The following is a 72,089-nucleotide window of genomic DNA, read 5'->3' as shown; positions in this document are numbered from 1 at the left end:
CCCAACTAAATTTGATTTTTTTACAGGAAGTCATTCCCAGCTCCTCCTCAATTCTAATGATTTCCTTCTATTTATCTGCTATATACTTGCTTATACATAGGTGTTGTTTAAAATTTCAATTATTGGATTGTAAGCTCCTGGTGGAAACAATATGATGGGGGGAAGCTAACTTGCTCCCAGTATTTTTGTCTAGCAAAGGTAAATGAAGCATCCCACCAAGAAAAAAAGAAAATTCAAAGAAATTATCAAGGGTAGACATCCTGGAGAATCTTCAGTGAAGATCTGTGTCTTAGGAAGAAAAGTAGTAGTAAAGCCCAGGAGGTGGGAGAGTGCAAAAGTCAGCAGGAAGGTTTTAGCACAGAGCAATCCAAGTCCCCACAGCTTGACAAAAGCAGAGGACCCACTGGCCATACAGTATGACAGTAGGGAGGACTTTAACCTCAAACTAAGTCTGAACCCTGAAAACACCAGGGTAAAAGATAGGACTGGGTTGGGAACAAACAACTATTAAGTCAGAACTGGAATATAAAGGATAAAAAAAACCCCTCTGTAATGACAAGGCTTGGACTGCATAGTCACAATCTTGGCCAATGACAAGCCAAGGATCAGACCCCAGCCCCAGGGAAAGAAAAAAAATGTTTTATCTATATTCCCTGTACCCCAGGAGCAAAGTTAAAGATGAGAAAAAAATGTTAAAAGATCACTCATTATAGAAAATTACTTGATACATCTCTGAATTACCACCTCATACCTCTCAGACTGGCCAATATGATGAGAAAGGACAATGATCAGTGTTAGAAGGGATATGGGAAATCTGGGACACTAATATATTTTTGGCGGAGCTGTGAACTCATCCAACTTTTCTGGAGAGCAATTTGGAATTAAGTCCAAAGGGCAAAAAATGAACATAGCAATTTGATCCAGCAAAACCACTACTGGATCTATACCCTAAAAATATTATGAAAAAAGGGTAAAAACATCACTTGTACAAAAAGTTCACCCCTGTTTGTGGTGACAAATAATTGGAAATTAAGTGAATGCCCTTCAACTGAGGAATGGCTTAACAAACTGTGGTATATGTATGTGATGGAAAACTATTTTTCTATTATAACAAAGGAGGGATGTGAATTCAGGGAAGCCTGGAGGTATTAACTGATGCTGAGTGAGATGTGCAGAACCAGACAAATAGTGTATACCCTAACAGCAACATGGGGGTGATGATCAATCTTGATGTACTTGCTCATTCCATCAGTGCAAAAATCAGGGACAATTTGGGGCTGTCTGGGATGGAGAATCCCATGTGTATCCAAAGAAACAACTGTGGAGTTTGAACAAAGACCCAGGACTATTACTGATATCTCATTGTCTGGTCCTGCTATCTCCTATACTTTATGTTTCTTCCTTAAGGATATGATTTCTCTTTCATCACATTCAAATGAGATCAATAGAAACAATGTAAAGACTAGGAATATTCCTTCTGTGGGGGCTGGGGGGAAGGAAGCAAGAATGGGGGGGGGGGAATTGTAAAACTCTAAAATCTTTCTAAAAAAAAAAACAAAATTACTTTACAAACACAAATGCCATGTGTGAAAAAAACTACTGAAAAATCATTGACAGGGGAAATATCAAAAGTTTATACATTGGACTCAAATCCAAAATCAAAGAGTTTAAAAAAGAATTGAAAAATCAAAGAAGAAAAATTTTAAAGTAAAATAATAAAAAGTAAAAAAGAAATGAGAGACATGCAGTAAAATTATGAAAACTTGACCAGAGAATTCAACACCTTTATAAAGGAAAGCCAAAAGGTAATTGAAGAAAATAAAATCCCCAAAATTAGAATTGAAATAATAGAACCAAATGATCTATGAAACTATATGATTATTTTTTTAAAAGGCTGAAAAAAATAGAAGAAAATGTAATCTACCTTCTAGGAAAAAATGAATGACATGGAAAATTGATCCAGAAGAAACAGTCTATGAATCATAGGACTACTAAAAAACCTGAACCAACAAAAGAACCTGGAAAATATCATGCCAGAAATTATAAGGTAATACTGTCCAAATCTGCTAAAACAAGAAGACAATAAACCATTGAAAGAATATGCAGAATTCTACTTTCAGGGAAAAAGATGGATGTTAAATGACAAAAGAGAACTTCCAGAATTTCCTGACACAAAGAATAGAACTGAACAGTGAATTCAAATGCCAAATATACAACTCAAGAGTTGCATATTGGGCAGCTAGTTGGAGCAGTGGATAGAGGACCAGCCCTGGAGTCAGGAGTACCTGTGGTCAAATCCAGTCTCAGACAATAATTACCTAACTGTGTGACCTGGGGCAATCCACCTAACCCCATTGCCTTGCAAAACCCCCCCAAAAAAGGAGTTGCATAAAAAGTTAAATGAAAAGGGGAAGGAAAAAAAATACAAACAAAAAAAAAATGTCACTCAAGACCATTGAACTGTATACAACCCTAAAAAGGAAGATATAACACTTCTAATTCTTTAGATTTGTACTTCTCTTAGGATAATCAAAGGGTTGAATATAATTGCAGAGATTGGACTTAAAGGATATGGGTATATCTGGGATTTGTCTCTCCATTGAAGATGTCCAAGATGACATCATTATGCTTGAGACAAAAAAAAAGCCCTGATAAAAATCAGGGGTGTTAACTTTAAACTTAAGTGTATTATTATTTATTGACACAGTGTAATTCTTCTGTACTGACAAAAGGTTAACACCTTGTTTAATGAGGGCACCATAAACTTGGTGGGCCTAAGTCAGTATCTGTGTAACTCAAAATCATTTGTAAAGTTTTCAGGTGAGACCTCAGAGCTTCCCAGGACTTACAGTCCTTTAAGAATCATAAACTGAGGGATCCTGAGTGAGTGTCTCTCATATTTTACAATCACTTGTAAAGTTCTCATGTGAAATGCTCAGAACTCCACAATGCTTAGAGATCTTTAAGATTCTTGTAGTTAATTAAATCAGGGTTTGACTAAACCTGTGCTTCACAAGGGGTTAAGTATCCTAGGTTATGGGGGAGGGGAGGGGTAAGAGAAAATAGACCTGGAGCACAAATAATTCAAGAAATGATGTGACTTTGTATGATAATTTGACTCATGAAGGAGCATTGTGAGTACTAGGAGGGTACTTGAAAAGGTAGTAATGTAAAAAATAATTATAACTATAATTTGATGTAAGATGAGGCAATGTTGCTTATCAAGTGATTGAGCAATCAATCTGGGCTGATACCTTGATAGTAATATGAATTTACAAAATCAATTAAATAATCAAAGTGATTGATACCAGCACAAAGATTTGCAATTTTTGAGGGAAAGAAAGGAAAAGTGTGAAAGCTGTGTAAATTCTATTCAATAGATTTGGACCAAAGAGTGAATAACATCCAGTCCCACTTGAGTTTTAAAAAATCTATCCTAATGTACAAGGAAGGTGGGGACAGGGAAAGGGAAAGATAAGGGAAGAAGGAACTGATAAAAGGGAAGTCAAAGGTATTAGTGAAAATAACCTGAAAGTAAAATTTTAGTAGAAAAAGTCAAAGTGGAAAGGGAGTAAAAAATTTTAGTGAGGTGGGATAAAAGAAAAGGAAAGAGAAAAATTTAAAGGGGGAAGATATTATGAAGAGAAACAGAGAATTAGTAATCTTAACTGTAAATACGAATGGAATGAACAATCTCATGATAGTAAAATTGTTTACAAGAAACACATTTGATGCAGAAAGATACACACAAGGTAAATGTAAAAGATTGGAGCAAAATATATTTTGCTCACCTGAAGTAAACAAATCAAGAGTAGTGATCCTAATCTCAGATAAAGGAAAAGCAAAAATTGATCTCATGAAAAGGGATAAAAAAGAAAATTACATCTTCTTAAAAGGCACCCCTGGTAATGAAGCTATATCATTCCTAAACATGAAGGCACCTACTAGTATAGCATAAAGTTTCCTAGAAGAAAAGTTGAGTGAATTACAAGGAAACATAGACAGAAATAATAATGGGAGGCTCAATCTCCCTCTCTCAGAATTAGATAAATCTCTCCACAAAATAAACAAGAAGGAAGTTAAGAAGATGAATGAAATCTTAGAAAATTTAAGTAAGATAAACCTTTGGAGAAAACTTAATGGGGATAGAAAAGAATGAATTTTTTCTCAGCAGTACATGACATTACTACAAAAATGAACCATGTACTAGGACACCTAAACCTTGTAATCAAATGCAGAAAGGCAGAAATTATAAATATACATTTCTCAGACCATGATGCTAGAAAAATTACATATAATAAAGGATCACTGAAAGCTAAACCAAAAACTAATTGGAAACTAAATAACTTAATTTCAAATAATGGGTGGATCAAACAGGAAATGATAGAAATAATACAAAATTATGTCCAAGAAAATAATTATATCCAAAATAAGATAATAATGAGACATCATACCAAAATTTATGGAATGAAGCCAAGGCAGTTTTGAGGGGGAAATCTATATATATAAATGTCTGTATTAATGAAGTAGAGAAAGAGGAGATCAATAAATTTGGTATGCAATTTAAAAAGCTGGAAAAAGAACATTTTCAGGATTCCCAAATAAATAACAAATTAGAAATTATGAAAATAAGAGAGAGATTAATAAAATTGAAAGTAATAAAACCATTCATCTCATCAATGAAACAGAGAGTTGATTTATGAAAAAGCCAATAAAATAAACAAAACTTTGGTTAATCTCATTAAAAAAAGAAAAAGAAAACCAAATTACCAGTATCAAAAGAAAAGGTTGAGCTAACCACCAATGAGGAGGAAATTAAAGAGATAATTCTAAGCTATTTTGTTCAATGATATGCCAATAAAATGGATAACCTGAGGGAAATGGATGAATGTTTTCCAAAATATAAATTGCCCAGATTAAAAGAAGCAGAAACAAATTACTTCAATAACCCCATTTCAGAAATAGAAATTAAAGAATGCTTTAAAAATTAGAACTGCACAGATGGGAAAAGCGATAAGAAAGCTCTCTGAGAAAAACAAATCCTTCATATGTAGAATGGAGCTAAAGGAAGATCCTGACTTTACGAGAAGTCAAGACACAATACTTCAACTTCAAAAGAATGAAAATTTAAAAGAAAATGTGAAAAATCTCATTGAAAAAACAACTGATCTGAATACAGAATCAGGAAAGATAATTTAAAAAATATTGGAGTAACTGAAAGTCATTATCAGGAAAAGAGCTTTGACTTCATTTTAAAAGAATTCCTACAGGAAAATTGCTCAGATATCCTAGAAGCAGAGGGCAAAATAGAAATTGAGAGAATATACTGATCTCTCTGAGAAAGAGATACCAAAAAAAACCACCCCCAGCAATATTATAGCCAAGGTTCAGAAATCCCAAGTCACATTTCAAATATCATGAAGCTGCAGTCAAGATCAGATAGGACTTGGCAGCAACTACATTAAGGACTCATAGGGCTTGGAATATAATACTCTGGAAGGCAAAAGAGCTCAGAATGCAAATAAGAATGAGCTACCCAGCAAAACTGAACATCCTCTTCCAGGGGGAAAAGATGGACTTTCAATGAACCAGGGGAATTTCAATTATTCTTGTTGAAATGACCAGAGCAGAACAGAAAGTTTGATCTTCAAATACAGGACTCAGGTGAAGAACAGAGAGTGCAAGAGAAGGGTAAAATGTGAGGAATTTAATGATGATGAACTGTATGTATTCCAGCATAGAAAAATGATGCTGATATACTCATATGAAACTTCTCCTTTAATAGAGCAGGTGGAAGGAGCTTTTATAGATGAAGCACAGGAGAGAGAGCTGAATTTGAAGATATAATATATTGTAAAAATGGAGTCAATGGATAAAAGGGAAATGTAATGGGAGGAAGAGAAAGGAGAGGTAGAATAGGCTAAGATATTTCATATAATAAGATTTTTTTTATTATTGCAATGAGCTATTGCAATGATATGGAAGGGGGGAAGGAGAGGGGAATTGAGGGAACTTTCACTCTCATCAGAGTTGGCTTGGAAAGGAAACAGCATATATACTCAATGGAGTATAAACATCCAAAGTAAAATGGAGAGAATAGGTCAGGAAAATAGGTCAGGAGAAGGGGGAGAATGTGAGTGATGGAGGAGAGGTTGGACCATGGGGGAGAGTGGTCAGATATAACACATTTTCTTTTTTTTTTTTACTTCTTTCAAGGGGCTGAGATTGGATGACCTGTCCAGGACTATAGGGTCGGGTGTTTTTTTCAGTCTTAAGGGGTGACATGTGGGCTCGGGGCTGTTGAACACAGGGCCAGTGATCAGTCTGCTGCTCTACTCATCTACCCTACAACACATTTAAAAAGAGGGATAGAGTAAAATAAGAGAGAAAATATAGTATATAGCAGTGGGGATGTATGAATGGAGGGAGTTGCAATCAGCAATAGCAATGATGGAAAAATATGGAAGTAACTTTTGTGATGGACTTATCCTAAAGAATGTGATCCACCTTCAATAGAGCTGGTAGTGTTGGGACCAGACTGAAGCACATTTTTAATTTTTTTTTCTCTTTCCTTTACTTTATTGCTCATGAGAGTCTATATTTTTGGGAGAGTGGTAATTATGTTTACTCTTAAACAAGAACATTTTAGTAATGTTATGTATAAAAATACCAATTAAAAAAGAGTTGTATAAAAAGGGAAAGGGAAAGGAAAAAAAACAAAATAAAAGAAATGATCAAGATCATAAATTCTATACATACCTAAAGGGAAGATATAACACTTCAAATTCTTTAGATCTTTACTTCTCTTAGGATAATTAAAGAGTATAATGTCATTGAAGAGAATGAACCTAATGGATATGGGTTCTCCATTGAAGAGGTCCAAGAGGATATCACTGTTTGAGACAAAAAGACCTGAAGAAAAGCAAGGGTATAACATTAAACTTAAGTGTATCATTATTCTTTTTAATTCTACAGTGCTTAGCACCTTTTCTAATGTGGGTATCATAAACTGCAATGTTGAGAGTTAATTTCTCCATAACATACAATGATTTGTAAAGCATTCAGGTGAGACCTCTAGAGTTTCCCAGTACTTAGAGATCTTTAAGATCTTTCAGTTAATTAGATAGTGGCTTGACTAAACCCATGCTTCACTTAACAAGGGGTTAAGTATGCTGGTTGGGGAGTGGGGGGGGATGTGAAAGAAAATAGGATTTGCTTCATTTAATAGGATTTCAAATGTCCTGAGCCTGGATGGAGGATGGGGAGAGGGGGTAATGTGGGAAAGACAATGGGCCTGGGGGAAGGGGCAAATAGTCCAAGCTAGGATATGGCTTTGGATGATACTTTGGCTCATGAGAAGGATGGTGTGTACTTTAAAGATACTTTAAAAGGGGTTGAGGTAAAAAAAATTAATGTAATTGTAATTTGATACAATGTGAGTCAATGCTGTTTATCAAGCAAACAAGCAAATAATCTCTGATGATACCTTGATAAGAATATGAGCTTATCAAGCAATCAAATTATTAAAATGTGAGTGGTGATCCTTGATTAATTGTATTAGAGCAATACATAACATGAAAGCAAGAGGCAGAAAGATTTATACTTTTAGAGGGAAAGAAGGAAGAATTAAAATGTGAATGCTGAGTAAATTCTATTCAATAGATCTTACCTAGAGAGGGAATAAGATACATTCCAACTTGAGATTGAAAATCTAACCTAACATGCAAGGAAGGGGGGAATGGGATAGGGAAAGATAAGGGGAAAAGGGACTGATAAAAAGGATGGCAAAAGTAAAAGTGAAAATAAACTGAAGATTAAATTTTTAAAACAAACGTCAAAGGGGAAAGGTAGTAAAATTTTGGTGAGGAGGAATAAGAGGAAAGGAAAGAGAAAAATATGAATGAAGAATGATATCATGAAGGGAAATACAGAATTAGTAATTTTAACTGTAAATATGAATGGGATGAACTGTCCCATAAAATGGAAACAGATAGCAGAAAAAAATCAGAATCCTACAATTTATTATTTACAAGAAACATATTGGAAGCAGAGAGATGCAGAGGCGTAAAGGTAAAAGGTTGGAGCAAAATACATTATGCCTCAGGGGCAGCTCAGTGGTGCAGTGGATAGAACACTGGCCCTGGGTAGTAATCCTTATATCAAATAAAGTAAAAGCAAAAAGTTATCTCATTAAAAGGAATAAAGAAGGAAACACTATATCATTACTAAAGGTGCATGCACCTAGTGGTAAAGCATCCAAATTCCTAGAGGAAAAGCTGAGTGAATTTCAAGGAGACAGAAACAGCAAAACTTTGATAATGGGAGACATCAATCTCCCTCTCAGAACTAGATAAATATAACAGCAAAATAAACAAGAAAGTAGTTACGAAGGTGAATGAAATTTTGGAAAACATAGAAATGATAGACCTCTGGAAAATTCATAATGGAAATAGAAAAGAATTTACCTTTTTCTCAGTTGTATATGCACCTATACCCAAACTCACCATGTGAAAGGCCACAAAAACATTAAAATCAAATGCAGAAATAATAAACACACATTTCTCAGATCATGATGCAATAAAAACTACATGTAATAAAGAGTCATGGAAAGACAATAAAAGAGCTAATTGAAAAGTTAATGACTTTGTCTTAAATAATAGGTGGATCAAGAAGAAAATGATAGTGATAATCAATAGTTATATCCAAGAAAATGATAATATGAGACATAATGCAAAAATTTATGGGATGCAGCCAGGAGAGTTTTGAGGGGAAAATTTATATATATCTCTAAATGCCTGTATAGATAAAAGAGAGAAAGAAGAGATAAATGAATTAGGTATGCAACTAAAAAAGCTAAAAAAACAACCAAATCAATGATTCTAAATTAAATACCAAATTAGAAATTCTGAAAATCAAGGCAGAGATTAATAAAATTGAAAGCAATAAAACATTGATCTCATCAATAAAAGTAAAAGTTGGTTTTATTAAAAAAAAACAAAATTTTTGGCTAATCTGAATTAAAAAAAGAAAGAAGATAACCAAAATCACAGTATCAAAAATGAAAAGGGTGGGGCAGCTAGGTGGAACAATGGATAGAGCACCAGCCCTGGAGTCAGGAGGACATGAGTTCAAATCTGGTCTCAGACACTTAATAATTACCTAGCCTTGTGACCTTGGGCAAGTCACTTAATCCCATTGCCTTGCAAAAACAAAAAAATAGTAAAAAAATTAAAAGAGTGAACTAACAGCCAATGAAGATGAAATCATTTGGAGGTACTTTGTCAAACTATATGCCAAAATATTGGATAATTTGATTAAAATGTATGAATATTTCCAAAAATACAAATTACCAAGATTAACAGAAGAGGAAATAAATTACTTAAATAACCTCATTTCAGAAAAGGAAATTGAAGAAACCATCAATAAATGACCCTAAGTACAAGTTTCCAGGTCCAGATGGATTTACAGGTGAGTTCCACCAAACATTTAAGGAATAACTAATTCCTATTCTTCATAAGATATTTAAAAAATTAGGAGAGAAAGGAGTTTTGTCAAACTCCTTTTAGGACACCAACATGTTGTTGATACATAAACAATGAAGAACAAAAACATAGATTAGAAAATTATAGACCAGTGCCCTAATGAATACTGTTACAAAAATCATAAATAAAATTTTAGCAATGAGACTACAGCAAGTTATTACTAGGATAGTATACTATAATCAGATAGGATTTATACCAGGTGGACAGGGATGGTTCAATATTAGGAAAACACTCAACATAATTGGACATATCGATAGCAAAACAGAAGTTATGATTATCTCAATAGATGATGAAAAAGCCTTTGATAAAATATAGCATCCATTCTTTTCAAAAACACTAGAAAGTTTAAGAATAAATGAAGTTTTCCTCAAATTAATAAATGGTATCTATCCAAAACCATCAACAAATATTATATTTAATGGGAATAAATTCAAGAGCATTTCCAATAAAATCAGGGGTGACACAAAGATGTCCATCATCACCATTACTATTCAATATAGTATTAGAAATGGTAGCAGTAACCATCAGAGAAGAAATAGAAAGTGAAGAAATCAAAATTAGCAGTGAGGAAGCAAAGCCTTCACTCTTTGAAGATGATATAATGGTATACTTAGACAACCCAAAAAAATCATGTAAAAAACTCCTTGAAATAATTAACAAATTCAGCAAAATAGTGGGATATAAAATAGAGTCACATAAATCATTGGCATTTCTATATAGGAACAACAACGTCCAAGAGCACAAGATAGAAAGAGAAATTTCATTTAAATTAACTACAGACAACATCAAATACTTGGGATTCTACCTCCCAAGACAAATCCAGAATTAGTATGGATGCAATTTAAAGCACTTCTCACCCAAATAAAATCAGATCTAATTAATTGGAAAAATGCCAAATGCTCATGGTCAGGTTGAACTAATATAATAAAAATGATAATTCTACCCAAATTAAATTACTTATACCAATAAAACTACCAAATAACTACTTTACCAAGCTAGAAAGAAATAATTACAAAATTCATCTGGAACAATGAAAGGTTGAGAATAGCTAGGGAACTGAAGAAAAAAAAATGTAAAGGAAGGTGGCCTGCTCTACTGGATCTAAAATTATAAAATAAAGTGGCATTCATCAAAACTGCTTGGTACCAGATAAGAAATAGAGTAATGGATGAGTGGATTAGGACAGATTCAAAAGAACCCACAGTAAATGACTACAGAATTCTAGTGTTTGACAAACTCAAAGACATCAGCTTCTGGGATAAGAACTCACTATTTGAAAAAAAATTGTTGGGAAAACTGGATAATAGGGGGCCAGTTATGTGGCACAGTGGATAGAGCGCCAGCCCTGGAGTCAGGAGTACATGAGTTCAAATCCGACCCCAGACACTTAATAATTACCTAGCTGTGTGACCTTGGGCAAGCCACTTAACCCCATTGCCTTGCAAAAAAAAAAACTGAACTAAAACTGGATAATAGTATGGGAAAAACTAGGCATAGATCCACAACTCATACCCTATACTAACATAAGGTCAAAATGTATAATGGATTAAGACATAAAGGGAGACTCCATAATTAAATTAATAGGCCATGAAATATTCTATCAGATCTTATGGAAAGGGGTTAAATTTTTGACCAAACAAGAATTAGAGTACATTATAAGGTGCTATATTAATGACTCTGTCTACATTAAATTAAAAAACGTTTTGTATTAATAAAATCAATGCTGCCAAAATGAGAAGGAAAGCAGAAAACTGGGGAACAATCTTCACAGCTCGAGGGTTCTGATGAGGATCTCATTTCCAAAATATATAGAGAATTGCATCAAATTTATAATGGTACAGTCATTCCCCAATTGATAAATGGTCAAAGAATATGAACAATTTTCAAATGAAGAAATTAACACTATATATATATATATATATTATATATAATATATATATATATATAAAATCATGTGAAAAAATGCTCTAAATCAGTATTGATCAGAAAAAAGTAAATCAAAACAACTATGAGATATCCCCTAATACCTATCAGAATAGCCTAGATGAGAAAAATGGAAAATTATCTATGATGAAGAGGTTGTAGGATGATTGGGACATTGATGCTTTGCTGGTAGAGCTGTGAATGGTTCTTACTATTTTGGACGGCAATATGGAACGTTGCCTTTTGAACGGAACTAAAACTTATCATAAAAATGGTCATTCCCTTTGAAACACAATTCCAATACTAGGCCTATATCCAGAAGAAATCATAACAAATAGGAAAAGTTCCACATATTCCAAAATATTTATAGCAGTTCTATTTGTTGTGGCAAAGAATTGGAAACTGAGGGAATGGCCAACAATTGGAGAATGGCTAAATAAGTTATGATAAATGAATACTATGGAATATTATTGTTCGATAACAAATCATAAATTGTCACTATGGAGAAGCATGAAATGACTTAAAGGATCTGATACTGAGAGAAGGGAGTAGAACCAAGAGAACCATGTACATATTAACAACAACATTGTGACATGATCAACCTTGATGGAAGCAGCTCCTCTCAGAAATTCAGAGTGCTAGAACAACCATATTAGAATATATGTAATGTTACCCCCATCCAGAGAAAGAAAAACAAAACAAAACAAAACAAAACCACAACCCTTCAGAATCTGATAAGCCCTTTGTAAAAATTATCTCTTATGAATTTCTTTTCCTTAATCCAAGTTCCCCATAATTAAAATGACTTATCTGTAAGCATGCTCATCAAAAATATGTATGTATGTACAATGTGAAGGAAGTTGGATGGATTTTTGTAACTTATAAATGTACATGTGCATATTGATAACAATTTTTTATAAATTATTGTGGAGGAGGCTAGGTGGCGCAGTGGATAGAGCATGGGCACTGGAGTCAGGAGTTCAAATGCGGCCTCAGACACTTAATAATTGTCTAGCTGTGTGGCCTTGGGCAAGCCACTTAACCCCATTTGCCTTGCAAAAACTAAAAAAAAATTTATTGTGAGCTCCCAGTGGATGGTGACTTTATTTGACCTTTTTGGTATTATCATCACTTAACACAAGTAATAAATAGTTATTGGCTGATTCACTCATTGTATTTTTCCTTTCCTTTGTTGTCAACATAGTTTAAATATTTATCTTCTTTAATGTCTAAAAGACAGACAAATTTTTTTTTTTTTTGTGTTGCATAACTGTCCTTTCATTTATCTTTACTAAAGCTTTTTCAGTGGGGTTCCCCCCCCCCAGATCTCCTTCAACTAGTATTCCTTTTCCTATTCTTAAAAAATCCTTTGATTGTCCCAACTCAATTTCAATGTCACTTCTTGAGTACATTGAAAAACATATGAAGTTTTTCAATAAACTTCTAAAACAGAAAACAGGGCTTCATATGTTGTTACTTGGACATCAATTATTTTACACGCCGTCATCTCTGTTTTTGTAGCTGTATATTGAATCATCCTTTCAACAAGCCTTTTCCATAAAATAAAAGATAGTCCATTTTGATTTTGCTCTTTTTTCCCCTCTTACCAGCAGTAAGATGACACAGTTGACAGAGGATTAGAACTGCAGGGAAAAAGAACTAACTTTAAATTCAGCATCAGATGTTTACTAGCTAGAGGAATCTGAGCAAGTCATTAGCATATATCTGCTTTAATTTCCCTATATGCTTTTATACATTGTTGTGAACAGAAAATTAAATCATATTTATAAATTGCACATTTAAAGCGTTTAAAAATGAAAGTATGATTATTATGATCATATTACCTCTTGCTGGGCCTCCTCTTTATTTCATAGTATTATGTTTTCTAATTCTTAAAAGTTCCTTTTGGGCAGAGACTACTCAGTTTTGACCTAAGTATTCCCAAATCATAGTAAAATACATTTCCCCTTCATCTTTGGCAGTGTCTCAGTACCTGAATTTTAATTCAGAACGACACCAGTAAATTACATTGAAATAAATATAGCATATATTTACATGTGCATTTTGGTAGTTTTTTTCTTTAATTAATCTGTCCCTACCATAACATTCATAACATCCACTTTGGAAAAGATTGAAAAGGAAACTAAACTTACCTACCCCTCCCCACAAAATCTCACTCTAGTCATATAAGAAAATATATGTTTTCAGTATTTTTTTGGATTTGCTTCATTATAGCATTTATTAGAGTTCTAAAGTCTTTCAAAGTTGTTTTATTCTATAAAGTTTTTGTATATAAATTGTTTTTCTAGTTCTATTCACTTTGCACTATTTCATCTCACAGACATCTTCCTATTTTGTTATGTAATATTTTATATGTAATATTTTCTACATTTATAATCTATGATTTCTTTAGTCATTTCTAAGAAGGCTATCCATTAGTTCCTAATTTTATACTATTATAAAATGATTTGCTATAAATATTATATTATGCATAAAGATCCTTTTTCACTTTCTTTGATTTCTATGGAGTATAAATCCACTAGTGTTGTAGTCATTTCAATGGATATATAGATATTTACCATGTGATTATTAATTCTTATTGAGTCTATTAAGTTTAGTATGATTTACATCCAACTCCTCCTCTTGATGACCATACCTACTACTGAATTTTCCCACTACAAGTCTCATACCCAACTCAAATTGCTTGTGTCTAACACCACAAATTCCTAATTTATTTACTCAAGGTTCTATCAATAAATCTATATTTGACCTGACTGTTTCCAAAAGGAACACTTCAGTCATATGGTATAGATTTATTGAGAGATGGGAAAATGTTGGAAGTCAGCATCTCATTTCATTTCCCCTATCTCTGAATTTCCAAGTTCATTAAGTTGGTTTCAATTCATGTTTTAAAGACTAACAAAACTTTCTTCTTCTAAAGGAAACTATTATTCTGACCAAATAGTTCTCAGTACAAATCATATTCATTTTATTTCCCCCACCTCCTCAAGTTGTACTCATCTTTTCAGGCCTATTCAAGTTCTGCTTTCTTTGATAAATGCTGCTTTTCATCATATCTTGCTTTAGGTTTTTGTGTTACTACTTTAATCATTTAGTTACCATTCAAGTTTAGGACACTCACCACCTCCCACTTCTTGGGACCCATTGAAAATCTATTTAAGTATTGAGGTATTTTATGAGTCAAAATCCATTAAAAATAGCTCATAAACCACCAATGATGTGTTTGTCTATTTTCAATTTTTTACTTATTTATTTGATCCATTCATTAATTTCTAACAAGCAGTAGTCATTGGCTAAAAGCACTAGTCATTTAGCATGTATCATAGAAAATAAAGTTAGAAGAAAACATCCCACCTGTACACTGGGTACTAGGGTACCAGTAATGTCTCTTTCATCACCTACTGAAGCATAACAGTTAATAAACAGTAGAGGTTTATAGAGGGTATACAGTAGAGGGTATAGAATGCTATAGTATTTTAATGAATATTTTAAGACTACAAGTAAACACAATCAAAAAACTGAAATTCTCTGGGCTGATAAGACCTATTATTTTACACTTCTCTTTCCAAAAGATGCTATCAAGTTTCATTCTGAGAAAATTATATAGATTGGAAAAATCCCTTTAATTATTAATAAATTCAGTATTGTGTGTCTGTGTCCTGAGGACCCACATTTCGTTCAATCTGCCCTCACTGATGAGGCATCTCTTACTCCCAAGATTCCATATAAATTGGCTTATGGATGAAAACAAAAAAAACTGCATGAAGTAAGCAAAGTCATCAACCTGTACTATGGATTACAAGTCTGATTTATTCTAGTTTTACAAAGTTTTTTCATACAGTTATATGAGAATTATTTAGTGCATGTTTGATTTAGTACATGCAATGATTTTAGTATATGCATTGATTTGATTTGATTTTCATTTTGTTATAGCAGTTGTGTGTGTGTGTATTTAAAATGTAAAATAGCACCAAGAACTGACTTATGGCTAATATAGCTTTATTAATTCACACAAAGTACGCAAATGCAATTCACAATCCTCTTCAAGAACAACAAGTAGACCAATTTTTAAAGGCCATTTATCATTTCTGTTAAGAAAAGTCACAATTCTGGGATAAAGATTGACATAAAGTGAGTTTTACTGATAAAATTCATTTTTAAATTTCATACTATCAAAACTACTGTCAGAAGTTCAGATAAATCTATAAGACTTGTATATTTTCAGGCACTTGTGAATCGTTCATTCAAGAAATATTTGGGATAGTAAAATATTTCCAGCATATGTCTTCACCATTTTGACATGAAGAATACTGATAAATGTCTTGATATTTAAGAAAAAGACGTCCCAAATTTATAGGAATATCAGGATGGTGATGGAGAAAGGATACAGCAGAATAATTTTCCATCACTCTATATTTTGTCTAAAAAAAGGTCAAGAAATTTAACCAAGAGATAAAAATAAATGTTCTTCCATGGCTTGGGAACTTCCTTGATTTAAATATTATTGGGGGGGGCAGCTAGGTGGCACAGTGGATAAAGCACCAGCACTGGAGTCAGGAATACCTGGGTTCAAATCTGGTCTCAGACATTTAATAATTACCTAGCTCTGTGGCCTTGGGCAAGCCACTTAACCCCATTTGCCTTACAAAAACCTAAAACAAACAAACAAATAAATAAATAAATAAGCAAATAAATAAGCAGATAAATAAATAAATGAATAGATAAATAAGCAAACAAACAAACAAATAAACAGATAGATAAATAAATAGATAGATATTATTGGAAATCTCTTGACTGGCTTATATAAAGAGTAATCTTTGTTGACTATGTAACAAGGATTTTGATTTTTTAAGAATTTTCAATGTTGAATAAAAATAGAATAAATTCATTTTTATTTATTTTCAATTAATTATATTTAAAATCAATGGAGCACTATTAGGAATCAAAGAAATGTTCTATTCATTAAAGATATATCTAATATCTCATGTGATAAAATACTTTTTACAAAATTTAAATATGTGAAAATCTAGAAAACCCTAAAATGAATTGTATAAAGTAAATTGTTAACGTAAATGTAAGATGTAAAATATTATTTTTTAAAATATAAATAACTTAAATAAATCTAAATTTATTTTTCTCCCTGGTTAATTTTCACACTCTCTTGTAAATGATCAGCTGGGCCTCTTGGAAGCTAATAGATCTATGGTATACCATATTACAGTGATATTACATTTGATGGAGGTGAAATTCAAAACCTAATTCCTGTGACTTGAAGTGCTATGTTTGTGATATCCAAATATCGCTACTCTTCTTCCCCTATAAGGCTATGTATAAGACAGGAATCTAATAAATATTTTAGAAACAAAATATTTTAAATAATACAAAATACTACTGTAATTTTCTAGGGAAATCATAATAGTTACTTATGAAAAATTAAATGCCATACTATGTTAACAAATCAAGTACTGCAATGACTTTTGAAATAAATATTTGTTTTTTAGAGATATTAAAATATTCTGAAAGAAAAGTTATGACTTAATTTTAACTGATAAAGTCATGACATGTAAATAGTGATTATTTGAAAGACTTTTCAACTGCATTTGGTTTTAAGTGAGGCAGATTCTTTGCAAATGATCCAGCTACTCCAAAATAAAGGATAACTGGAAAAGTACTTCCTTTTGCCGAGTCCTGAGGCTCTATGGTTTTCCTATTTCTTTTGGTATTCATGTGAAAATCACATAAAGACATAAGTATCTCTGTCCAGGGGCAGATCCTAGGGAGTGTCAGTCTGGATGAAAATCTGTATGTAAAGTTAAAAAATACATAACCACTATGTCACTAAAGAATTTGAAACCAACTTTTTTCTCACATCATTTCTACTGCTGATATAGATCAAGCCACACACTTAGCTAGATATTCCAAAAATATTAGTAACAGCCTTGGGAGCTATCATACAAATTATACTTAAAGTCAATCAATATTTTACTTTGAACAGAATCTAGAAAATTATATCTTTTCAATTCCATCATTTTGATCTTTTTAATTATGTTACATTTTTCTAATGATGATAATAATAAATAATAAATGTAATAATTTTACCATTCTGTTGATAGCATGAAAGATTTGACTATGTGTCTTTAGGGTAAGAAATGTACATTTTCAGCTAGTGTTCTTCTTCCCCATGCCAATTTATTCCAGGTTATGAGAGATTTTGCTCTTTGTGATTGTCCATTTTCTTAGCTAAAACACACAGTAGCTGTTGGACATTTAATAATTAATGATGGAAGGGCAACTGTTTTGAAAGGTAAGACCTGGGTTGAAACTCTTCTTTCGATATAATGTGATATATATATATATATATATATATATATATATATATATATATATAGATAGATAGATAGATAGATATAGATATAGATAGATATATAGAGATATATATAGATATAGATAGATATAGATATATGGATATGTTTGTGTGTGTGTGTGTGTGTGTGTGTGTGTGTGTGTGTGTGTGTGTGTATGTGATCTCAGGCAAAACATTTAGCTTCTCTGGGTCACCAAAGACATGTTTTAAGACTAAATTATAGAATAGTTAGCTACCAGTATTGATAAAAAGCTTCCTCACTGGAAATTTCCTATGTCAGTGAAAGATAGTTAACCTCATATGACTAAATACTGAAAGGACCTCAAGATCCATTTAATCTCTCTATTTTTATAGGTGAGAAAATACAAAGGAATTTAAATGATTTATGCAACTATACAAATCAAATAAGAAAAAGGGTTAGGAATTGAATTCAAGTTCTCTGACTCTAGAGCCAGAATTCAAAAATCTGGTTTGACTTTATTTACACATATTCTTTATGTTTTTGTTTCTGTCTCTGTTGCTTGATCTCTGTATGTGTCTCTCCATTTGTTTATGTCTAGGCTGCCTTCAGTTTCTCTTTGTCTCTTTGTCTTTCTAATTTTGTCTTTCTTACTGTTAATATCTCTGTGTCTTTTTCACTCTTATTTTGCTTATCTCTTTCCCTCTGTCACTCTCTTTTTTCTTTCTCTTTTCCTTCTCAGAGTCTTTATCATAGATGAATGAACCACATTGTTCATTATCACACTATTGAGTGAGTGGGTCAGAAAAAGAATTTTGCACGAATAACGCTAAACCACTATCTTAAACAGGAGCTTCTATTAAAGTGCTCTCTTGGGCTTGTATTCCCATCTTCACCCTGGCAGAAGAAAGATCAGAAGAGAGAGTGTTTCAGAATGTCAGCAATTCAATAAAGTGTCTGGTTAAGTTTAGAGCTACAGTCTTTCCTCTGCTGATTCCCTCACCCAAGTGGTATGATTCACTCATTTATAGTAAACACTTGACCAGATTGCAATGAAAGGCAACTTAACTTTCTCTGGAGGACACCATTTCTAAGACTGCAGACAGTAAATAAACCAAATTTGGGGTAAATAAAACTTTTTCCTGTAAGCACTTTAGTAGGGGAGAGGGAGAAAGGATAGGGGGGAGGGATTTACCCAGTCCCAGGGCAATAGTAAATTCTGGCCAGCCAGACTACTAATTAACCTGGTCAGTGAACCAGACAAGGCTCCAACTGCTCTTAATTATATTTAGTTCTAGGTAGTAGCACTCTTCCCTTACAATCCAGTCTGTATCATCTTCCCTTCATTCTGAAGTTCCAACATTACTATGCTTCTGTTTCCCTTGATCTTTTAGTCTCTGGTTCCAGCTCTAAAAACTAGGAGGAAATATATGGTCCATCAGTCTCTCAACTGAAAAGTAATATGTGTGTGTGCAAATATGTATATATCATTTTTTAAAGTGGGTAGAAAGTAAAAGAGAAAGGAGAGATAGAAATAGAGATCTTATTGATAACCTATAGTTTGGGTTATGTGGAAAGAAACAGATAAATTTATTTGAACTATTAAAGAAAAGTTCATGATGATAGATAATCTTCTGATAGGGAAAAAAAGAAGTATGTCTCCTTGAAAATTTAATTTCATCAAAGGAAAATGAAAAATTTAAATAAGAAAAACAAAGTCCTAGGGTTATGCATTCTATCTGAGGGGTTGAATAAATTAATGCGTGGATAAAAGGAATACACTGTATAGAAAGGAAGGAAAAAAAGCATATAATCTTCTCTTTCTCTTCTTCATAAGAAGAAGAAGAATATAAAAGCATGGTGGAAAAAGTGGAAATCTCAAATGAACCTCACCCTACTGAAATACACTTAGAAGAATTGAACACAAGTACATAGATAATTTAACACAAAATACATGCATCTTCACCAAGAAAATGGTGAGATAATGCAGAGAATCATTAAGCGGAAAAGAGGGAAAATTTTCAATCAATACAAACATGAGAAACAACTGAAATTGTGGTATAAAATATAATGGAATATCAATAGGTTATTAAAATAATGAAAGAGATGATTTTAGTGTCTCTTATGTGGTATTAACTGTTGCAAAGTAAAGTGAATATGACCAGCAAGTCTTTACAAAGATGGCAACATGATAAAAAAAAAAAACTTGAAAGACATAATAACTCCAATCAGTATATTGACTAAACAGTTCCTCAGAGTATTTATAATAAAGCTTGTAACCCATTTTCATATATGGAGATAATGGCACAAACTACAAAAATGAAATGCATATGTATATATCCCAGATATCACTGACCTTGTTTGGCAACTTTACTAGGAATAAAACAGACTTATGTAGTTAGTAGCAGCAGCAGCAGCAGCAGTAGTAGTAGTAGTAGTAGTAGTAGTAGTAGTAGTAGTAGTAGTAGTAGTAGTTATTTTTATTTTCCTTCTTTCTCTTCTTTTTTTGTAATAAAACTATATATCTTATTGTATTTGATCTCTATAATATAATGAAAGGGCAGCTATATGGTGCAATGGATGTTGATTAAGATAATCTTCCTGAGTTCAAATCACACACACTTGCTGTGTGACTTATTCAAGTCACTTTCAACCATCATATTTGTTTGCCTCAGTTTCCTCATCTGTATAAATGAACAGCAGAAAAAAGTAACAAAATATTCTAGTATCTCTGCCAGGAAAACCCCAAAGGTGTCATGAAGATTTGGATGCTACTGAAAACAATTAAACAACAAAAATGCTATAAAAATAGATGTAACAAAGTAAATTGTTCCTATTTTCTAAATAATGAGAAGCTAAGTAATTTGCCCACAGTCACAAAGCTAGTGACAATTAGAACTTGAATTGAATTACTTTGCTATTAAGTTCAGTTCTTTTTTATAAAACATGCTACATAGAGTAAATATATTTAGCCAAGACTATCATTATCACAAACAGCAGTATCTTCTTCATCTTCAACATCACATCATCACTATCATCATCGACAATCATCAAAATCATCCTTAATATTTGTGTGATTTTTAAGTTTTAAAGATTGCAAACCCCTTATGTATTGAAGTTCCTTTGTCCTCATAAAAGCACTGTAGGCAAGCTATTGATATCTGTTTTACAGACACGGTAACTAAGACCCCGAATTGTTAAATGATTTGTCCAATACTAAATAGATATTAAATGTATGAACAAGACTTTAACTCAGAGCTTCCTGATTCTAGGTCCTGCACTGTATTTATTGTACCACTTAGCTGCCTCAACATCAGCTGAATGACATTTGGCTGCATTACTATAATCACTAGTAATTGTAATGTCATCAAAAGACTTTTGAAAAAGCATTATTTTAAGTAGAATGTTGGTCATCTGAACTATAGATAATTCTATAATTAATTGTCTAGTCTTCTGTTCGGTGTTTTCCCTTTTATTATGATACTTTTCTTTAGTTACTTTAGGCAGGGAGAGAAGTAGAGTGACTAAGCAGGGTGAGAATGGAAAAACAAAGCACCAGCTCTATTGTCAAACTCTGACTTTTCCTCCAGTTGGCAGTCAACATCAATAGTATTCAGTTCTTCAGGAGGTGTTCTTTTGATAAATGAAACCCCTGTGACCCTGGCAGATTGGCAGCACACTCTAACTCAGAATTGATTGATCAACCAGAGGAGCATATGTGAGGTCCAGAATAATGGCTTGAGCTGTTATGCTTTTTTATGTTTCCTTTTTAATTTAAACCTTTGCTGAACAATTCTTCCACTCTAACAGGTATGCATTTGTGCCCCATAATTCATGACTAACTAGATCTGTGTAGATGTGTTTCTTCATATTATTGATAGTATACAATTTAATTATATATCCAATGTCCTATTCTTTTATTATTTTGATGGTCTATTATTTCTCACTCTACAATATATCAGCTATTCAAAGAAAACCCCAAAATATGAAAAAACATAAAATGTTTCTTAAAGAGTTTAAGTAGAACTCTGTTTGCTATGTGCAGAAAAATGTCATATGAAAAGACTATAAGGAAGTCTCACTTTTCTAGTACTTTTTAAAATATCCATAGGAGGGTAGCTAGGTTGCACAGTGGATAGAGTACCAGCCTTGGAGACAAGAGGAGCTGAGTTCAAATCTATAAAACTCTCTATTGATTCACATTTGAAAATGAAGATTTTCTAAATAGTTAGCTAAGGGGGTAAAAATAAATATATTTAGAGACACACTTGCAGAAGGAGGCTGTGCAAATCCTTTGTATATTGATGTATGCAATTGGATATCTCTCATAAAGTCTCAAGTCTGGTAGCTTTTTTTCCATTAACCTTTTTTGGTTATTGAGAGGATAGATTAGTTAATATAATCATTTAAATGAAAGTAAGTGAGGGCCTATGTTTTTTCCCCCTTTAACAACTGAATAATAATGCAATTTAATTCAGTTCAGTTCTATAAAAATTTATAAGCTTCAATGTTTTGCAAGGCACTGTGATAAGGAAATAAATACAAAATTGAATATATCTTCATATTCAAGGAATTTAGATTCCATTGAATAGATATATCCTTCAGCATGTTGTATATGGAATCAGAGGATCTGGATTCATAACTTAACTTTGCCATTTAAAAATTGTGAGATCTTTAATAAGTCATTTACCCTCTTAATATTGTTTATTTATAAAAAGAAAATATTGGATTTGATGACCTCTAAAGTTGCTCAGTTCCCAATTTATGATGATTATGAGATAAAAATGAGATAATGGAAATAAAATATTTTTCAAACAATAAAATGATACATAAATGGTTATTAGCATCATCATCATTACTATTATTAAATTAGATTCACCAGGTTCAATTACTTTCTTAACTCAAGCAATGACAAATATTTAACAACCAGAAACTTTTAAGTGTTTAAATATAATTAAAAAAATTTTAAGCTGTAATGTACAGTATTAACACTTAAATCTGTACAATCAACAAAACAGGATCACAATGAAAAATAAACCATCAACTAACAAAGCTAGAGAGTACTAACCTTTGAAGGAAAACAGGAAGATCATTTTAAGGAAATTTTACCTGAGCTGAACCTCAAAGAAAGTTAGGATTTTTAGTGACAGAAGAAAAAAAGAAAGTATATTCTTCTGGGGAAAAAATGAAAAAGGATTAATATTCAAGATAGAATGGTCAGTTCAGATAAGAGCCAAATCAGCAAAGACAGAATTGATAATCACAAAATGAATTAAGATGAAATGAATCTTTAAATAGAGGTTGAGGCTAGATTGTAGAGTATAATAATTAAAATTTCCATTTTGATTTTTTTAGAGATTAAAAATATATATGAGGCAATGTAAATTTTGGAGTATGGAAGAGACATAATGAAATATTAACTTAATATTCAATATTTTAATTTTGAAAAAAATCATTATACCAACTCCAATTGAAATAGAATGAATCAGAATTATGTTGAAGAATAATTTATTACAAATTCATTCATACATTTAATTATACTTTCTCTTAAACATAAATACAATTTCCTAACAGAATAGGAAACATGGAACTAGAGGCTTAGGGAGAAATGTATAACTGTAATACAATTTCTGTCCTCAGTCTAAAGGGAATCTACTATTATATTTGTAATAATAATAAGTGAGAAACAAAGTAGGGCAAAAGAAAATGATGGGGCAAGGGGCAAGATGATTACTGACCTTTGAATCAGAGACAGCTTTATAGAGGAAGAAGGTTACTGTTTGGGCTTTAAAGGATAAATATAATTTAAATGGGGAGGAGGAAACAGAACATTCAATACATAGGGAATAATTTGCACTATGCAATTAGTCTTAACTTTCAATGTCATTCAGAAACTAGGTCCCATGTCCCATTCCAGAACGCATTCCATTAGATGATGCTTCCCTTAAGTATTTGGTGGAGAGGAAATTCACCTTTATGAAATTGAGGACAGGCAGTCCAGTGACCTACAGAATTCACTTAGTTGTCTCAATCATATAAGAATTTATCAGTTCATTTAACATGATGTGAATATGGTTTTCCTAGGGTTTAATGGTCCATATCCTATCCAGTGAGCAAACATTTCCCTTAGTGCCACTTTAGAAACTCTTGCCAAACTTTAAAATTTCCAATTTCCACTATATTTTGCATAAATGGAACCTTTTCTCTTTCAGGCTACCATTTAGTGAATTAAGTTGAGTAAAGATTTGGCAAATGTCAAATGTCCTAAAACAATTAACAGATGGTTTATATAGTGATCTGGCTAAATTATTGCTAGCAAGACACTTAGAAAATTTAATTTGATTTTCTTGCTTTAATTTTTTTTGCATGGCAATGGGGTTAAGTGGCTTGCACAAGGCTTCACAGCTAGTTAATAATTAAATGTCTGAGGCCAGATTTGAACTCAGGTACTTCTCACTCCAGGGCTGGTGCTCTATCCACTGTGCAACCTAGCTTCCCCTTTAATTTTTTTTAAAAACAATACAATCCTTTAAATATATCATCATGCTAAAGAAATTCATCAAGGAAAACAGGTTTCTAAATATTAATAATTATTCTAAATATTGAATATTTAAATTAAATATTAAATATTAAAAATTCCATTAAAATTGAATGTTTCATTCTTCCTTAAAAGGAAAATTTTTAAATATAGTAGAAGGCTTAATGATATTGGTATTGAATCATAGAATTAATGTTGGCAGTTATAGGCAAATAATTAAAATTAAGTTTTTTAAAAATATTACTTTATATATATGAAAGATCATAGTTTGCTCTATAAGATTTATTTTTATGCTCAATCCATAAATGGAGGTCCTGGGGAAGATTTTTGGTCTGTATCTCGAGATGTAAAAGGTTGACTTGGACATTGAGAATTATTGTAATAGTAGCAGCAGCAGCGGTAGTAGTTGTTATTGTTGATCCTTCATTTTTTTTCCTTTTTTTTTTTCTAGGTTTTTGCAAGTCAATGGAGTTAAGTGGCTTGCCCAAGACCACACTGCTAGGTAATTATTAAGTTTCTGAGGCCGGATTTGTGCTCAGGTACTACTGACTCTAGGGCCAGTACTCTATCCACTGTGCCACCTAGCTGCCCTGATCCTTCATTTTCAAAGAGCAGCATAACATCACAAAGAGATATCTTGATTCCCATGTGAACTGGTTTTGAGTGAGACAGTTTTTTTAATTTATATTTATTTTATTTTGTACAAATGATTTTTAATACATCGTTAAAATATTCTTGTTTAAGAGTAAATACAATGCCCCTCCAACAATATAGACCCTCATGAGCAATAAGTAAAGAGGAAAAGAATTAAAATAATAATAATAATGATAATAATAATAATGGCAGCTAAGTGGCACATTGGATGGAGCACCAACCCTGGAGTGAGGAACACCTGAGCCCAAATCCAGTGCCAGATACACAACAATCACCCAGCTGTGTGGCTCTTGGCAAGCCACCCCAACCCCACTGCCCTGCAAAAACCAAAAAGAAAAACAAAATAAAATAAAATGATAATAATAACAATAGTAGTAGTATTAGTAGTAGGGGTGCCCAGGTGGAGCAGAGGACAGATCACCAGCCCCAGAGCCACAAGCACCTAGGTCCAAATCTGGCCTCAGAAACCCAACAATCACCCAGCTGTGTACCCCAGGCAAGGCACCCAATCCCATTCACCCTGCAACCACCCCCTAAAAATAACAATAACAATAATGATAATAAAATGTGCTACTTCCATATTTTTCCAGTTGCCATTGCTGATCATAACTCCCTCCATTCATACTTCCCCACTACCATACACTATATTTTCTCTCTCCTTTCACTCTGTCCCTCTTCTTAAATGTGCTGCAGGATAGCTGAGTAGCAAAGCAAACTAACCACTGGCCCTGTGGCCAAGAGGTCCTGAGCCCACCTACTACCCTTAAGGCCCAGCAGCCACACAGCCCTGTGGTCCCAGACAGGCCCTTGAAAGAAGTAAAAACAAAAATGTGCTATATCTGACCACTCTCCCCCCATGGTCCAGCCTCTCCTCCATCACTCACATTCCCCCAATCCCCCTGTCCCTCTTCTCTCCTTCTTATTCTAGATGTCTATACCCTATTCAGTATATAGCCACCTCTGATGAGAATGAAGGTTCCCTCATTCCCCTTTGCTTTTCCCCCTTCCAAATCATTGCAATATCTCATTGTAATAAAAAAATCTACCTCTCCTTTCTCTTACTCCCATTACATCTCCCTTTTAGCCATTGATGCCATTTTTACAATATATTATATCTTCAAATTCAACTCTCTCCGGTGCTTCATCCATAAAAGTTCCTTCTACCTGCTCTATTAAATCAGAAATTTCCTATGAGTATTATCAGTATCATTTTTCTATGTCAGAATACATGTAGTCCATCATTATTAAGCCCCTCATATTTTACCCTTCTCCTGCACACTCTATGCTTCACCTGAGTGTTGTACCTGAAGATCAAACTTTCTGTTCAACTCTGGCCATTCCAGCAGGAACATTTGAACTTCCCCTTGTTCATTGAAAGTCCAGGTTTTCCCCTGGAAGATGTTTGGTTTTGCTGGGTAGTTGATTTTCAGTTGGATTCCAAGCTCTTTTGTCTTCTAGAATATTATATTCCAAGCCCTACAAGGCTTTAATGTAGTTGCTGCTAAGTCCTGTGTGATCCTGACTGCAGCTCCACAATATTTGAATTGTGTCCTTCTGGCTGCTTGTAATATTTTCTCTTTGACTTAGGAGTTCTGGAACTTGGCTATAATGTTCCTGGGGGTTGGTTTTTTGGGGATCTCTTTCCAGAGGAGATCAGTGGATTCTCTCAATTTCTATTTTTCCCTCTGCTTCGAGGATATCTGGGCAATTTTCCTATAGGAATACTTTTATAATGAGGTCAAGGTTCTTTTCCTGATCATGACTTTCAGGTATCTCAATAATTTTTAAATTATCTTTTCTGAATCTGTTTTCCAGATCAGTTCCTTTTTCAATGAGATGTTTCACATTTTCTTCTAATTTTTCATTCTTTTGATTTTGAAGTATTGTTTCTTGATTTCTCATAAATCATCAGCTTCCTTCAGCTCCATTCTAGATCTGAAGGATTTGTTTTCCTCAGAGAGCTTTCTTATCTCTTTTTCCATCTGGCCATTTCTGCTTTTTGAAGCATTCTTCTCCTCAATAACTTTTTGAACTGTTTTATCCATTTGGCCTAAGCTGGTTTTTAACATGCTATTTTCCTCAGCATTTTTTTTTTGGATCTCCTTGACTAAGCTGCTGACTTCTTTTTAATGTTTTTCCTGCATCTCTCTCATTTCTTTTCCCAGTTTTCTTTTATCTCCCTCATTTGATTTTCAAAATCTTTTCAAGCTCAGTCATAGCCCCAGCCCAAATTCTCTTTTTTCTTGGAGTCTTTACATGGAGGAGCTTAGAATTCCTTATCTTCTGACTGAGTATTTTGATCCTTCTTGGGAACATAAACAAAGTATTTCTCAATGGTGTTCCTCATTTTTTCTCTGTTTACTCATTTCTCCATCCTGTGCCTGGGGTGCTTATTGAGCTTTTGAGTATTATTGGGACACCCACCCCCCCACAAGGATCTCAGTGAAGCTCAGTCCTCCATCCTGGTCTGTGAATGACCACAAGTGCACCCCTCTGCCATGGGGCTGAGGTGAGGGGGGACCTGTTGTTCTATGGGGGACCTAGACTGTGATCAGGATCTGAATGTGGTCAGAGTCCCAGTCCTGTTCCAGGGACAGTGGACAGACCTCAGAAGTCTCTCTCTACTGAGTACTCAATGTTGAGTTGCCTGGGGGCTCCTGCTTACTGACCCCCCCCACCCTGCTGATCTTTCAAGTTGTGCCATGGTCCTCCCTGAGTGTAGGTCAGGAAACTGCCCCTGCTTCCATGAACCATGGCTGCCAGGGCCCTGGGGCTGCCTCTGGGAGGCTGAAGTTCCTTCACTCTCACCAGCTGCCCCTCTAACCCCATGGAGCCGAGTCTTTCCGCTCTAAGTGAGAAAGAGTTACACAAAATCATTAACCTCATTCTCCCTTTCTCTTTTTTTTCAGCTAATGTATTTTATTTCTGTTTTTACCCAGTTGCATAAAAACGCATTTAAATCTTCAGTCTAAAAATGTCTAATTCCATATTGACTTCTTTCTTCCCACCCAACTCAACCTCATGAGAACAAATTTCATGTCTGTTAAACATGTCAGTCATGTAAAACATTTCCATAATAGTCATGTTGTGAAGGTAAACATAGGTACCCTAACTCCCCCTCCAAAAAAAAATCAAGTAAAAAAAGTGTGCATTTAAATCTGCATTCCTTATTATTATTAGTCTGTTAGTGTTGTCATGAGTCACAGGTTTGCTGGGAAGACATAAATCATTTGCATCCTACAATATTGATGTTAGATTGTATACAATTCATTTACCATTGTATCTGCTTATCTCGGCTTTTGCTGAGAACATCCTACTCATCATTTCTTAGCAGAAGAGGATTCCTTCATATTCACATACCACAATTTGTTCAGTCATTTTCCAATCAATGGACATCCATTCAATTTCCAGTCTTGTCACCAGAAAAGAGTTACTATAAATATCCTAATACTTATAGATACTTTTTCTTCCTATTTTTTCATGACTTCAGGAATATGGATCAGCTAGTTGCATTACTGTGTCTACAATAGGCATGATTTTATAGCCTTTTGGGCATAGTTCTGAATTGCTCCAAATTGTTGAATCATTTCACAACTCCTCCAACAATGCATTAATGTCTCATTTTTCTTACATTCCCTCCAGTATTTGTCATTTTCTCCCTCTGCCCTATTAGCCAATATAATACGATATAAGGCAGTATCTTAAAATTGTTCTAATTTGCATTTATCCAATCAATGATGAGTGAAATCCTGTTTTTTTAAGATGACCATAGATAGCATTGATTGCCTCATTTGTAAACTATTCATATCTGTTGATCATTTTTCAATTAGGGAATAGCTCTTATTTTTTTTATAATTTTGACTCAGTTCTCTATTTTTGAGAAATCAAGTCTTTATCAAAGAAATTTGTATCATTATTTTTCCCCACAGTTACTATTGTTAACTGTATCTCCCTCCTTCCTATTTCCCCCCACCACCACTTATTCACTTCTCTCTCCTTTTACCCTATCCCTCCTCAAAAGAATTTTGCTTCTGAATACACCCTCCCATAATCTTTCCTCTCTTTTATCACCTCCCTGAACTTTGTACATGCCCATTTCCTCCTACTTTATTCTAGGGTAAGATAGATTCCTAAATCCAAATGAGTGTCTACATTCTTCTCCCTGTGAGTCAAATTTGATGAGAGTAAGGCTCACTCTCTCCCCTTCAGCTCCCTGCCTCACTCCAGTGACAAAACTTTTTCTTGACTCTTTTATGTGAAATAGATTATCTCATTTTACTTCACCCTTTCCTTTTTGCCCAGTACATTCCACTCTCACACCTTAACTCCATATTTTCATTATATTTTCAAGTCCCTTGTGCTTTGTCTATAAATGATCCTTCTAACAGATCTAATAAATGAGAAAGTTCATATCAGTAATCAATATCATCTTCCTACGCAGAAATAAAAGCAATTCAATATCATTAATTTATTTATGATTTGACTTTCTTGTTTACTTTTTTTATGCAATGCTTGAGTCTCATATTTGAAATTCAAGTTTTCTGTTCAACTCTTTTCATCAGGAAAGTTTGAAAATCCCCTATTTCATTTAAAGTCCATATTTTTCACTGAAAGATGATATTCGGTTTTGCTTGATAGCTGATTCTTGGTTGTAATCCAAGAATTTTTCCTCTGGAATGTCATATTCCAAACTCTAAAATCTCTTAATTAGAAGCTTCTAAATCTTGTTATCCTTACTTTTACTCCACAATAATTGAATTGTTTCTTTCTGGCTGCTTGCATAATGTTTTCTTGACTTGGGAGTTCTGAAATTTGGCTATAATATTCTTTGCAGTTTTTCATTTTGAGATCTCTTTCAGAAGATGATTAGTGGATTCCTTCAATTTCTAGTTTTCCTTTTGCTTCTAGCATACCAAGGCAATTTTCCTTGATATTTCTGAAAGTTGATGTCTAGGGTCCTTTTTGATCTTGAATTTCAGACAGCCAATAATTTGTAAATTATCTCTCCTGTATCTAATTTCCAGGTCAGTTATTTTTCAAATGGGATCATTCATTTTTCTTCTAGTTTTTAATTATTTTGATTTTGTTTTATTGTTTCTTGATTTCTCACAAAGTCATCAACTTCCCTTGGCTCAGTTCTATATTTTAAGAAATTATTTTCTTCAATGAGTTTTTGTATCTCCTTTTCCATTTGGCCAATTGTGCCTGTTAAGGTTTTTTCTCCTCATTGATGTTTTCAACCTTTTTGTACATTTTGACCCAGTTTGGTTTTTAAAATGTTATTTTCCTCAGTATTTTTTGTGTCTCCTTCACTAAGCTGTTGACTTAGTTTTCATGATTTTCCCACATCACTCTCATTTCTCTTGCCAATTTTCCTCTACCTCCATTACTTGATTTTCAAAATCCTTTATGAGCTCTTTCATTGTGTAAGACCAATTTAGATTTTTCTTGGAGGTTTTTAATATAGAAGCTTTGACTTTGCTCTCTTCTTCTGAGTGTGTATTTTGATCTTCCCTAATCACCATAGTAACTGTCATAGTCAGATTTTTTTCATATATTGTTTGCTCATTTCCCCAGCCTATTATTTGATTTTAACTCTTTGTTAAGATAGCCATCTACTTCCAAGAAGGAGGAAGCACTGTCTCAAGATTCAAGGATGTTTTGCAGCTATTTTTAAAGATACTTCTAGGGACCTGCAAGTTTTCAATTCTTCCAAGGTGATATGATCTAGGGAGAGGTTTTTAACTACTCTCTTGGCCTCTGCTCTCATATGTGGGTGACCACAAGCACTCCTTTCTGACCTGGAACTTTGAGGAAGGTCTCCTGCTCTCCTGTGGTAGCAAGCTCTGTTTTGCTATTGCTCTTATTCCTGGGCCTGAGCCAGATCAGAGTATAGGAAAAAAACAACACAGTTTTGACTCAATAATAGAAAAGAGATTCCTCTAATTTCTTTGTGACCCCCTTTACTGTCTGTAGACCAACAGTTCTGGAATCAGCTGCTTCTGCTGATTCAATGACTCCCAAAGATTGCTCCTGGTACTCTGGGACCAGATCTGCACTGCTGAGACCTTTCATGGAAAGTGTTCTACTCTCTTCCCAATGCAGCACACTGTTCCTGCTGATCCTTCAAGTTGTTCTGGGCACTCTGGACTGAGAAATCAGGAAACTACAACTATTGCCAGTGATACAGTTGCCTCAATTTCTTCTCCTGAATTGCTGGCAGGGCCAGGTTGCCTCCAGTCTTCTCTGACCCTTTTGCAACAAAGAATTCTCACCAATCTTTCAAGGTGCCTTGGAATGTATAATTGTTTCACAGAATCTTTTTGTGTATTCTACCAACCTAAAATGTGTTTAGTGTCACTATTTAAAAATATTTGTAAGAATTTGGGAGAGAACTCAGGTGAGTCCCTGCCTTTGTTTCACTATCTTGTTTCCATCTCCTTTCATTCTCTCTTATGGAGTCATTTAACTCCAATGGCAAGACAAAAGTCAGGAAGACTAGTGACTTCAGTGGATGATCTTGATTTCTTTAGTATTTTACTAAACTCTATCACAATTCCTGAATCAATTGTCTTCAAGGCCATTGGAACAAATTGTTCCCATCTGACTATATTAGTGGAGGAAGTCTTCACATTCTTGGAATAGAAACTGGTTTGAAGTCATGGTTTAACCATCTATTGAAATGGGCAGTGCAGAAGCTATAGCTTCTTGGAGCTACCAGTAAGATTTGGGTGGTAGGGGGATACCAAAAGTAGATGAGCAGCCCTGAAAAGGGTTAGACAAGCCCTCACACCAGAGGTGCTACTCCTTCTTGAAGACTTCACCAAGGAATTATAAAGACTTATTACAAGTACAACCCATTGTACTTATGTATTGAAGTCCAAATATAGATTATAAAATGATTCAGATACAAGAGGAAATCTAAAGACCCTCCATGGGCAATAACTGTAAGACATCTGCCAATAATATACCTCAAATATTCTCAGCACTGTATCACAGCAAATACTAAAGAAAGTGTAACATATTAATGAAGGCTATAAGAATTTAGCACAATGAAATCTTATATTGCCTCCTATTTTTAATACCATCTCAGAAATGAACTGTGTTTTATATATTGGTGGGGCAACAATAAACCCTTATACTATAAATACAAACTTTTAATTATCATGGAAAACTAAACCCACAAACTGTACTAAAATAATTTCATTATGACCGTTGTCTACAATCACATGGACACAACAGGGATCTATAAAACATAAGGGTAACATTTTTGTAATGGCTATTACCACCACAAATATCCATAGCTACATTGAATGAACAAGTCTTCAAATTATGGAGATTTGACTGAGAAAATCAAAAAATTCCATGTTAGAATTGGATGATGTCCAATATGTTGCCAAGTCTTATTTGGGAGATGGACTAGATTTGCTAGTCTGCAGCCAAATCCATTTATTCAACTTCCAAAAGTAGTTGTTTTATACCCTTATCCAATAGTCTAAGTACTTTAAATATGCTATTACTAACTACAACAACTATTACTTCCACTGTTGCAGCTGCTGCTGCTACTACTACTATGAATAATAATAATAAACTGAAATATGGAATTTTAAAGTTTGCAAAAAACTTCACATACAATCATGCTAATAACAATAATATTGATATTGAACTTTAAGTTTTATAAAATGCTTCTTTTCCCATGACAATTAAAACTGATTTTAATTAAGAATTTTAAGATTTTTAAAGTGCTTCAAACACAATTCCAACAGCAACAACTATGTTGATAATGAGGATGCAAATATTTACTCACTTTGCAAGCAACTTTACCAAGTTTTTTCACTAGATTCTCACATAAACTCTTTGAAGTAAATCTTTTTATAGTCCTTATTTTTACAGACGAAGAAAATGAAGCTGAGATAGTATCAGTGATTTGGGTTAGAAATACAGGAAAATTCTAAAGCAGGATTAAAATTCAAGTATTCTGGTATATTTCATTTTATCTTCACAGAAACCATTGATATAGATACCATTCCTCTTTCCATTTCACAGATTATGAACCTACTTTGGCAAAATGACTTACCTAGGGTTACATAAACAGCAATATCTGAGAAAGTCTTGAAATCCAATCTTCCTGAATCTGAGACCAATTTTCAGTTTCTGACCCATATCCTGCCCTTCCCCCAACACATACACACATACACTGCACCCCCATTATAAATATTACAATTAAACAAATGAGCCATCTTTATTGGAATCATCTATTTAGAAATAGTAAATCACCAGACTTGTGATACTGTTCTTTATATTCAATATAATAGTTGCTAAATTATTTACTTAGTGATTATTAATAAGTAAATAAATTGTCTTTTGATTGAATTGATGGAGAAGGCATAAGGCCACTTTTTCTTGTAAACACAACATGATTACTATGATAAATGACAGACATGGAAACAATTTACACTTTTAAGCATGCAAACTGAGCAAATGGAACTACTGAAATAGTTTTTTCTTTTAAATTTTGATATTGTTATTTATTTAGAAAACCATATGATTACTTGTGTATTTTCCCAACTTTTTTTTTCAAATGTCTTAATGCATTTGGCTGACATAAAGATAAAAGCTGCATGTACAAATTATTTGGGCTAGTACCAGGAGAAATAATTTAATACATTTTAAAAACCTTTTCTTTCTTTTTTTTTTTTTTTGCTCTGCGTGGGGCCAAATAACCAAGTGGAATGTATTTTCCGTTTTTCATCAAGTTACTTTGCCACCACATAGACATATCCTAAAGCTTCTACCATCTTTTTTTTTAAATTTTAATGTCCTATTTTACAAATGACTATAAGATACCTGATATTGGGAAAAAATAGTTAATCATTGTATGGCTTCAAAATGCCAATTATTACGTACTGTGTCTATTAGAACAGACTTTATTTCCAGCATTAATCAGGTGAAATTAGGACTTGTCAGAAACCTTTGGCTATTACCTAACCTGTTTCACAAAAAGAGTTTGTTTTGATAACTTCTTAGCCCCAAATATCCTCAACTAACTCTTATATCAACATGAAACTTGAAGTAACTCTTATAAAACTTGGCTACATAAACTGTCATTTCCTTCTAAGTTAATATTCTTGTGAACCATGACCTCAAAGAAAACAGAAATGACATGCCAACTATTTGTTATGCAGCTGAAGAATGACAATGGCAGAAAGTTCAGCTAAGACATAATTAGCAAGCTGAGAAATACTTGAAATGATCTCCTATGTATGGAAAACATCAACATTTTCACACTCTAGGTTATCAAGGGCAAAAAAAGTGTTTTGAAATATTGTTAATTCATAGAAACTGTTTGAAAATGTGTAATTTATATTGGGTTAATATCAAATCTATCCAGAATGAAAAAAAGCAGACATTAAAGTATAAGATTCTTCTTGACAGTTAAAAAATTGCTCAGGACTAGTAAGATGACACAGTGGTTAAGAGCACTGGACCTGGAGTCAAGAGGACCAGAGTTCAGATATGATCTCAGACACTTGATAGTTAATAGTTGGTAACCTTGGACAAGTCATTTAACCCCATTGCCCAACAAAATGAAAAAAAAAATTATAATAGTTGGTTCAATTTACTTAGAGTTCTTTGTAGTCTGATAGGGGTAACCTTCAAAAACATTCAGGCAAATGTCATCTCTATCAGAAATTGTCATTCAGGGCAGCTAGGTGGCACAGTGGATAGAGCACTCACCCTTGGAGTCAAGAGTTCCTGAGTTCAATTCCGACCTCAAACATTTAATAATCACCTAACTGTGTGACCTTGGGCAAGTCACTTAACCCCATTGCTTTAAATAAATAACACTATCTAAATACAAAAAAGAAATTGTCACTCTGTTTTGAGATCTAAATGAATTTGTGATTTTGCTACTATGTCAATATATCTATGATAGACCCAGACAAATAGGCATAATTAGGCCTTCTTTTTCTCTAGTCTAGATCTATTTTCAAATTTAATAAATATTTTGCAATGATTCCCCAAATCAATCAAATCAAAATCCCACTCCTCACTCTTTTCTGCTACAGTTTTATCAACAGACCAATTTAATGATAGTCACCAGTTTGATGATAGTGTTTCAGCTCATGAGAGCCTATTTCAAAATTTTCAGTGAAGAACTTGAAATTGGCAAATCCCTCTGATCAGTGCTAGATTATTGCTTTGTTGATTATCTAGATTTAAGAAAGTTAATAATGCAATTAATAAATTAAAAAAATAATAATAAACTTAAAATTATACTATGAATGTATTTTATTTTCAAAGAGCTGGTTATTAAATATTTTAAAGCACACCACTGGAAACATGACAAAAACAACTAGTATCCTACATCCTTCTTGTTCGTCATAACAGAAAGGAAACTAAATAAGCAAAATAGCAGTTAGTTCCTCAGTTTTACAGTGTGTCATATTCTCCTACTCTATTGCTATACAGGGATTGGGAAAGCTTTTCCTTCCAAGGGTCATTTGGATACTTATAACATCCTTAGTCTCCTATATTTGGTCAAACATTTAATCAATTCACCCCTAAAAAACCCTCAGTTTATTGAAATTTTGGTTCCACTTTTGTTTGCACTAGCTATACCAGACCAAGCTCAGGCTTTTGGCTGGAGGTTCCCTGTCCCTACTATAATAGTTCTTTAGATTCTGGAAGAATGGATTTGAATAAAACAGGCAAATCAATATATTATTTTGAATTTTATTTTATTTTTAAAAATTATATAAATAATATATGTATATAAAATTTATATGATGCTGTGCATGAGTAAGTATTATACTAATTAAGAAATTGCAGTAAACATTTTAAAGCTATAGTGTTTATAGTGGCATAGTGGAGAAAAACATTGAATTAATTAATAGAGTTAGGTAATTCATTATGAGTTGAAATTTGATAGAATAATGATGATATTGTTAAAATTAATATTTCTAAAGCATAGAAATAATCAGGCCTTCATTGTATGAACCAGTTGTTATTTTGAGATGTTGGTTCTGGGATCAAAGCAGATTTAGTTACACAGTGGGCAGCAAAAAAATTAAAAGCAAATGAGTTGAATAAAAGCAAAAGAGAACAAAAATAAATTATTGGACCCCTCAAATGGTTTACTTTCTTCTAGTTTATCCTGCATAAAATTATAGATTAATCATCATTCTGCAATAAGTAATGAAACATTTTACCTCTTCACTATTTATTCAGTTACTATCTTCTCCCTGCTTCATATCCTAATATTTTTGCTTGTTATGCAAAATCTGTTAAGATTTAGCCTCAAGGTCCATTGTGACTCTGCTCCATTTCATACATGTTATACTTCAGTCCATCTGCATTATTTGATATTTATCAAGTATACACTGAAATTTCATAAACCTGCATACTTCTTTGCAGGAATTATTCTACTTACAGTGTCCTCATAACAATGACCAGCCACAGATATGGAAAATGAAGCTTAGAGAGAAAAGACCTTGTAAAGGTGTGTAAAAAATAGTGTGTGAACAATTTTGTACTAAATATGCATGTACTAATGCTAATAAGACTTCTACAAAAACTTTGAACAAAATAAATATCAATTGTGAAATTTTTGCTAGAATAGAAAAGATTCACTGAAGTTTTTAAGGTCTTAGAGTTTCCATAATGTACTTGGAGACTAGTATTAATTTCATGGATGAAGTATTTTCATGGGATGGAGTATCTTAAGGTCTTTTCTCTCTTGCCATTATGGGTTAATTGATATCTTGTCCTATCTACATCTGTTTGCTTAGAGAATTTAAATGACTTGCACCCTGTTGCCCAAAATTAACTCTAAGCTCTGAAAATTATTCATCTAACTATAACACTTATCAATTCTGTTTTTTCCTTATGCCTTTTACAACCCAATTCTGCTTTTCAACTTCATAATACACTTCATTTACTTTATCCATCATCCCCGCATCCCTATGCTGATCCTTATACTAAGCAGACTTTTGTTACTTTTTTATCTCCAACTTTGGTGAACCATTCCAACACTACACATTATGCCAAACTTTCAGATATCATTCACTCATTTCCTACCCCTAATCATATATTGCCAAATCCAATTTAAATTATTCCAATCATTTCCCTCTGTTAGTATTTACTTATTAACTTAATTGACCTGAAGAAAATTAACAATCTTATGACTTTTTCCACTACAACTTTGATTTATTTAATATGAATTGGGTCCTCATTGAAGCAAAGGAAACATTCTATTGTTCTCTAATCATTTCACTGTCCCACTCTTCACCATAGCATTTCCAAACATTCTCATGTCTCTATGAATGTTTATTGGTATTTCCTTCCCACAAACATCTCTGCAGAGAAACTCCCTTTTTGCTTCTCAGATAAATATTTAGATCATTTCCTAAGAGCTCCTGTCTCTTTCCTTTTCCTCATCTATCATCACTCAGTAATCTTTCCTCACAATCACACTTACTCTGGTCTTAGAAGAAATTACCTTTCCCTTTACAAAGACCAACTCTTCTAATGCACTCTTGACTTCATGTCCTCACAGCTCAAAACAGATTTTCTTTATGATCATCTCTACTTTGTCTCTAATCATCTACATCTATATCTATATGTCTTTCTATTGGCTCCTGATGACTACAGACACACATATCTCCTCAGGTAGCACATGATGCTACTATTTTCTGGGTCTGTCATTCCCCCTGACACACTCACACATATTATTTGACTAAATTTCATGAGAAAGTCTTTTACATATTGTAGCCATATTTTCTTTGCTCTGTATTCCAGAATTTCTTCATTAGGATTTATGATCTTCTCATTCAACATAATTTCTCCTATAGAAAATTACTAATGAATGTTTAAATGCTAAACTTAAAAATTTTCTCAAGTTTTATCCTTCTTGACCTCTCTAGAACATTTTTGATTGACCATTCTTCATCAATCTTCTCTCTTCTCTTATTTTTGATGCTACTGTTCTCTCTTGCTTCTCTTGTTTAATAAATGGCTCCTTTTCAGTCTTTTGGTCTGATTCTTTTTTGTATATTTATTTTACAGTATTACAGTAATATTGTTGTAAGAGTAAACAACCCCCTTCCACCTCAAGAAGATGAGAAACTTCAAGAATAGTGGGAGAGGAAAAAAATGTACTTCGGTCTGTGTTCAGATTCCAATGGCTCTGTCTCTGGGGTGAGTTGCCTTCTTTATCATAAGACCACCAGAGAAGCTGCTTCAATATTTTTTCCACAGTTGCTATTACTAGTTATATTTCCCTTCACTCTATTCCTCTGCACTCTCATTTATTCTATTCTCTCACTCCTTTCATCCTATCCCTGACAAAAAATGTATTATAACTGAGTACCCTTTCCCACAGTCTTTCCTCTCTTCTATCACCTATTCCCCCCTTCCCTCCCTTTTCTTCTCACTTTTTTTCTAGGTTAAGACAGATTTCTATAAGCTATTTAGTGTATATATGTTATTTCCTCTCTGAGCCATTTCTGATAATGAAGGCTCACTCATTTCTCCTCAACCTTACCCATTCCCCTCCACTGAAAAAGCTTTTTCTTGATTCTTATGTGAAATATTTTTCCCCTTCTTCCTTTCCTTTCTCTTCCTCCCAGAACTTTTCTTTATCACCCATTGACTCCATCTTTTCAGTATATTATACTTGTCTATATATGCTTCTTCTAACAGCTCTTATAAATGAAGAAGTTCATATGTTATCAGTATCTTCTTTCCATGCAGGAATACAAACTGTTCAATATCATTAAGTTCCTCATAATTAGTCCTTCTCATCCACCCTCTCTATGGCTCACCAGAGTCCTGTACTTGAAGATCAAACTTTCTGTTAAGCTCTGGTTGTTTCAATAGGAAAGTCTGAAAGTCCCCTGTTTCATTGAAAATCCCTCTTTTCCCTGAAAGAGGATGTTCTATTTTACTGGGTGGTTGATTCTCGATTGTAAACCAAGATCTTTTGCCTTCCCGAAATATAATATTCCAATTCCTGTGAGACCTTAATGCAAATGCTGCAAGATCCTGTGTAATCCTGACTATAGAGCACAGTAGCTGAATTGTTTGTTTCTGGCAGTTTTTAGTATTTTCTCTTTAACTTGGGAGTTTTGGAATTTAGCTCTAATATTCCTGGAAGTTTTTTGTTTGGGAATCTCATTCAGGAGATTACCAGTGAATTCCCTCAATTTCTATTTTACCCTCTGCTTCTAGGATCACAGGGCAATTTTGCAGTATTATCTCTTGAAAAATGAAGTAGAGGTTCTTTTCCTGGTCATGACTTTCAGGTAGCCTAATAATTTTTATTTATTTTATTTTATTTTATTATTTATTTATTTATTTATTTATTTATTTATTTATTTATTGGTTGATTGATTGATTGATTGATTTTTAGTTTTTTCCCAGGGCGATGGGGTTAAATGGCTTGCCCAAGGCCACACAGCTAGGTTATATGTCTGAAGCTGAATTTGAATTCAGGTATTCCTGATTCCAGGGCCAGTGCTCTATCCACTACGCCACCTAGCTGCCCTCCAATAATTTTTAAATTATTTCTCCTGGATCAATTTTTGAGGTCAGTTGTTTTTTCCTAATGAGATTTTTCAAATTTCTTCAAATATTTGGCTTTTTTGGAAGAGTTTTATTTCTTCCTGATTTCATCAGCTGATGTCATCAGCTTCCTTTAGTTCCATTCTGCTTTTGAAGGAGTTATTTTCTTCAGAGAGCTTTTTTGTCTCCTTTTCCAGCTGTTCAGTTCTGCTTTTTAAGACACTCTTCTCATTTGCCTTTTGTTTTGTTTTTTCCATTTGGTCTAAACTGGTTTTAAATATATTCTTTTCTTCGGTATTTTTATGTATTTCTTTCCCCACTTGCTGATTTGGTTTTTATGATTTATCTGCATTGCTCTCATTTCTCCTCCCAATGTTTCCTCCACCTCCCTTAATTGCCTTTCAAAGTCTTTTTTTGAGGTCATCCATAGCCTGAGCCTATTACTATTTCTCTTAGAGGTTTTGGATACAGAAACTTCGAATTTGTCAGCTTCTGATTCTTCCATGGGACCAAAGTGATTTTCTATGTTGTCTTCGTTTTCTTTTGTTTGCTTATTTCCTCAGCCTAAGAATAATTTATAGCACTGCCAAGGCCCTAAGTTTTTTTGAGGACACCCCACTAGGACCTTTATTCCTCCAAGGTGTTATGCTCTCTTGCCTGTGGTTTGATATATAGATGACCTCAGATGCTCCCCTATGCCCTGGAGCTGAGAGGAGGATCCCTGCTTGGCTATCTTAGTATGGAAGCCCAAAATGCAATCTGGATCTGAGTGTGGCAACATCAGAGCCCTGTCCCAGGGAGAACAAAGAGATTTCTGCAGTCTACCCAGACCCCCTTACCATCTGTTGTTAGTGCTCTGGAGGTACAGGCTGGCTTCCCTGATTCCTGCTGCAGGTTATCACATCAGGTTCTCACTACAGGGCTGTTCTAACGCTGGTGCTCCTCACTCTGCACTCATCCTGGTACAACAGAGTTCTCTCACCACCCCCTTCAAGTTGATCCCAATGAACCCTGGGCTATGCTGTGCTGTGGTACAGTTGCAGCTTTTTTCCAACTCCCAGTCCAACTGAAACACACCTTTCTCACGAACTTTTAAGTTATTTTGGACTGGGAAATTGTGTCATTCAGTCTTTCTGTGGGTTCTGCCCCTCTAAATTTTGGCTAGAGTCAAAATTTGATGGCCTTTGGAGTTTCTAGAAAATCCTGCCCTCATGCCACCATCTTGGCTTGGCCCCTCAAAAGTCTGTCTGTTTTTTAAGGGATTTACCCACAGGCACAAAATTAGTAAGTGACTGAGGTTAGATTTGAACTGAGGTCCTCATGATTCCAGGATTTGTACTTTATCCATTGGACCACCTAGTGGCCTTTTATTGCTTTTTCTTAATTTTCTTAATGGGTCCTCTTCTGTTTTCCCTCTATACTGTTTCTCTTGCTATAATCAATTCAATTATGATCTTTATGGAAAAGATTCCTATGTTTGTACTTTCATTTCTAATCTTTCCCCTAAAATCAAGTCCCACATTACTCATTGCCTTTTGGACAACTCAAAATATGGGTCCTATTTATATAGTACTTCAACATAACAAATGCAGAACTTTTTTATTGTTATTTTATTTTGTTTTTCCAGTTACATGCAGAGATAGGTTTTGTCATTCATCTTTTTGTAAGCTTTGAAGTTTCACATTTTTTGACTTCCCTCCCTTCTCTTCCCCCTCCCCATGAGAACAAGCAATCTGAAATAGGTTATACTTGTACAATCATGTTTAACATATTTCCATATTAATTATTTTGTGAAAGAAGAATGAGAATTAAAGAGGAAAATGAGAAAGAAAAAAACATAAAATAAGTTTTGAAAAGTTAGAATCGTATACTTTGGTTTACATTCAGGCTCCATAGCTTTTTCTATGGATGGGCATGGCATTTTCTGTCTCAAGTCTTTTAGAATTATCCTTGATCAATGATCAAACACAGAGTTCTTATATAATACCTCCTCTACTCCAGGTCAGTCTCTTTTTTGATTTTCCCTATTACTGTCAAAGGTATCATTATTCTTCTAGTTATCCGGGCATAAGACCACTATAAACCCTGAAATCTCTCTATTTTGCCACACATGTTCTAAACATTGCCAAATCATAATTCTGTCTTTAAATTATCTTTCCTTTTTGTATATATTTGTTCCTGTCTAATGACATAGCTGTAATTACCTCTCATTTGATATTTTGAAATGGCCTTCTAACTGGTCACTTGTCCTAAGTCTCTACCCACTCTAATTCTCCATTTAAATTGCAATATATGCACATATATATATATATATATATATATATATGTATGTATATATATATATATATATTAAAAATAAAGATCAGATGACACCATTCCCTACTTAATGGATTTCAATGACCTCATTACAACCAGCATCAAATATCACCACCTCTCTTTGCATGGGAATCTTCTCTGCACCTTTTATATTTTCCATTTTCCTTATTTTTTAACTCCTTTCACAAACTATACTCTCCAGATATCTTAGTCTACCTGTTGCTCCTAATAGGTAGTACTGCAGCTCTCAATTTGTACCTTTATTACCATCTCATTTTAGTTTCTTAAGTTTTCACTAAGACTTAGCATATATCCTATCTTTGCAGAAGCACTTTCATATGCATATACACACACACACACACACACACACACACACACACACACACACACACAAACAAAATAATGCCTTCTCTTTATTACGTTAATTTACTATTCATCTTACTGAACTTATTTTCCTGCTCTTTTTCCCATTAGAATATCAACTCCTTGGAGCAGCTAGGTGCAGTGGAGTCAGGATTACCTGAGTTCAAATCTGGCCTCAGACACTTAATAATTACCAAGCTGTGTGGCCTTGGGCAAGTCACTTAACCCCATTGCCTTGCAAAAAAAACTTTAAAAAAGAGAGAGAGAGAGAGAAAAAGAAATAGAATAACAGCTCCTTGTGTACAAGGGAAACTTTTTTCTTTGTTATTCATAAGCCCAGTGCATAACACAAAACCTTTTCTATAATAGGTGCCTCAAATTGGAAATTAATCTCTTCCTGAGAAATGCTGAAGCATTTTGAGCACCTTTAGCTTGGATAGGAATTAACTATGATAAAATACTTAGTGAGATACAGGTAAAAGGTAAATCATAATAAAATTCAAGAAATATAATGAATGCTAAACCAGGAACCAGGAAAAGGAAAGTAAACCAGGAAAGGAAATAGGAGAAATAATCAGATAAGTAGGAGAATTCAGAAAATATATTATTACAGAATTCAAGGGAGAAGACGATCTCAAAAAGTGGTCAGTCTTGGAACAAGCAGAAATGTCAAGAAGAATGATGAATGATCAAAGAGTAATGGGATTTAAGAATTAAGATATCATTCATAACAATTCAAATATATGCCATCATAAATTCAAAGTGAGTTTGAGACCCATAGGTTTAAGTCTTTTCATTAAAAAAATGAAAATGGGGGGTGGCTAGGTGGCACAGTAGATAAAGCACCTGCCCTGGAGTCAGGAGTACCTGGGTTCAAATCCGGTCTCAGATATTTAATAATTACCTAGCTGTGTGGCCTTGGGCAAGCCACTTAATCCCATTTGCCTTGCAAAAAAACCTAAAAAAAAAAAAGAAAACAAAAACCCAAGAAAACAAATCAGGTATCTTTCATAGCTATGACTATGAGGAGAGAATCACTTACCAATCAATGGAAAGAAGAAGTCATAGAAAGGAAAAAAAGAGGGTTTTTTGCTTTTATGAAATTGCAAAAGCTTTTGCGCAAACAGAATCAACACAACTAGATTAAAAAATAAATTAGTCTGTTGAGAAAACCTCCTTGCATCAAATATCTTTTATAATTGGAATATGAGAATTTACTAACATTCTGGGATTTGTAGCTTACAGAGAAAAGTATTTCCTCTTAATTTTGAAAGCAATTTTGAATTATTATGATTATTTATCCATTGGAAAGATTTCATCATAGAAAACACACAATTTTAACAAGTTTGACCCAGAAAGAATCAGAAGTAACGGGTAAAACTGAGAGAAAGCTCAAATAATAAAGCAAAAGGATGACTAAGCTGCATCAAAGAAAGGAGAGATGATGGCAATTTTGTTCCTTAATATTTCATTGCACAGAAATAACTCATGGATGTGGATTAGCAAGGTAGGAGGAATGCTAGGATGAAGTGTCAAGGTATTCAGGGATAGAGGCTAATGAGTACTTGAAATGATTAATGATAAAGTGGAAATTGTAAACAAAAGGGGGGTGGTAGTATGAACAAATCGCTTTAGTGGATATGATTAGAATAAAAATGGCAGAGGTAAAAATGAAAAGATTAGATTTTGAATAGAAAGAGAAATTTCAGAGTTCATGATGATGGAATTATCAAAAGTGATAGGCAAATGAAGAGAATAAGAAGACTGAGAAAGTAAGAGTTCAATATGCTTAAAGGAGCATCAAAATATTAACTTAAAGTTACTAAGTACAAGGATAGAGGATGAGTTTGAGAGGAATACTGTCAGCCAAATAGTGAATTCCTTGAGAAAGATAAATGATACTTGTACCAGTTAATGATTATGGCAAAAAATAAAATTTAGTTTTATAAATGGATGGAATGAAATTCTAAAAATGAAAAACTACTATATAATAGCAAAAAAAAAAGACTGTCTAGATGGAGTGGGGAAGGGACAAGGAATACATTCAGCTCTTCTGGTTTAATGAGTAAAGTGGTATGAACCATGGAGTAAACAAAGGTTGTAAGTGTGATCAGAAAAAAAGTGACATTTGTGTAATAACACTAGAATATAAGGTGAAAAAAATCAAAGAATAAAAGAGTCTTTGTTGCACATAGAATGAGGAGACAGAAAAGAACATGGAATGTTTGGAAAAATTGGATAGAGAGGCAAGTATAGGAAAAGATCTGCAAAGAGGAAAGTGATATTGCCATATTGCAATTTTGAAATACAGTCTTGAGAGGGAAAAGAGATAAGGTGCTTTCTTGGAACTAAAACCTAAAAAATGAAGGAATGTGTATCAATCAAAGAATGGCTAAATAAAGTATGGTATGTGAATGAAATAGAATATTATTGTTTCATGAGATTACTGCAGGGTTGCATTCAGTGATAACTGGGAGCACATATAAAAATGGACATGAAATGAAGTTAATGGAAGCTAAGGAATAACAATGTTGCAAATGAAAACAAATTACAAAAACAAGATTTCAGATAAATTTTATGAGCATTCATGATTATACATAATTGATGAAGCATACTACCTAAATTTTAGAAAAGGGATGATGGATTATATGACCTACATGCGAATTTTGTTTTGACTATATTTTTTTTGCTTTAATTAAGGAGAGATATTTTAGGGGGTAAAAAATTGTAAGGGGAAATAGAGGAATAATGATATAAATACAGAAAAAGAAAAATGTATCAATGAATATTTTTTAAAGAAGCAAGACATTCAGCAGGTGGCAAATAGGTCAGCATTATAATACTTGGTTAAAGAGAATACATATATTTAGAAACATTTTAAATATTTATGACAGTCACAATTCCATATACAAGCTCTTTTCTATTCTTCATGAATATACATAAATATTTAATTTATCCTACATATTTATGTAAAATATATATATATGTAGCATACAGATATGTCTATTTGTATCTATGGTTTTGTGTATTTATTGATATTATTTATGTGTATATGCATATATTACATACAATATATAATTACATATATACACACGTGTATGTGAATAGTATGTATATTGCATAATTCCTCCCCAGGAGGTAAAGGATAGAAAAACTCTAATTGTGTATGCATAATTCCCCCCCAGAGGAGATCAAGGATAGAGAAACTGATTTTGCCCATTCTGGAATGGGGAACATCAAGTTGTTTTGAGTTCCTTCTCTTCAAGGTTCTGTGATGACTTAGTTTCAATTTTCTCTGATGGATTTACAAACACATGATAATTTTTTTTTTTATTTTTCAATTTTTTTTAGGTTTTTGCGGGGCAAACAGGGTTAAGTGGCTTTCCCAAGGCCACACAGCTAGGTAATTTATTGTCTGAGGTCAAATTTGAACTCAGGTCCTCCTGACTCCAGGGCTGGTGCTCTATCCACTACACCACCTAGCCGCCCATGATAGTTTGTTTTGAGGATGTTGCTGAAGGGATAGTTAAATTGTACAGTGTACAGAGCACTGACCCTGGAGTCAGGAGGACCTGAGTTCAAATCTGAGACAGATACTTAATAACTACCTAGCTGTATGGCCTTGGGAAAGCCACTTAATCCCATTGCTCTGCAAAATAAATAAATAAATAAAGGAATAAACAAATAAATAAATAAATTGATGAATAAATAAATAAATAAATAAATAGATAAATGAATAAATGGATAAATGAATGAATAAATGGATAAATAAAGATATTACTGAGTTAAAGCCAGGAATCTATGTGAAAATATACCTGGTGTTCAGTTCCCTCCTAAATTCAAACCTTTAGCTTTTCCCCAATAGAGAAGGATTAAAAGCAACTTGAATTCCGAAAGTCAGACATCATAACCTGAGGCCTGGGATTTCTGTTGAATATTTTTTTTTTTTTTTGATGAAGAAATTCTACGCTTTAGGTATAAACCATGTACTCATTTTGCCCTTATCTTGGTATCCATTCTATAACAAGGATACCAAACGCTTTCCAGTTGTAAAAGCAATTTTTGTGAGTTCTTATGGTGAGTTCTTATTCCCCAAAAGGGGATATTTTGTTTTATCAAACACTACATTGGGGCAGTTAGATGACACAGTGAATAGAACACTAGCCCTGGAGTCAGGAGGACCTGAGTTCAAATCCTCCCCCAGACACTTAATAATTACCTACCTGTGTGACCTTGGGCAAGCCTCTTAACTCCATTGCCTTGAAAAAACAAAACAAAACAAAAAACACTACATAGCTATGGGCATTTACTACGGTGTATTGTATATTTAATCTGTTCTTATTGCTATAGTTAGTCTTTCTAGCACAATGTTGAACAATAGTGGTGATAATGGGTTTGCTAATTTCATATATGATTTTTATTGAGAATAAGCTTCTAGCATTCCCATTACAGATAATGCATGAAGATGATTTTAGATAGATTCTGTTTATAATTTATGACAAACTCCATTCATTCATTTATTTCTATTGTCTTAAATATTTTTACTGTGTATATCTGTTACAAGAGCAACATATTGTTGAATTTTGTTTTTTGAATCTTTCTATTATCTGTTTCCATTTTATAGATGAATTCATCTCATTTGTAATCATTAGTATACTGTGCATTTCCTTCCATTCTTTTTTTTTGCATTTAACTTTCTCTTTTTCCATTTATCCTATCCCTACTCAAAAATCTTTTGCTTCTGACCAACACCTCCCACAGTTTGCTCCCCGTTCTCTCAGTCAGTCTACATTTTAACATCCTCTTTTCATACTTTCCTTTAGGGCAAGATAGATTCCTATACAAATTTAGGTTGTATATTATTCTGTCTTTCAATCAGTTTTGAAGAGAGTCAGATCCAAGCATTTCCTACCACTCCTCCATCTCCCCAGCCACTATAAAAGCTTTCTTTCCCAGGGCTGGTATATGAGATAATTTTTCCCTTTACACCATTCCATTCCCTCTTTACCCTGTGCATCTCTCTTTCTTATTCCTTATTTTCTTCTAATCAACCCATCATAGTCAACTTTCACCCATTTCCTCTGTCTATATATACTCCTAACTGTGCTAATAATGCCAAAGTTATTAGGAGTAATAGGAATATAAAGTTTAAACTTATTGATTTTCTTCTGATATCTCAAGTTTATATTTTGAGTCTTCTCTTAACTCATATTTGAAAATTAAATTCTCTCCTACTCTGATTTTTTTTCCTAAGAAATTCCTGAAAGTTATCTTTCACTAAATGTCAATTTTCCCCCAAAATGATTCTATGGTTTCAGTGTTTAGGTAATCTTGCTTGTAATTCTAGTTCCTTTGTCCTCTAGAATATCATACATCAAGCTCTCTGATACTGTAATGTAAAAACTACTGAAATTTTCTGTTATCCTTTTTGTGGCTCTATGACATTTGAATTATTTCTTTCTGGCTGCTTGCAGTGTTTTCTCCTTGACCTTTAATTCCAGAATTTGGCTACACTATTCCTGATAGAATTCATTTTGACATGTCCTTCAGTACATGATCAAGCTATTCAATTTCTATTTTAGCCTTTGGTTCTAGGATATCAAGGTATTTTTCCTTAATAATTTCTTTAGATATGATGGCCAGATTAATTTTTGGTCATAGTTTTCTAGTATTTGAACAATTCTAGAAGTAGGTATTCTTGATCTATTCTCTCATCACTTGTTTTTCCCATGAGATATTTTATTCCTTTTTTAAAATTCTCTGATTTTGTTTTGTTCTTTCTTGATGTGACATGGAGTCATTAGCTTTCAATTGCCAGTTCTAATTTTTAGAAAATAGTTTTCATCTGTGAACTTTTATTGACCTTTTTCACTTGATTATTTATGCCTTCTAATGAGTTCTTCTCTAGTGGATTTTTATGCCTTTTTTGTTATCTGGTCAATTCTGGTGTTTCTGTTTGTGTGTCTGTGTATATGTGTGTGTGTGTGTGTGTGTGTGTGTGTGTGTCTGTGTCTGTGTCTGTGTGCATGTGTGTATATGTTTCTTAAGAATTTTTATGCCACTTTTACTTAATTTTGATTGTTGTTTTTATACTTTTTTGCACCACTCATTTTTCCCAATTTTCCAGTACTTTTCTTATTTGATTTTAAAAATTCATCTTGAATTGTTCTGGGAATTCACTTTGAGTTCATGAAATTTTCTTTTTTTTTTCCTTTCAAACTTGGCATGTAGCTATTTTTAAGTTCATTGTCTTCTTCTGAATTTATGTTTTGATCCTCCCAATCACCATTGTAATTGTCTATGGACAAGTAATTTTGTTGTAATTTTTGTTGTTTGTTCTTTTTCTAATTTATTTCTTGTCTTTTAAGTTTATAGAAAAGTTGAGCTTTGTTTCTGAAATTGAAGGAACACTTTTTTTAGTTTCTGTTTTTCATACTGCTGTTATCAAAGCTAATTCTGAGAAATTGCATCTTTTTCATACTTTTAAGGTATGATGATAGAAGGAGAGGTATGGTCACTGTTCTCTTGACCCATGAGTGACTACAAGCATTTTTCTCTGCCCTGAAACTGTGACCTCTGCCCCTAAATCTTCTGTGGCTACAAGTGCTTTCAGTCCTTATGACTCTGCAATTGTGATTCAAACTTCTATTCTCTTGTGGTCACAATTTTTAATACTTCTTTCTACCTTGAATCTGAGTCTGGGAACCCTGCTCCTCTGTGAGCAACTATAATCACTCCACTCTGCCTGGATCAGTGCCATACCACCCTACAAGTAGTTACAAGTAACCCTGATACTGCAAAGTAGAACTATACATGGGTGATGCAACAAGATCCTGGAGCTAGTATGGGCAAAGCATCCTGTATTCTCCTATAGATCAATAGTCCAAATCCCTTTACCATCTGGGGACTGAGATCTCTGGTTCCTCTGGAACCATCCCCAAAATTTCCTGCTGGTTTGTCAAATAAGACCTGCACTACACTACACTACAGACCAAAACATGTTTTTCTGCCAATCTCTTTAGTTTTCTTGAGCTAGAAAATGTTTCAAGCTAACCTTTTTGTTGATTTTACTTCACCAGAACTAATTTGAAGTGTTATTTTGTGGGGTTTTCTTGGATTTTTTTTTGGAGATGAATTGGAGAGAGTTCAGCTGTCTCTCTGACTTTATGCAGCCCTCTTGGCACTATCCTATGATTTCAATACTATCAAAAGTTTACAGTGTGAAACCTCCCTCTTCTTTTTCAGGTTGACAAATTGTCTATAACATAAAATCACAGAGAACTATCTTAAGAATAGAGAAGTGAATTTATTTGCCTAAGGTCACTCAGCTAATTGTATATCAGAGAAAGAATCTTTCTGAATCTACATTTCCTCTCAAATTTTATACCATTTTACCCTTCATTCTGAGACTCTCAACATTATTTAATACAAATTTATTTTTCTTTCCTGCAAATGATCGACAGAACACATTTTAAATAATGCATCTTATTTAAATAAATTACATAAATAAATTAAATAATTACATAAATGAATCCCACATGAAGACTAAGATTGAGCCCACTGCTCCAAGTAAGTAAAAATATTATCAGTGAAACAGATTTTGGTTGATTTTTCATATTTCCCAACATATGCATTGAAAGTCCAGTCTAGGAAATTGAACTGTCATTTGCTTTATCTAATCCAAGATAGTTGCTTTGGTAAACACTTCTAAAATTAATCTAAAATAAAAGTATTTATTGTGGAAATTGGACTTTTTAAAATAAAAATAAGTCCAGTATGAGACTCAGAAGAAGAGGAGAAAGTTCTCCCTGAAAGGAAAGACAGCAGCTTTTCATTTTTTCTCCCATCAGCAGCTTTCAATATACTGTGCTTTTCATTTCTGGCAACTTTCCATTCAATCATATCTCCCTGAAAACTCTTATACAGTCTGATTTTCTAAAAGAAGGTATTATCAACCTTTTATCTTCTCCTGGTAATTTCTATTTTCAAAAGCTTGGATTCTTTACTGCTGTAAGTTTGTACTTCTTGAACTCTGCCTCCCAAGAGGAAATTAGTTATATCACAAAATTTTGCTGTTGTTTTTGTTAGCTTTGCCTTTGCCCATTGCAATGTGTAATCTAGGAGTAATTATTACCTTTGACAAATATCACCTTTTTCCTTTTTCTTGTTTCCTTGAATCACTTTTTTCACTTCTAGAATTTATTCTTCTTTTCCTTCCTTACTTCCTTCTCCCATCTATTATATAGTTTAAAGTTACCTTGATTTCTACTCTGGAACAGTGTCCATTGTTGATTTGTCAATTCTGTAGCATCTTTCATTTTTCTTCTATTCAAGGTTTCCAAAATAATTGATATTGGTAACTGATTTTTTTTTCTTTACTGAATTTCCTACCTAAATTGCTAAATGTATTTGACATTGCCTTCTCAACTTAGACTCACAAAAGCTGAGTCAAAATGGATCTCTGGGACTTTGAGGAAAATCTTCTACAACTCTAATCAGCAATTATACAACTATCCTTGCATCAGAAATAGGAAATTTTGTAACACCCAAGCATTCCATTCTATTTTGATGTGACTCTAATTGTTAGACAGTTTTTCTTAAAACTTATTGAAGTTTTACTTCCATGTCACTTCCTTCCATTTTTTGTTTTTATTTTTGTACTCTAGGTCCAAGTAAATCAAGTTGAATTCCACTTCCATGTGACAGTTTTTGAAATATGTGGACACTGCTATTATGTTCTTTCCTTAGTTATCTCTTCTCCAGGCTAAACATTTTTAGTTCCTTTAGTAAATTCTTATGTGGTAAGTTTTAAATCTTACCCTTTTGACAACCTTACTTTGGACATGATCTGACTTGGCAATGTCATTCCTAAAATGTGTCAGCCAGAACTCAAAATAATACTTTTGACAAGAGCAAAAAAATAATAGAGCTCAGTGTAATATTGCCTCTCCTCTTTTGAACACTATATTCATATTAATATGATCAAATATTGCCTTCTGGACTTCTTGTTGTCAGTCATCTTTAAAGACAACAATACGGAAGGCTTTACCTTTGGTAAGGAATTTCTTATCCAATTGAACACTATGCAAGAATATTTTCTAACACTATGCAATTGAACACTATGCAAGGATATTTACCTTCAGAAAACATGCATTTCAGGGCAGCTAGGTAGCACAGTGGCTAAAGCACCAGCCCTGGAGTCAGGAGGTCCTGAGTTCAAATCCATTCTCAGACACATAATTACCTGTGTGGCCTTGGGCAAGTCACTTAACCCCATTGCCTTGCAAAAAACAAAAGCAAACAAAAAGAGCATGCATTTCACTGTTTTGTGATTTTGTAAAATAGAAATGATAATAATAACCTACTATATGACTGAATTCATAGTCAGGAAGACTTGTGTTTATTCTATATTTCTAATACTTTCTGGCCATGAAATTCAACAGATCATAAATTCTCAATTTTCTAAGTTATAGATTGCAACAAAGGTTCCCTTCAAAAATTGGTAAAGGAGGTTACTTCCAAGGACTTCCCTATACTAAAGAGATAATAGGTCCAGGAAAAAGAGATGAAATGGTGAAATATATTGTTAGGTAAATATTTAACATTAGTAAAATGGACCTGTGGGGATCCAGCCTCCGCGGGGTCCTTGGAACTTGACAGGAGGGATAGAGTCAGTGAAATGAGTTGAGTCAACAAGTGGGTAAAGGCAGGAGCAGGTTGACTGACTGTCAGCTGCTTAGATTTATTTTTATAGTCTTAGAATCATATGAAACAAGCAAACTAAAATCATTTCCTTGGTTACAAAAGTATACAATTTTCATCATTAATCATATAGTTCATATGGTTACAAGTTTGATCATGTAGTGGTTACAAGTGTGATTATCAATCATGTAATTAATTTTCTTGTCCCTGCTCAGAATGTGATGACCTCAACCTGCCTGTTGCCTAGTTTTTGCTGCATAGTAAAGTTATTGATTAAACAGAACTTTCCTTAGAATAATCTTTGATATAATTTGTTTAATGGAATGCTTCTATGTTTTTATACTGCATATGTAATGTTTTTCGATATGCTCCCTTGACAACCTATAGTGAGGGTAGTTATGTTTGTCCACCTGTCCGGTGACTCCTTCAATAACTAATTTTCCTTTCAGCCCTTGTTGGTAGATACTACAGTTTCTATGACTTTTTATTCTTTGCCAATAAACTAAGGCTGTTAGAGTTCACATATTGGTTACCTATACTAACTATTCTCTCACCATCTTTATCATATATTCCTGTGTATGATAAGGGGGGCAAAACTGTTAATTTCCCTGGAATTCTATCTGACCCATCTTGTATCTGGTTTCCCTATATATATTCTGACATCTCCCTGGAACTCCCAGTGCTGTGTCTTCCAAAGATTTCATAATGCTGAAGCCTTTTGTATGTCTCAGGGAGAGGCAGTCCTGTTAAATTTGGACAGAGTTCACAATCTGTTTTATTCAAGGAATTTCTCTGAAATCCTTCCTTTATAGTCATTCCACTATTAGGATGAGTAAGTTTTGAAATCAATAATAGACCTATAAATATGGGTATACATGGAATCCCTATATATATTGAAGAAGGAAATGTTCCATGAGGCAGTGTGACTGCCCTGAGTCTTCTTGCCGCGACTGTGTCAAACAGCTTAGAGATCCTGGCTCCCAAAATGGACCCATAGATTTAGAGATAGAAGAGATCTTGGAATTTATCAAGTGTAACCCTCTTATTTCACAGTTAAGGACACTAAGCTACCAAAAGTTTAAATTACTTGCCTAAAGTTGCTTAGTTATCAGGTAAATGCAATGAAATTTAAGTTCATAACTTCATTTTTTCATTTCCACTACTATGGCACAGTGTTTCTCATTTTTAGATTTGTATCCATCTGAGCTTACATTTAAGATATAGGCATTCAATTATGTAATTTCTCAGGACCTTTCTTACACCTATAGTGAGAACTAGTGATATCTCTGGGAAATTGACCTGATCATCTTCTGAAAGCAAATAATCAAAAAGACTTTTTGTCCTGATTTTGTTGTGTAATTAGATGGCTGGTTCTTCCAGTTATTCCTCAGCTGTGGAAAGAAAGCATAGAAAATCAAAATTCTTTGGACCCATAATTGAATTTTAGGAACTGTGTGTGATACATGATGCATTTCATTTCATATTATAAATACATTTCATTTCGTATTGTGAACTGACTGTGACAAATTAGCTATAGTTTTAGTTAAAAAAAATTCTGATACACAATTCATCTTATTTCTATCAGTAGTGATAGGGCATAGTTGCAATTCATTTGGTAGTCATCCTGCTGTCTCTAAAAAAATCTAAATTCTAGGTGCTTAGACAGTAGTGAAAAGATTTGTCAATCATGAGTAGGTTGTAATGTATTGTCAGTGATAATTCGTATACAAGAAGAAGCATGAAGGAGAATGAAACTCTTAATCACCAGAAAAAGAGGAAAGATAGTCAACCCCCTAGTTAGCCCAAATGTTGAATTTGTACCCATTTATGTTAAAAGTGCTAAAGAAATACTTCAGGGAACTTGATAGTTTCTCCACCAATGATTTATGGGGAGGAATCATGTAGGGGGAAAAATGGGAGTGTTTTGATTTGTACTATTCAAAAGTATATGTAATCAGTGGAATTCTAATTCTGCCATACTTCAAAATACGTTTATCTTTTTTTCTTCTTCTGGTTTGGACTCCTAAACATTGCAATACCTAACCACAGTTTTCTGTAAATCTACTCTAATTATTTAATATTGCTGAGTCATTAGAAACTCTTTGTACAATTTCCCATATAATTTTTCAAGTGGAAATTTTCTCTATTTTTCAAAAATTATGAGTGTTTTTGTGATTTTCTTTTTTATGATGACTAAATTGTTTTACCTAAACTTACTTTTAAGTGGGAAGACACCTTTTTAATGGGAAGACAGGTAAGTGGTGGAATAGAAAGAGTACCAAGTAAGAAAAATTGGAACTGACTTTGCATCTGAGTTCGGTCAGTCACTTAATTGCCTTAGGCAAATAACTAAGCCACTAGTACCCTCAATTTTTGAAAAATTGAGAAAATGGTCTAATATAACTTTTCTAAGTTCCATTAAACCATGAAAGCCTATACTTGTTCTCATTAACCAGCATTTTAATTTGGTGAAATATTTTGCTGTTTGCCTCTCCCACTACCTGTTGTGCCTTCATTATTACTACCCAGTTTTAGTTGCTCAGAACTCAATAATCACAGTTAGTCAAGGAGTTACAGGAAAATATTGAAGTTTATTTAATCAAAAGTCATATCATGGCTCTAATGATTTTCTCAGTAGTTTGCTAAGTTTTTAGCTTGTTTCTTTCCATGTCAAACACAGCATCTATATAATAGAATAGAATCACCACTGGCTTTGTAAGTTGGACAACTTTCTTACTCCATCACTGAATGTTTTACACCTTCCATATGGGATTATACAAACTCATCTGCATTAGTTTCAGTTCAGCTCTGAGGGGAATTTTGGGAAACTAGTGTAGCATTAACCTTTAAAACAGCAGTTTAGCTACTAATTGATGCAATCTGTTTTGTATAGTAAATTATGATAATTTACAGCCAAAATGGTCAATCAAATAAACATTCCACTGAAACTTTTCACTAGATAAATCCATTTTTGCCAATAGAAAACTTTTGCCAACACAACTTCATTATGTCTTTCTTTTGAGAAAACCTGCAATTCAGTATATACCTAGTACATACATAGCTATTTTCATGTTGATTCTCCATTAGAATATAATTTCCTTGAAGAGAACTGCAACAGTTTTCTTTATGTCCTCAGTGCTTAACACTGCTTTAGTATTGCCTAACAAATAGTAAATGCTTAAAACATTCCTGTTGACATTTGAATGACAAATATACACAATCTTGTTCTTCCAAATGAAAGTATAAACTCTTATTCAAATATGAATCTAAAATTCAATGAAGAATCATTTTCATAATTCATCAAGGCAAGGAAATGGTCTTGCATTTTTAAAGGTTATGCCAAAAAATTGGAAGTTCTGGTAATATCTGTCATAGTACCAGCCTAGATTAGAATGGAGAAACTCTTCTCAACAGGCTGCATGTGATCATTGAAGAAATAAAGTTTAAACATGATTTTAAAAAAGTTGAAAACAAAAGCAGAAAGAATGATTATATATTCCCAAATGTTTATATGAGAATTGTTCTTAATATATGGTATAGACCCATAATTTCAGACAAGAAAAATGGTTAGATTAAGATTTGCTTGAATATGTTTATTTTTTATATGACAGAATGCCACTGTGAGCAAGGGAGGACTGATGGGGAGATGATGATGACGTTTGGCCTTCATTCTCAAAGAAGACCATGACATCAAGGAGGTGATGTCATAATAAGCACATGATTTGGATTTGAGTGAGGGAGAGCTGTGCTAAGTCACCAGTCTCACTTTCTCCTCCAGAGTTATCAGGATCTAGTGGCCAAATATGAATCAGAAGGACTGGAGATGGACCTGGAGGAAAAAGCAGTCAATATTTAAGTGACTTGCCCAAGTTAATACAGCTAGTAAGTGTCAGTTGTATGAAGCCAGACTCAAACTTCTGTCCTCCTGACTCCAAGGTCAGTGCTCTATCCTCTGGAGCACCCAGCCGCCCTTGCAAAATGATAGTGATAAAATGAATAAAGAAATAAAAACAACTGCGTATTTTAAAGAAAATAATTATAACAATAAAACCATGAAAAATGTCTTCATTCAAGAATAAAAGGTATGATACCTTATGATGCTCATACAATAGTTCAGATGGAATACAAATGAAGAAAATCCTCAAATTCCTCATTTTATTTAGATTTCTATATTCCACGCCCCAGATACATCTAGATATTTCTATCACTTTATCTATTGATTAAATTCCCTTATGTATTTTTAATTTATGTAAATCTAATTTAATAATTTAAATTGCCATTTAATTAAATTATAATTTTAAAATATGTAGCATTGAATTAAATATGTATATCAAATGTAATGAAAACAGTGAAGAAAATGAAAAAAATGAGATTATATGCCAATTTAAAATCTCCAAGGTTTTAAGCATGGTTGTAATATCATGAGATTTTTTTTTGTTACTTTGCAGTTTTCTCTAAATTTCTGGAATGATACCAAAACCAATAATAAGTAGATAGATAGGGAAAGTTCAAGATGATATGAAATTAGTAGCTATATCTCTTTATCTTTTTATTTATAAATCTGTATCTAGGAAAATAAATTTATACATATATATAAACATATTATATACCTAATCATAATGCATATATTTGCCTATATATAAAATATGTGTATACAATATGTAAATACATGTTTATACCTATATGCATGTATGAAAACATATATGTATGTTTATATGTATATTGTATTGTGTTGTGCATACACCATTAACAAGACTTAAAGTTTTCTCATTATGCAATTGCTTCAAATAGCTACATGCATAAATATATAAATTATGTCTAAACTGTTGCCTCATGATTTTTACTTGTGTATTATTTAACATCCCAAACAAATTAAGAAATATACATTGATTTTCTTCCATATGCAAGTGGCTATACAAAGTATTAATTTGGTTATTGGTGATGAAATATAATAATGTCCACACAACTTTAATGGCATATGACTTAATGACACAGTCATTCCTATCATAACAAAAATACCTTGATATTGTCTTTCAAAGAGATGTCTTTCCAATGAATCTAGGTTTAATATAGTGCTGGCCTATATATAATCCATTCTGAACATATTAGAATTTCATAGATCCTAGATACATAGTATTGTTGAAGCAATCATTATTAATATCAAATCAATAACTGTTGACTAATGTTATAAATCCAGTAAGGGAATGAAATATCTTGCAAAAATTCCTTTTCTCTTGAAAGAAACTATATTACATGGCTTTGGGAGATCAAAGGATAAATTTTCTCATTAATGTCAACCATCAAAAACTTCACCAAACACATCCTGTAAAATCAAACCATTGTGCAAAGAAGCAGACCAAAGGTACAATTTCAATCTTTAGATACTGTTTTCAAAAACAATAATCCGGAATATTCTTCAGGGAGACAGAGTATTTAGAAATGATGCTCAAGAGGGAAACAAAGACAATATTTTGTGATGTGCTATTAATCAAAACTTTCTACCTCAAAAAGCATTCATAAAGGGATATAGTAGATATGCTAAACTCGGTGAATCATTATTTCAGGATCTTTGGAAATTTTTTGGTCTTAGAGAAACATGACAATTTTGCTAAGAAATCTTGCTATAGAAAGATCTTATGCTACTCAATTTGCTTTTCACAAACCACCTAGGAAATAATATTACACAAATTTAAATATTTCATTTATAATGACAGACATGTTTAGTGAGGATGTTTTGAAACTAGCTATTTCCCTTCCCCTTTACCAGGTCTTGACCTTCAAATCTAACATATATGTGTGTGTGTGTGTGTGTGTGTGTGTGTGTATGTACATATATATATATATATATATATATATATATATATATATATATCAATTCAACTTCTTTTTAGGTTTTAATTTGCATTTTGCTTATGTTTTCCTTCATTCTTTTAGATATTGTTGATGACCTTCACCTGACCTTACATTCCAGGGCTCCTTCTTTGCAATTTAAATGTTAGAAAAGTTGGTTAAAATCGGGTTGTTAAATTCATATAGAAATAATGACCAACAATAGATGTATAACTATTCCTGTGGATACTGTATACTGGCAGGTTTAAGAATTATTATTATCATCTGTATTTCATTATATTTTATTATTGATATATTTACCAATTAAATTTTATCCAATTCCTCAATTTACACCTCAGTATTACATCACTGAGATGTTAATTCATTTGGTCAGTACCACACAGTTAGTATGTATTTGAGGTGATACTTGAACCCAGGAGTTCTTGATCCCAAGACATGAACTATATCTATACTGTCTCTCTTGAAAGAATGACATATAATTCTCTTCTTGTTATAATCTATTTGTCTGATTCTTTTGTGTGCTTTAAGTCTGAAAGAATGTTCAAGTCATCATACTTCCAATGTCCACCATTAACCACTTTTGCCAAAAAGGTAACCTTGACTTGGCTTTCAAAAGAAAGAAAAAGAAGGGATTTTATTTAATGGAAATTCCTTTGGCTACATATTTGAATTCTAATTAAAATTCATTAATTTCCATTTTCTAAGCTAATTGCAAATATGAATGTTTAACATACTCTACTCTGACTGAAGGAAATAATCAGCATTTAATTTTACATTCAGAAAATTTATCATCATAGACTGTAGCAGCACCATTTAGTGTTACAAGGGTTATTGACTTCTTTATTAAAGATATGTAGCATTGTCTTTATCAATTTGTGGTTCTCAATATTATCTGTCACATTTTATTTCACTTCCAAAAACACCACTAATTAATCACTCCTTCTCATTACAAATTAATATGGGTTTTCTCTCTTCTCAAAACTTCTTTTTAATTAAGTACTAGTGTCAGGCACATGTGGTTTGAAAGCTAACAAAATATCACTGCTGTTACATATGCATATGAGCACATATATATAGATTTGATATATATATATATAAATATATGCACATACATATATTCACATATGTATTGTCTCATATTTAAAAGCCAATTATAAAATTTGAGGAGACCACAGCTTTTTTCTCTGTCCTATTTCCTTGTTCAATCTTCAAGGACAGGGCTAATGGAAGATAGGATTAATATTCTCTTCATTCTTTTTTTCTTTTTCTTTTTTTTTTTTAAGATTTTGCAAGGCAATGGGGTTAAGTGGCTTGCCCAAGGCCACATGGCTAGGTAATTATTAAGTGTCTGAGGACAGATTTGAACTCATGTACTCCTGACTCCAAGGCCCGTGCTCTATCCACTGTGCCAACTAGCCGCCCCCATTCTTGATATTATTACCAAGATCAGGCTTATAATCTAAGGCTTTTGCTCAAGCCTGGATGGGGGGATAAAGTTTTTGAATAGACTGTCCAAGGCCAGGGGTAACTTGGAAGTAAATAACATAATCAAAGTTCTGGTTCAACCTCATTCATTATCTCATTAATTGTTAAATAATAAGAGTCCATCTTCCATTGGCACAGAAATTGTGAGCTTGCTACTATGATTGTCTTTGTGTGTGTGTGTGTGTGTGTGTGTGTGTGTGTGTGTGTGAGAGAGAGAGAGAGAGAGAGAGAGAGAGAGAGAGAGAGAGAGAAATGTACAAAAGATAATTATGTCTGGAAACTTTTAATCATCACAGTATGTACACATACACAAATAAAACATTTATATCCTGCTATGAAGCAGCATAACATAGGTCTTAGAATTAGGAGTCAGGAAGACCTGAGTTCTAGTCCTCACTTTGATACATACAAGTTTTATTAATATGGGCAAAAGACTTTGTCTCTGAAAAAACAAGGTCACTTTATAAAACTATAAGTTTCAACATTTTGTCAAGTTATATCGTGGGAGTTCCTATACCAGGAGTTCCTTACAATGATGAAATAATAGGTCCAAGTACATTCACTCCAAGATCCATACCTGCATAAGCATTCACATATATACACAGACAGACAGTTATACTATACACATAAATGCCATTTGGCTCCCTCTCCCTAATATATACTATAGATTTTCCCCCAAACTTCCCATTTCCATTCAAAGGTAATGAATAACATGTAAATATAAATTCTGTCAGACAAGACTACCACTTTGATTATTATATAATTGCTTGATGAGTAGAGGTCTTTAACCATCTTAAAAAAAATTTAAGAAATCTGATGAAATGTTAAAACTTCACCATAAGATCTTCCTCATGAGATTAAGATCTATACAATATGACAAGGTAGAAAAGCAAATGCAAATCCCCCTTTTCTTTATTGTGACTACTCTGTTTCCCAAAGTCTTTTGTTCTTCTTTTGGAGGGGGATAATTTGAGATTATTGTTCAAAATGATAAATTGTCTTATTGATAATTCCAGCTACCTAATTATATTCATAGGTCATTACTTTGTCTTCTATGACACCCCAAATTTTTATTCTCCCTAGATTATGAAGCTTGTTATGGAGCAGTTTGGATATTCTACTGTCAATTTGAGCACAAAAAAGTATTATACAACATATCTTCCATAAAATGTATAATTGAGAAAAGAAGAGCTAATTATAGAAGCAAGAATGATGGAGTCATAGCTAGCCTAAGTTAATTTCTGATCCTAGTGGAATACTGAGTGTCCTTGTGGATAGCAAATAGTATCTTTAAGAAAAGGGAACCCTATGAAGGATGCATAAGTTTATATGGGTAAGAATTGCATAGAATCAAATAGCATGGATTAGTTTCAACCTTCAATCACCACATCACAGAAACAATTATAATCAAACATTAAACTACAAATTATTCAAGGTAATATCCATATATTAAGTATCTGTTATTTACAGGGCACCAAGAAAGGTGACATTGTTAGATAAAGATGACTCTCTCCCTCAGGGACTTTACATTTTACAAGATGTAAAAGAAAGAGGGAAGGAAGGAAGACTGAAAGAAAGGAAGAAGGACTGAAAGAAAGAATTGAATAAATAAAGGATATATGAATGAATGAATAGAAAAGAAATTAAAAGATGTCGAAGAGAAATTAGACCTAATGGTTTTAGGAAAATCTGATGCAAGATATCCGTTAGTGGAACCTTGATGGCATGTAAGAAACTAAAATGAAGAAGGAGATAATAAGGATGTAGGACAGCATGCAGAATGACTCAGAGTAATAGAACTGTATATGAGTCAGAAAATAGCAAACAGCTAATTTGGAATATAACTCAAAGAATATAAAACTTATGAAATGAACAACAAAAAACCTACATCTAGAAAGTTAAATATGTGCTAGATTCCAAGTGATTTAAATACAAAACTTTGGTATGAAATTTTTAAATCAACAAATATTTATTGAGTCCTGATACTGTTATACTGTTCTAGAAGATAGAAACATGAGACAATGAGGCATGGCCCAAATTTTATAGATATAAAAATATATTTCACACACAAACATACACAAATTTATTCATCTGAATACATACATAGCTGATTTTGATTCCCCAATATATCTAAAACTATGCCATAGAAAGATTGAGGGGCAGCTAGGTGGTGCAATTGAATAGAGTAGTGGTCCAGGAGTCAGAAAGATCTGAATTAAAATCCAATTGCAGCTGCTTAATAATTACTTAGCTGTGTGACCCTGGACAAGTCACTTGACCACATTGCCTTACTAAAATCAAAAAAAAAAAGAAAAAAAAGATTGATACAGAACATAAAAAATAAGAAAAAAACTAGAAATATATGAAATCAAGAAATAAACATGAAATTACATGGAAGTTTGTCTAAGTACAGGCAAATATTCTTTGCTTGATTGATCTAAAGATGGTAGAAGTCTTGTGCTGTTGTTCAGTCATTTAGCTGTGTCTGCCTCTTTGTAGCTCCATGACTATAATTTCCATGGAGTTTTCTTGGCGATGATACTAGAAAGATTTACTTCTCCAGTTGATTAAGGCAAACTGATTAAGTGACTTGTTTGGGTTCTTATAGCTATTATATGTCTGAGCTCAGATTTGAACTGAGGTCTTCCTGACTGTGGCAGTCTTTATCTTCTGAGCAATGTGACTGTCTGAAGGCAGGGGAGGGGGATATTAAAGGTCATCTAGTCCAATTCATACATTTTTTTAAAAATCTAAAACTAACTTTCCCAAGTTTTCATTATTAATAGACAGAGGCAAAGTCCCATAAATCTAGACTCCATGTTCTTTCCTTTATATCAAACCAAAACTAGAATTGTCAATGGATTATAAAGATGAGACATTAATGAGTTGCATGTACCTTTAGGATAAGGAAAGCCCTAACCTGTAAAATCTTAAGATTTCATACTATCAAAAGAAGAATAAGTGAAGATAATAAAAATAAAAGATCATAAGAAGCAAAAAGTACTCATAGTAATAATCTGAGAAATCTACCTATGCAAAATTCACCAAAAAAAAGATAATCAGCATCCATTTTTTCTTTTTTCTTTTGCCTTTCTGAAAAATAACACTCCTTGAATATTTGACATGAATACAGATGTTCCAGGACAAGTAGCCATATGCCATCATTATGAGTAATTCATATTTGAAAGATATTTTTGTGAATCAGGATGCTGTTTTGGAGTGGTTGAAAGTATTATTCCATTTGCCAAATGCTCTCTATCCATTGTCCTTGAGTCTAGCCAAGTTGGAATCAAGTTCATTGTTTATCAGCCAGAGTCTATTCAAGATTTATATTTTGAAGAACTAATCAGACAGTCTATCTTCCTACTCAACAATACATCAAAGTCTGGACACTAGATGATCTTCATGCACTTTGTATTCTCTGTGTAGATTGTTACATTGATCTCTTTTGAGTTATAGATGTTATTCAACATTTCTTGTGTTTTTGGAGCTTGATAAATCAGGAGTCTAATCATAAATGTAGCAATTTGAAAGACTATACCATTTATTGAGAATTTTTCTTCTTTGTGTACTTTACTCTAAATGTTGTCCTCGACAATAGAAGACATCTCAGAAAGCATTTATTTCCACGTATTTTTACTTCATTTGAACCAAAGACTCATTTAAGAAGAAAAAGAAAAAAAAATATTTATCAAGTGTTGACAATGTACCAGACATTGAGCTAAGCACTGGAGATATAGAAAGAGGCAAATGACAGTTTCTCCCCTTAAAGAACTCCCTAATGGAGGAGGCTAAAGCAAAGAAATATACACAAAGCAAATTATAAATAAGAATAAAAGAAATAATTAATAGAAATAATGTGCTTTAATTGAGAGAGGCTAGAAAACTCTAAATAAAAAGGTGAGATGTTAATTAGAGTGATTTAAATGAACCTTGTAATTATTAAAAAAGAAACCTCACAGATAGTACTATTGCTCATGCAACCCAAGTGGAGTAAAGAAGACATCAGTATCTACTAATCCAAATGTCAACTTTCATATTTCTACAAAATCTCAATGATGAGTTCATAAACATTCATCAAGATAGAAGCATGAAATTGAAACATCAAACCTTCTCTTGATAATTTTCCATTAAACCAATTGCAAATATATCAAGACAAAAAATAAAGCAATTCCTATCCTCAAAGTACTTAAATTCTTTTAAATGATCACATTGACATAACTGAAAGATGTAAAGATCTTGATGCTGTGTTATGTTTATTGGGGTTTTCCCCTAAAAAGAGACAGGATGACATAGTAAAAGAAAGGCTTAAAGATGTCACCCTACAAATAAAAATGTACTTAGCAATATATTTGCCAAGAATGTCTGATTATTTGATAAATAATAAAAAAATAATTCCATATAAGTTTCTTTGTTTAATAATCGTGGAATAGTTTCTGGTTTTTGTTTTTCCTGTCACTCAATTTGTTCTCAAAAACTTGTGAAGTATAAAGAATTTCAGATTCCTTAAAATTCAACAGAATGTAATGTAATGAATCAAAATATAAAATAAAATCATTTACATGCATTTAATGTTTTACTTTTACAAAGTGTTTATATAATAAAAATTATTTTTTAAAAGTTGAATGAACTGATTTAATTTTAGTATTATAACACATGATTCATTTGAACAAATGAAATTATGTAGATATCCAAGTACATATGTGAATACAATGATTATGATAATAAAGGCTAATATTTAAGATTTAGAGAGATCGCTTATTTTTTTTACTTAATTCTCAAGAAAATTAATGAGGAAAGGTCTATTATTATCCCCATCTTGCAAATGATGAAACTGAGGCCTAGAGAGGAACAAAGATTTGCTCAGGCTTGCACACCTGAGATAGATACATATATGAACAAGTTAAATTACTATGGCTCTATAGAATGCTTTAAACTAACTTCCTAAGTTTATATTATTATTATTATTATTTTCTTTTTTTTAATTTTGCAAGTTAATGGGGATAAATAACTTGTCCAAGGTCACACAACAAGATAATTATCAAGTGTCTGAAATCATCCTGACTCCAGGGTCAGTGCTCTGTCCACTGAGCTACTTAGCTGCACCATATTATTATCTTTTCCTCTTTTATTTACCCCATGATCTTAAAATGTATGGAGAATTTGACATCACTAATCATTTAACCATACATTTTGCTGTCAATGCATAAAGCAAAAGTGTTCTTATATTCTAGAAAGATTAATGCCATAAGATCTTTTCATTTTAATTCTTCTTCATAACATGACATATATAATTCTTTATATATTACATCTCATTGTACATGTAAAAGTATCTCAATTCTCACAAACCATAAGGGGAAATAGCATCCAAGTCCTTAGCTAGGTCATGGAACATAGTCAGCTAAGCTCCACAATTTCTGACAGCTGTTGCTGGAACCAGTTTTACTATGTACACAGAGGCTACACCTCTTTTCTGAGTCCAAGTTGCCAAGCAGCAGGATGTTGATGGCAGTTAGCACTATGACAGTCAGCCAGTTTGGTACGTTTCCCCTTTTGGAAGACTATTGCCTTCAAAAGTTAGCTTTGGGTACTGCTTTCTCTTATGTTTACATGGAAACCACAGCCAAATGCCTCTAATGCCCATCTGTGTTATATTAGACATCTGGACAATCTTGGCCCTTCTACTCACATTAATGTGAAGGTTCACAGATTTGTTTTGTTAACTTTCATAGTCCACTTTCTATGAATAAGGTTTTTCAAGGGAAGGTTTTCTTTCTTGGTTTCCAGGAAGCCCCTTCCATCTTTAAGTGTGTGACTCATCATTTGGGCATGCATATTATGGGACTAAATAGAAAGTCAAAAATACATTGAACTTTCATAAGATTCTGTCCAAACTGTGGTAGTCCATCTTTTTGGTTTGTAGCATGTGCTCACATTTAAAGGACTTTTTACTTTTAGGTTAATTTTCCAAACTATCACACATTGCTCCTATTTTCTTTAGGATATAGTATATATAACAGAATTTAGAACCCAGAGACTTTTTTGGGAGTTTTTTGCAAGACAATGGGGTTAAGTGGCTTGTCCAAGGCCACACAGCTAGGTAATTTATTAAATGTCTGAGGCTGGATTTGAACTCAGGTCCTGCTGACTCCAGGGCCAGTTCTGTATTCACTAAGCCACCTAGCCAGCCCAAACCCAGAGACTTTTGATAGGTACTAGCAATGGATTTATCCAAAAGAAAATTTTGAAAAGACAATGCCTAAATTCAATTAGATAAATTTATTTGCTTAGTTTTTATCCATACATAAACATTTTCCTACATTGATTTTATTGAACCCTAGTGTTGTTCATATGTATTAATCCCTATTTAAAAATATAAAAAATGCTTTTTTCTTACCTTTCTCAATCATGTACCTAGAGGAACAGGATAATGGCAGTTATTCATAAGCACTTTCAAGTTTGTGAAGTACTTTATATGCTATCCTGCTTTATCTTCACAATAACTTTAGTTAATATAATACCAATAGTTAATATTTTATCCCATTTTACAGGAGAGAAAATTGAGGCATACAGAGGTTCTCTAACTTGCCCAGATCATGGATCTAAGTAAATATCTCAGATGGAACTTTAAATCAAGTCTTGCTTACTCCAAGACCAGAATGATATGTACATTATTAAATAGTTGAATACAGTTGCTATAATTAGAAATGATGGGACTGAGTTTTAGGGATGCTGAATTTTCTATTCCTGACCCTGATACTAATATAACATGCATGTATGTGTGTTTATGTGTGTGTGTGTGCATGTGTACAAATGAAATTTTGAATGTATAGATACCATTAAACCAATGAAATGTGTATTTGCTTTGTTTGAATGAGACAAAGGGCTGTCTGAGGAACCTCATGCAGATGTACAAGGAAGTGACAAGTGGACTTTTAGAACAGGGTATTCATATTTAGAAATGGAACAAAGGATAACTGAAGAAGCATAGAAAGGTAACCGAATCCATTAAGAATTGGATCTAAAGTACTAACACCAAAAAGAGGGTAAAAATGGCAATGATGGCTAAGTCTGCTTTTTAGAAAAAAAGATATGCTAAGATATGAAAAGAGTAAAAAATAAAAAAATAAATAGGATCCTTTCCTCCCCTCCCCTCCCCTCCCCTCCCCACCAAGAATGAAATACATTTCCATCACTCAACTTTTTATTCTTTCCAAATGGCAAAAAATATTTTTATTTTGTCATCTGAATAAGTGTCGATTCCCCAGGATACAGCATTTGGCATCTTTTGCAACTTAATTCATCAGGTTGTTGCACTCTCAGGGTCACCAGAATGATAAATAAAAGGTGATGATTAATGCTAATTTTTTTTATTTTTCAAGTTAGAGGAATGATCTTTCTATTGGCAATTTGTTTTTAAATTTTATTTATTTAAGGCAATGGAGTTAAGAGTGACTTGCCCAGGGTCATACAGTGAGGCAATCATTAAGTATCTGAGCTCAAATTTGAACTCAGGTCCTCCTGCCTCCTGGACTGGTGCTCTACCACTACACCACCAAAGTGCCCCTTCCATTGTGAATTTTAAAGGAAAATAGTTAACAGGTAGCAGAAATCCAAGGTAAATGAAACCATCATCAAGTAGTTATCAAATGTCTTCCATAAATTCAAGATATTAGTATAAGTTATACTATATAGAGTACTGAAAGAGATTACAGATATGATTGTTGAGAGTCAGTGACTATGAGTTTTGAGAACCTGGAGAGTGACCAAGATAGAGTAGGATTAGAAATGGCAAATGCTGATAGTAAGAAAGAAAGAAGTTTAAAAAAGCCAATTTTGAATAAACAAAAAAAAAAGTCAATCTAGAAATGTAAGACCCTCAGGATGTTTGGCCAAAAACAGAAATAATTGCTATTTCCATTCACTCTTAGTAGATCAAGGATAGCCAGAGTGATTAAGGGCCTAGATCTTCTTAAAATTCAAAGTCAATCCTCTGTATCAAATGCCTTACCACTATCTAGTTTTTAGATCAATGAAATTAAATTCTAAAACGATAAAAAAAGAAGTTTAAAAGACTTTCAATTATTATGTAACTTTCAGTTAAGCAAGCTGGCCTTTTACACCTAAAATACCAATCCCTATAATTTTCTTTAAAATTTATTTCCTTGCTAAATAAAAAACAAATTATAGACATAATCCATGAATTCTATATGGACATGTTCTCCTCTAACAATACTTTTATATATTTCACCACAGACGTCTTCTACCATTCCATGCCTTTTGATCTAACAACTCCATTTTCAACCATTAAATATTGTGTTTGTATCATTGTTACTATTGCCTCTGGAAAGAATGTGTCAGTTTGAGTCCAGTGTTTCTCTTATCTAAATGACTTTATAGGTGCCAACTCTTTCTTGACTGGCCTTAACCTATATGTGAAATCTCCCTCATTTGAATGTCGACTTCTTGAGGTCAAACATTGTCTCACCTATTGGGTCACCTATCTAGGAGATACTGTTTATTGAATATTTTAATTTTCATTTGCTAGTGTAGAGATCATTTAGTTGGTCAATTATCTCCTCCCCCACCCCGTAAAAATAAATGGTAACATGTTTTGCCCAACTATCAGAGGAGAGAACATTTTCCCATTGTTTATTTTAATGTGAAAAGGGATAAATGATTAATTAGTACCTTTATTGAAAGAAGATCTAGAGAATTCAGAATTAATAGAGATTGGGGTGAACATTGAATTGGAGTACTATGAACAAATATCTAAGGAATACTTTTTTTGTGGGAAGGGGGAGTACCTCAGGCTCAAGTCTCCCCACAATTGAGAAATCTAAACAATTTATTTCTTTTTCACTCTGAGCTGACTCACTCAATCCAATGTTTTCTCTTGTTTGAAAGTCTATTACTAAACTCCTCTCTTCCCCATTAACAACCCGTCAATGCATTCATCTGAAAGGAAATGTTCTCTACATGGTCTTTATAAGATTCTGACTCTTTATTTCTCCTCAATGTTTTTACCCTAAACTATTTTCATAAGCTGATTTTTATCAGTTTTCTTTACACAATATTGTCTATCACTTTATTTTATATAATAGTCTATAAAAATATATAAATATATAAATGATATACAAATATGAACATATAAATATATAAATAAATAGTATTTATTTATTCTATTTATTACTTTATATAGTAATATGTAAAAACAATTTTAACATTCATTTTTAAAGCTTTGAGTTCCAAATTCTCTCCCTTTCTACCCATTCCCCTCATTGAGAAAGTTAACAATTTGATATAGGTTTTCAATATGTACTCATGCAAGACATTTCAAGAATAGTTATATTTCAAAATAAAAGTCACTCCACCCTCCGTCAAAAAAAAGAAAGCTCAAGACAAAGAAAGTTTAATATAATATAATATAATATAATATAATATGATATAATATGATATAATATGATATGATATGATATGTTATGATATATGATAATAATATAATTATAATATAATATAATATGATATAATATGATATAATATGATATGATATAATATAATATAATATAATATAATATAATATAATATAATATAATATAATATAATATAATATAATATAATATAATATAGTATAATATAGTATAGTATGATATGATATGATATGATATGATATGATATGATATGATATGATATGATATATATAATATATATGTACTTCAATCTTTCATTCTAAAAACTTTCTCTGGGGATGGATAGTATTCTGCATCATAAGTCCTTCAGTGTTATCATGGGTAATTTCATTTCTGAGGAGAGCTAAGTCATTCCCAACTGATCATCCTACAATATTGCTGTTGATTTTCTGAGAGTGTCTTATTTGTCATTTCTTATAGCAGAATAGCATTCCATCATAATCACAAAGGATAATTTCTTCTGATACACTCTAATTGATGAACAGTTCCACAGTTTCTAAATCCTTGCCAGATGAAAAGAGCTGCCACAAATATTCTTGTACATATAGGTCCATTTCCTTTTTATTTTTCATTTATTTTGGGATATAGACTTATTAGTGGCAATGCATGGTCCTTTAGGCATTGTTCCAAATTATTCTACAGAATGGTTGAATCAATTCACAACTCCACCAATAATGCATTATTTTCTCATTTTCCCTATATCTCCTGCATTGGTCATTTTCTTTTTTTTTTTGTCCTAATAATCAATCTCACAATTTTTTTCGTTTGCATTTCTCCAATCAGTATTGAATTAAAAATATTTATACAGCTATAGATAGCATTGATAACTTCATCTGAAAACTGTTCAGATACTTTGATCATTCATCATTTAGGGAATGGTTCTTATTTTTATAAATTTGTTGGAGAATTCCCTATTTGTTGGAGAAATGAGGCCATTCCTCTCTATCCCCCCTTCATTTATTTTTTTAACATGGCATCCCTTCATATTCAACTCACACCTCTGCTCTCTTTCTCTAGATATATTCCTTCTCACTGTTATAATAGTGAGAAAGTTCTTATGAATATCAGTATCATCTTTCCACGTCGGAATATAAAAAAACTGACATCATTAAATCCCTTATGATTTCCCTTTACCATTTACCATTCCGATTTTTCTCTTGAGTGATGTATTTGAGGATCAAGTGTTCTGTTCAGTTCTGGTTTTTACATCAGGCAAGTTTGAAAACCCCCTATTTCATTAAACAGTCCATCTTTCCCATTAAAGAGTGTTCTCGGTTTTGTTGGGTAGTGGATTCTCAGTTGTATTCCGAGCTCTTTTGCATTCTGGAATATCATATCTGAATTCCTATGATCAATTAATATATGCTAAATCTTATGTAATACTGACTGTGACTCCATGATACTTGAATTATTTCTTTCTGACTACTTGTTATATTTTTTCCTGGGAGTTCTGGAATTTCACTATATTATTTCTGGGAGTTTTTATTTTAGGCTGTCATTCAGGAGGAAATCACTGGATTCTTTCAATTTCTTTCTTACCCTCTGGTTTTAGAATATCAGGAAAGTTGTCCTTGATAATTTCTTGAAAGATGATGCCTAGGTTCTTTTTTTTTGCCCCATGGCTTACAGGTAGTCCAATAATGTTGACATTATCTCTTCTGGAATCATTATCCATTTCAGTTGTCTTTCCAATGAGATTTTTCACATTGTCTTTTAACTGTTCATTCTTTTAGTTTTGTTTAATTGTTTCTTTTTTACTCCCACATTCATGAACTTCCATTTGCTCAATTCTAATTTTTAAGAAATTATTCTCTTCAGTTAGCTTTTGTACTTCCTTTTGCATTTAAACCATTCTACTTTTTAAGAATTTCTTGGGGTGGCTAGGTGGCATAGTGGATCAAGCACCGGCCTTGGAGTCAGGGGTGCCTGGGTTCAAATCTGATCTCAGACACTTAATAATTACCTAGCTGTGTGGCCTTGGGCAAGCCACTTAACCCTGTTTGCCTTGCAAAAACCTAAAAAAAAAGTTATAAACAGCCTGACTCCAGGGCTGGTGCTCTATCCACTGCGCCACCTAGCCTCCTCCATAAGTGTGTATTTTGGACTTGCTTATCACCATAGTAACTTCCTACATTTATATATTTTTTCCCATTTGTTTGCCTATTTTCCCAGTCTATGACTTGATTTTTAACTCTTGGTTAAAGTAGGGTTTTACTTAAAAGATGGAGAGTTCATTATCCTAAGCTTCTGGAGTTTTGTACAGTTATTTTCAGAAAACTTCTGGGGACCTATAAATTTTAATTTTTTCAAGGTGATATGATTAAGTTTGTAAGTAAAGGTACTACTATCCTAGTCTGTACACATGTCTATGAGTGATCAAAAGCAGTCTTTTTCTGGAATTTTGAGGATGGTCACCATTCCCTTATAGTCCCAAGTTCTAGTAAGCTGCTATCTTTTCCCATGCCTAAAACTACAAGCAAGATCCCTATATGGGTAAAACAGCAAGGTCCTGTTTCAGTGCTGGCAAAGAGAACCTCAATAATCCCTTTCCAATGCCCTTACCTGTCAGATCTAGGTCTCAGTTTCATTCTTGACCTATAGAGCCCCATTGATTATCCCTACCTAAGAACACAAATTCTAATCTCCATGGAAACTCCAAACTCCAAAACTTACCTTAATGACCCCCCAAACAAAACACATCCTCCATGGAGACCCCAAACTATGGGAACACAGGATATTTTAATTGACCGCCACCTGGACAGTCTCAGGAGCTGGCATGCTGCCCTGAGAGATAAGGTGCGCTGGAGTCCTTGGGAGCTGGACATTCTGCCCCAAAGACCAAGGGCACAAGACACATCTGTGTTTTATCACCTCCCCCAACATACCCCCTTATCCTATAACACAAGATGTTGCAGGTACACACTGCTTGTGCACCCCCATTCCCTCAATTATTCTTTTTTCTACCCCCAAAGACCTAACAGCATATATATGTAGAAGCTGAGCAGTAATAAAATTGAGCTGGAGGTATAAGGCAGTGGTGGCTTGACTCCTTATTTTTAGCTCCCCTCTGGAAGGGAGGTCAACACTGTGGGCCGCAAAGTGAAGCAAGCCACAACACCAAACTACTCCCGGTCCCTATGGAAACAATACTACCCTGCCTCCTATATCCCATAACCTATAAAAAGAAAACTTAATCTGCTCACTACCCACTGCTGGAGTTTGCTTGGACTCAACACTGTTCCTTCCTCCAAAAAAAGAGCTTTGCATGAACTTCCATTTATTGTGCCATCTTCCCTTTTACCAAGGATTCATCTTTCAATCTTTCATTACCAGAATT

The 72,089-nt window shown here is 33.2% G+C and overlaps 1 long non-coding RNA gene across 1 annotated transcript; it reads left to right on the top strand.

The window, feature by feature from the left end:
- Window positions 1–21,518: 21,518 nt before the first annotated feature.
- Window positions 21,519–55,927, top strand: LOC141516281 (uncharacterized). The gene is made up of 4 exons (XR_012476657.1): window positions 21,519–21,619; window positions 36,420–36,504; window positions 38,070–38,201; window positions 55,559–55,927. It is a non-coding gene; the product is annotated as an uncharacterized LOC141516281 (long non-coding RNA).
- Window positions 55,928–72,089: the final 16,162 nt, after the last annotated feature.

Source organism: Macrotis lagotis, chromosome 3 (assembly GCF_037893015.1).
Source record: "Macrotis lagotis isolate mMagLag1 chromosome 3, bilby.v1.9.chrom.fasta, whole genome shotgun sequence".
NCBI classification, from domain to species: domain Eukaryota; kingdom Metazoa; phylum Chordata; class Mammalia; order Peramelemorphia; family Peramelidae; genus Macrotis; species Macrotis lagotis.
The sequence above is the reverse complement of the archived record's forward strand: the minus strand, read 5'-3'. Positions and strand labels throughout refer to the sequence as shown.